At 33.9% G+C, this 72,089-nt stretch overlaps 3 protein-coding genes across 5 annotated transcripts; 2 read left to right on the top strand and 1 right to left on the bottom strand.

Moving 5' to 3' along the window:
• Positions 1-3,815: 3,815 nt before the first annotated feature.
• LOC144571630 (uncharacterized) lies at positions 3,816-4,560 on the top strand. The gene has a single exon (XM_078320981.1). It carries the CDS (start codon positions 3,887-3,889, stop codon positions 4,472-4,474), a length of 588 nt encoding a protein of 195 aa, XP_078177107.1. The 5' UTR covers positions 3,816-3,886; the 3' UTR covers positions 4,475-4,560.
• A 31,669-nt stretch (positions 4,561-36,229) lies between these two features.
• Positions 36,230-45,576, top strand: LOC144571610 (kinesin-like protein KIN-14M). 3 transcript variants are annotated; one of them, XM_078320958.1, is made up of 18 exons: positions 36,230-36,415; positions 37,120-37,224; positions 37,440-37,648; positions 37,984-38,067; positions 38,242-38,319; positions 38,767-38,874; positions 39,266-40,183; positions 40,281-40,362; positions 40,600-40,695; positions 41,020-41,199; positions 41,440-41,546; positions 42,041-42,219; positions 42,378-42,542; positions 42,635-42,888; positions 43,142-43,305; positions 43,514-43,974; positions 44,499-44,626; positions 45,234-45,576. In XM_078320958.1, exons 1-18 carry the CDS (start codon positions 36,370-36,372, stop codon positions 45,305-45,307), a joined length of 3,438 nt encoding a protein of 1,145 aa, XP_078177084.1. In that variant the 5' UTR covers positions 36,230-36,369; the 3' UTR covers positions 45,308-45,576. The 3 variants fall into 3 exon arrangements, with proteins under 3 accessions (XP_078177084.1, XP_078177086.1, XP_078177087.1); XM_078320960.1 differs by lacking the exon at positions 37,120-37,224 and having other exon boundaries at positions 36,231-36,415; XM_078320961.1 differs by lacking the exons at positions 36,230-36,415; positions 37,120-37,224; positions 37,440-37,648 and having other exon boundaries at positions 37,995-38,074.
• A 691-nt stretch (positions 45,577-46,267) lies between these two features.
• On the bottom strand, positions 46,268-58,590 carry LOC144571304 (ABC transporter G family member 42-like). Its single transcript, XM_078320543.1, has 23 exons — positions 58,040-58,590; positions 55,820-56,029; positions 55,517-55,601; positions 55,231-55,390; positions 54,893-54,969; positions 54,532-54,585; positions 53,487-53,577; positions 52,747-53,048; positions 51,830-52,111; positions 50,888-51,204; positions 50,491-50,651; positions 50,265-50,380; positions 50,037-50,178; positions 49,872-49,949; positions 49,587-49,774; positions 49,091-49,423; positions 48,662-48,952; positions 48,460-48,543; positions 48,231-48,364; positions 47,693-47,920; positions 47,427-47,598; positions 47,015-47,269; positions 46,268-46,753 (listed from the first exon to the last, which is right to left on the bottom strand). The coding sequence occupies exons 1-23, from the start codon at positions 58,429-58,431 to the stop codon at positions 46,484-46,486; spliced, it is 4,422 nt and encodes a 1,473-aa protein (XP_078176669.1). The 5' UTR covers positions 58,432-58,590; the 3' UTR covers positions 46,268-46,483.
• Between the last annotated feature and the right edge of the window lie 13,499 nt (positions 58,591-72,089).

The following is a 72,089-nucleotide window of genomic DNA, read 5'->3' as shown; positions in this document are numbered from 1 at the left end:
CAAAGTTCAAATTGTCGATCTAAACCGTTAGATGTGATCTCCACAATAAAATGTGCTTGGAGACCAAATTTTACATTTTTTGGAATTTTTTTACTATTTATTAAGATGGGTACAAAAACTAGTCAAATTCATACCATTGAATTTTGTACCCATCTTAATAAATAGTAAAAAAATTCCAAAAAATATAAAATTTGGTCTCCAAGCACATTTTATTGTAGAGATCACATCTAACGGTTTGGATCGACGATTTGGACTTTGAAGATGTAAAAAATGATTGTTGTAACTCAAAAATTGTTGTAACTTGATCCCTCCTCATTAAAATAATGCTGTATATAAGTTTGTGCGCTCCATGAAGCTAAAACTGCTATGTGAATGTATAAAATGCATGTGAACGTATAAACAAGGTATAAAAAAAATATGTGAACATATAAACAATGAGGAGGGTTCAAATGCCTCCATTTTTTGTACCTCCACTATACCTTCATTTTTAAAAACTTTAATAATTTAAAATTTAAAACTTAAAAGTCAAAATAAAATTGTTAGATGTGATATATATTATTTTCTCTATGTGCTCATAAAAAATTATCACATTTTAATTTTATTTTTATGTGAATCAATAAGTTGGTAAAACAACGTCTAGAAATTATCCACATTAGTACGTTTTTTTACAAGCTCTTAATGACAACTAAAATAAAATTGAAATGCCATAATTTTTTACACGTACATAGGTAAAATGATGTAGATCATATCCAACAGTTTTATTTTAATTTATAAATTAAATTTTTTTTTAAAATGAAGATATGGTGGAGGCACAAAAAATAGAGGCATTTGAACCCTTCTCACAAACAATTTATATTTCAAGAAAAATATTGTGAGCTTCTATACATATACAAAATTAAAAGCCACCAACTATGTATCAAAGCAATTCATTCCTTTCAAATATGGCCAAAATATTAAAAAAAAAAAAAAAAAAATCACTGCTAATATGATAAATTCAAAATCAGAAAAATGACTCAAATGACTACTAACAATTTATATATAAATCTTACTAAGGGCAATATATCATCATGAGACTCGATTGTTAGTTCAAAGCACATGTATTAATTCTCATTTTTTCACTTTGAATTTACTTTAGAATCAGAATTTATGTCAAATTTTTATTTTAAATTGTATTTTTTCAATAAGTTTCTAATTTTGTTGTGAATAGATTCTTTTCGATATAGTTTGTAAAATAAATATTCCAGTCTAGTCTATTTTATTATTACATAATCAATTTTTCCTCAAAAATTAGCATTCGAAGATCAAAATATTAAAAAAAAATTCTTAAAAACGTGAGACCATGACCGGAGTTGAAATTATTCTACTAAATAGTCGATATATTAAAGAAATTAAGTCCCAAATATCAAGAACATAGTCAGGATAATTAGTAGAGTGGGACGAAAATTTTGAATTATAGTTTATAATTATTTTGAATAATAAGTATATTATTTAATTTTTCTCTGAGTAAAAAAAAAATAGAACCATTTTCTTGAGAAGAAATTTCAAGAGTGGACAAAATTTTATTATTTTTTAAAGTTTAAGTATATATTTTTAATTATTTTAAGGAAAAAAAACCATAAAAATAGAAACAATTCTCTGCCTAAATTTGGATTGGGAAAATACTCACCGATCTTTCTATCTATCAAAATATTAAGATACTCTTTTCCTTTTCCTTTATTATTCTATAAATAAAAAATTCTCTGCTACCATTATAGGGGTAGAGTTTGGACCAAATGATAAATACTGGACCAATCCACATAAAGCAAACTCATCATGCACATAAGCAATCAGATGCAATTAAAGGTGACTAATATGGAGTGGGGTGGTCTAATGGAAATTGAATTAAATTAGGTTTGATATTCAGTCAAAGACGTCGGATTTGCATCAAAGTTCGGATAAACTAGATCAATAAAAATTTAGAAGTTGTTGCACGAATCTTAATACATATTGTACGGCTCTGACTGGACATATATCGAATTAAATTTGGTTCGATGCTTATTAGACCGCCACCGCTTCCCTAGTTGTCCACCATGATGGATCCGTATCCTCCCAGGTACCGGACTCAACACAATTGAAACGGACGAATCAGATTTACTCTCAGCCGGTCGGATAAGGGATGACAGAGGGACAAGATTATTTGTGCTTTGAGATGCGTGCCAATCCATTTTCGGACTGTCCGATTCAATTCTACTCAATCAGTTAACCTGAGGGGATACGAATTCCACCATGATAAAAATAAAAGAAATAAAAAAAATTATGGTCGATCTTGAGTTTAAACCTTCTTCTTGTGTTATATTTGAAGAATAGTGGTATATACCCACCGATTTCATTTGAAAGGTATCAAAGAAGAACAAGAAAAAAAAAAAAGTATCAAAGATGCACAAAAGGTCAAACAGCAGAGGGAACTTAAATTCTCCTAAAAATTGTTGAAATGATTCATTTCATTTGGTATGGACAGTGCTAGCACAACCGATTCCCTTATATTACTCCGTATTTGTGGATTTGAGTATCTATCTGACGGATTAATTAACCTTTAATCAGTATATCTGCTAAACTATGACATACTCTGTCAAGGAAAACTGCAAATCAGAGAACTATCAAGCCCAATCAATCATACAATTAAGGCAATCATTCAGAAGATTTTGCAGGAGGGATGCATGTGGTTTAATTTATGTTAATTAGAGGGACCCCGTTGTAATTTTTACTTTATATTACTGTACCCTTTGGCAGCCACTGCCAATGCTTTCAAAAAAAAAAAAATTAAGGCAATCATTTTCTTAATTTAATGCAGAGATATCATGACAAACCCTCAATTGCTTCTGGTAATTTCTATGTCAACATCAATCCAAACCACTTCGACACACCCCCAGAAAAGCAATCACTGCACACTACATTTTCCCTCCACAATTTCCACTTCAAGCACAGAAGAAATGAAAGAAACATAAAAGTAATATATGTGTGGATGTCCTTTTAAAATACAATTTTATGTAATTAAGAAAGTGATTTTTATATATGTAGACTGTACAGAGTGCTAACTATCGTCTAGGAAAATTTGTCTATTTTTCATCCTGTGTATAATTTATAATTTTCTCGTTTTAAAATTCATGCATAATTCTAGATTATGGTGCAAGCGTTCAAGGCTCAATCATTTTTTTTTCATGTATCGGGAAAACTGGATCTGAGACTGAGCAGACAGACACTAATTAATAATACCGCATTTATTTTCGTAATTAATTCGTTGAACAAAACTAATTAATTCAACTGTCAAATGTCAATATTATTTGCGATTATTTAGTTTTCAACTAAATCCGATGCAACTATTTTTCTATATTAATTAGTGATCTAGAGTCTAGAGCCATCTAAGACACCTTGCAACCAAATTAAATTCTGCAATCCATAGGCTATGATTTAATTAATCAGTTTTTAATTTGTACAAAAATATGCGAGTCTTAACACACTCTGCCGTATGAATTCTTCTATTGTATAATTTGCCGAAGTCATACAGGAAAACAAGGTACAAAAGGAAACAAGGCAGTCCATGTACTTTATATCAAACATTAAATTGTTTATTTTTTGTAAACAGCAAATACACATAAGAGAGAGGATCTCAATATGATATTTTTTTTAGTGGGCATATTGCAAAAGTTCTCCTCACAGTCACAGTCACAGCCCAAATTAAGAAATTATTTTTACAACTTTCGATCTCCTTTCCATCCACACTTTAAATACCCCCCTGCTCTCCCTTCTCAAACTCAGAGTTTCAGAGCACTACTTGCCCTTTTAAGAAAGAAAACCCTCCTCCCCTCAAATCAAAACAATAAAAAGAACTTCACAAAATCTCACCTAAATGGAGCATTCTTCAATCGTATCAAAGCGTTTATGGCAAGTCGTCCGTGCCGTGTTCTACATGTTTAACGTGCGGAATATCTCAAAAAAGAAATTTATGCTCGATTTCCATCTTTTTGTTTATCGCGGCAAGCTTGCCGGTAAATCATTCATCTACCACCTCAAACATCACAATCACCGTAACTCTACTTCCCGCAAGTGCAACTCCCATGAAGTGGAGTTTAGTTGTAGCAACACCCCCTCCTACCCTTCATTAAATCTTCCAAAGAGAAAAACAAACAACCACCATGACAACAATAACTACTTTCACAATTTTGATGCAAAGGAGATTGCCAAAGCACTTGAAATTCTAAACGGAAGCGAATCGCCATATGTTGAGTCACCGGTATGGAGTATCGGGAAAAGCCCAGCACCAATGACACATCAGCTGAGGATAACTGACTCACCTTTTCCTGTGATAGAAGAAGAAGATGGTGATTTGGATAAAGAGATAGATATGGAAGCTGAAGAGTTTATTCGAAAATTCTACGAGCAACTCCGGTCTCAACAAAGCGTGCCGGCGACACCGGTCTGCAAACTCCGGGTCTAGATAGGTTTTCTCATCTGTATAGTACATGTACTTCAAGGGCAGTTGCAAATCTATGCTACACTTGTGTTTTTCACCTTAGGTGGTGATCTTTTGACACACTTTTTTCCTCCCTTCAGTTTTACTTCCTTGCATGATAGGATCCTTTTTTGTGGTGAATTTCATGGGAGATTTGTACGGTTGTACTTGTGTACTTGTTTGTTGAGACCCGTTGTCTTTGTACAGAATCATAGATCAATATATGAGCAGTAATAAATCAGTTTCTAATTAATTAATTAGGTTTTTTATTGCATAACAGCTAGCCTAGCTGCATGTGCTACTATATTATTATAAATAAAATGAAATTTTGTAGACTTTGTGTTATGATATCAGATATAGTAAAGCCAAATGATGTGTATAACGAAATGGCGCGCGCGCGCGTATGATATGAAATGTACTTTTATTATTATTATTTTTTTTTAAGGAACACACGTACGGTATTATATAGACAATTTTCTAAAAACAATTCGTCTCTCAACTTTATCGCACAAACAGATTTGAGATTCATATATACCCAAGTTGGCGGAGCCGAGATATCAGATGATGATTTATTGGATTACTAGTCTCCTAGGACATGATTGTTTTTTGAGACTTTTTACTTTGCTTAATATTCATTTTGTTTCCAATTTAACTTTTGCTGCGATACTATCTCTACTTGTATGCTTTTATGTTTATTGATGGTGACTTGATGTAAGACTTTTCATATTTGATTTTGGTACCTATTTTAGGTACCATATCAGGTATGCTTGATTTCTATGAAATCGGTGGTAATACCACTATTTTTCAAACAAAAATATATATATATACCCAAGTTGGCTATACTGAGGAAGCCTCTAGCAAGACAGAGGCTTGATTCTAATTCTATAACTAGCTAGTAAATACTAATTATTCCGGGCTGGAATCATAATTTTGTCATAGGAATCAAATTTGAAAAGAAACAAAAATTTACAAAATATATTTTTCAATAAATCATATTTATTATTTGAATAAGTAAAATTTTAATTAATTGAAGAGGCCGACTATAATTATTTTTCCAAATGAAATAAGATATATTTGAAATTTTTCATATTTTTGCACCATAAGAGGGTTGGCCCCTCATGTCCCCTGCCCCTGCCCCTGTCTCTGCCCTGTAATTCCATTATCAATATTTGAATAAGATAATTGCCTCTTGCACTAACTACCGATAGTTGAGCTAGTAATGAAATCCTTTTTCAAGTCACTTTTAAGTTTTAATTCCAACTGTATCAAAGGAGCTGGCGAGTTTTTTAGAGAGTAGAAACCTTAGTCGTCGTTGCTCTCTTCTTTCTCATCTCTTTCCATTTCACTCGTTTCATTCTTAATTTTCTGTTTTGGCATAGCGATATCCTTTTCCTCTCTCTCGTCTATATCTCCTCAAGCGGAGAAGAGAATGAGAGAGAGGAAAGAGAGCCGATCGGAACCGAGAGCGCGGTATCGTCTGAACTCGAAGTGTAGAGCCTTTACCCCATCTTGATCGGAGCGCGACAAATTCAGCCATTGGAGCACAGCAGTTATCAGATGAAAGCATATCCGGTCGTAGATAGAGATGGAGAAAGAGGTAATTGTTAGTTTATAATAATCTAGAAGTCAATAATACGATAATTTATCATAAAGCTTTGTTCATGAATTGAATGTTTAATTATATATCATTTTGTTGCATTGAATATTATTGTATTATGGATCATTTCGAGTTCATGACTGGAATTGTGAAACTCTATAATTAAGATGATATATATATTCTTAAGAAGTCACTAACCAAGGTAATTAGCAGGAACACTAATTAACCGTTACTAAGTTAGTATGTGGATTAAAAGATGGTTAAGTTTTACAAACCATAGACACGAGATGTCATTTTAATCACATAGATACATGTTCTAGGAACATGGTATTTGACAGACCTCGAATGAAACATTGAATAGAATTGTGTTAGTGTCATTAATGTTTTCATTCAGTGTCAAGTTCTACAGTATGAGGTATTTATCGTTCCTACTAAGTAATATGTATGTGTGAGTGTTATCTAACGCTGTCCGTAAAAGGCAGTCATAACGGTAGCATTTCCATATGTGTAGCTTAGTTAAGGAAGTGATGGTTTACCAAAAGTACTATTTGTCCCTCGTATTTTATACGAGCTATAGCATCACTGGGCCCCTTGGTAGAGTTAGATTATCTGCATGCGGTATAATTACAAGAGTAATTATATTTGATAATCTACTCAAGATCAAGAAAAGATTCAGTTAACAAGGATGACACACATCTACCTTGAAACTGATCTGATAGCTATGAGACAGAAGAACAGACACAAGTAAATTATTTACTGGATCGTGATATTGTATAGTACATCATCATCTGTGTAATTGGATGGTCATGATGTATACTGACAGATGCCGCTCATGATTATAGAAGTTAAAACAGTTTTAACTCTATTTACCAACATAACACAGATCCTATTGGGTCACACCATATAGGAGCTATTCGGAGAATCTTACTAATTAATTATAAATTGATTGTAATTAATATTAAGATGGTTATAATTAAATTATACGTGTTATAATTAAATTATACTTGTCATGTAAAATAACAAAGCAAAAACTAATGGTTATAATTAGTTATACTTGATATAATTAATTGTAATTAATTGTACGTCATTTAGAATGACAAACAGAAACACTCGTTAGTTTATAAACGTGTTTGACATGTTGTATAAAAATTACCAAACGAAAACCGCAGACGAATATAATTGTACATGACAACAAGTAATACAACGCCGTGTATGCTTACAAGGCTACTCACAATTCAAACACACCAACAAGTAATACAAAGCAAGTTTCTAAATATATAATTAGAGTACACAGTCTGGTCAGAATATAATACAACAAAAGTATCTCATCCGGATACTAACCATGAGGCTTACCCTAAATCTATACAACAAAACAAATCTAGGGTCATGTAATGGTAAGCTACTAGGGCCTACTACTCGCGTGCCTCTCCGGAATCAGTCGCACCAGTACCTGTAATATAACCCGAAGGGTGGGGGTGAGAATAAATTTTCAGTGCGAAATTTGCCACAGTTTAGATTATTGGACTTGCAATCAAACTCTATATTCAACAATGAAACCCAAACCAAAACAGTTCAAACAGATATATATTCATAAATAACAGAATGCCAATGCTCGACAACAATTTATCAGATGAATCACAGTTTACGGAACTTCCAAGATGAATTTCAAACACAACAGATATTTTAGTTTAACTCAATTCATTAGGGCTTGTAGCAATTACAAATGTTCTTTCGAGCTGGACCCTTTATCAAACCCTCATCTGTAGGGTTACTGACACCTACAGATGGCCAACCGAGCTGGACCTTTTATCTGACACCTATCTGTAATCGCTTGGCTTAACCATTTATTAAGGTCTGGTTCAAATCATATAAAGAAAATCCTTTTTAGAATCGTTTCCAATATTCGTCATATCCAATTGACCTTCCAAATGCATTAACACGTAGGAGAATGCCACCGAGCCATAGACGTTACACACTAGTCACCCACGATTCCAATTCACACATCATAACATAATCACCCTCCCTCGTCCCAACCGGTACTGGGAAACATTGAGGGCCGTTCACCTAAGGCCATTTAGGATCCTGGGAATCAAAGCCAGCATACAGCCCGACTTTGCAAATTCATTGGATCCAAGTGCTTAACTTTGTAAATCCATTCACATACATATCAAATCAAATCGTGGTGACTTTCAATCAAATCAGATCATAATAGATCTACACAACCTACAACCATACCAGCATGCAAATCACTCAAGTCACATCAATTCGAGTTTAATTTGATTGGGCTATGCAAATGATTTACACAATTCGATGATGCAATCAATGATATTCAACATGACAAACGAATACACAGTTTAAATCCTGAAAATAAAGTATCAAACAAGTCCAAGAATCCCGCACCTGAATACGACGAGCGTACCGCTTAAATTATGGTTCAGGCGTCTCAAAATGCCTCGCAACGTCTTGCTCGACCGAGCCTACACCTATATTACACGTATACTAGGTTTAACATTGGTTCGTGATCGAGAGGTTTACTCGAGTTACTTCTAGGGCTTATACCTTCTTTAATCAATTCCTATGTTTTTGGTATCAATTCATTCGGTTCATTATTTATTACCAAAATCCTATAAAACCGCACATAATCTCATCTAGGTCCTCTGGACCATACAAACTCTCCATTTGGTAACAATTTAGGTACCAGTTCTCTATTTTGGTTCTCGTAACAGTTCGATTTACCGTTTGGTTAAACCCTAATTTGGTCAAATCTCAAATCAGTCGTTAAATGTTCTAGAAATTCAAGATCAGGAGGCAACCCTACCGATTACAAGTCTAATTGGTTGGGTTAAGCAAATCAATTCATGATTATGCCCAGTTTCAATTTTGGCACGAAACCCTAGAAATCCAAAATCAACAAATCGGAAGAAATCAGGAAAAAGATTGACAAATAAACAAGCAAGGAGTGTAGAGGAACTAATCCTCGAGCAATTCGAACACAAATCTCGAGTTTAAAATGAGAATCTGAGAAATCGAGAAAATTCGAGGTTTAGAAAGAGAAAAGGAGAGAAAAGAATACCGAATCAGGGAGTTGGGAGAGATTCACGGGCGCTTACTCGGTTCCAGTTTCGATTTCTCGCAACAATCGGGGGTCTGAGAGGAACGGGAAACTCTCTCGCTTTTTTTCTCTCTCTCGGGTGAAAATCACTTAAAAATGGGGAAAGAAATGAAGTGGGAGAGAGAGAGAAATTGGATTTGAGTTATAGGGTTAAAATCACCCTGAGTGCGGACGCACCCATCCGTAGTGCGGGTGGCTTCACCCGCACTCGGCACTTAGTCGGTTTTCAGAAAATGAACTTTAACACAGAAATCATCCGCAGTGCGGGCGGCTTCATCCGCAGTGCGGGCGGCTTCACCCGCAGTTGGAACTTGGTAAATTTTCGACAGAATTTCAGGAAAAGTCCGAGCCTAATGCGGATGCATTCCACCCGCAGTGCGGGTCAATCCATCCGCACTGAGGACTTAGAAGAATTTCAGAAAAGTTCAGGTCAACACAGAAATTCATGAGTGCGGATGCACCCACCCGCAGTGCGGGTCAACCCATCCGCACTCAGCACTTAGGAAATCTCAGACCAACACAGAATTGCATGAGTGCGGGTGCACCCACCGGCAGTGCGGGTCAACCCATCCGCACTCAGCCTATAAAGTTTCAAAATCTCGAAATTTCAACGCGGTTTCGATTCACACTTAACTTACTTACTTAGATGAACCTTAATTAAGGTTTTAAACTCCTATTTTGTTAGCACGATTTTCGATTCTTGCTTTTAATTCATTTGAAATTAATTATAAAAATTTTGTAACGTAACAGTCTGCATTCCAACTGTGATTTGGAAACAAGGTATAAATTGTTATATTAATCTATTTAATTGGTAAATAGATTTAAAGCTTTAGAAAATCAATTATGGAGTAGATCTGTAAATAGGATTAAACTGATCTTCTTGATTCATTTAATCCGTAGCTTAAGTTAGATGTAAAAATTTTGTTTTACTCTTTCCGCACCTTAAGCAAATAAATGGGTTTGAACCGTCAAAACCCCAACATACTTAATCAATGGGTTTGAACCGTCAAAACCCAAGTATTTTTTAGAGTAGATATAAATATGGTTAGTTGATTAAAATAGTTTACATGATTTTATGAGAATAAATGAGTTTATATTTAAAAAGGAGGGTCATTGACCCGTTATAAGTTCATTTTTACCAATAAAATTGTTAGTGTGCATTTAAAGCCACTAACCTTAAAAAACAAAATCCCAACTATATCACGCATTTTATAATTAGACGTACAGAGATCAAAAGCCACTTATGTGGCCAACAAAAAGAACTCCCTTATTTGAAACTTTATTTTTTTCAAGGTGACTGGTTTTTAATGATTTCATTGATAAAATTAAAAATATATATTTATAACTAATCAAATGATCTAAATCTATTTTTTATTCTTATCAATTTTACTAAACTATTTTATTTTTCTATTCTACTTATGTATACTTTTAATCACTCTATTATCTTATTCACATATCTCTTTATGACTGAATTTGCTCTCGTTCGACAATCATCACATTTCGACGACTGAATCTGTTCACTGCTGTATTCTGATCGAGATGAAAATAGAGACTCCAAGCTCTGATGACTCCGCACTTACATCAGCTACGGTTCTCCATAATTCTCCACTCCCCTCGAGGAGATAGAGATGACAAAGGGGTATTGTTGTATTGAGAGTGAGGTCTGAAAATAATGGGGGCTCTAGAATTTTTGAATCGCCTATTCAAAAGAGCGAAAACATCATGTCCTTTATTAGAACTTATTATAAGCTTTTTTTTTTTTAACATTTGATTATTCACATAATTCATATGTAAGAAGACAATCACAAGATGAACGGTTCAAATCGACTTTTTGAATTTTGAAATTTCAAATTTGGACCGTGGGTATTTCGGCCCATATGCTACCGAAAGCACATTAGCCTATCTCGTATATATGTGTGTATATATATATATAGAGAGAGAGAGAGAGAGATGAGCTACGATGAGCCATGGAGTAAAACGCGTTTGTACTCCACACTATATTTTCATTTTGAAAGTCCAAATGACCGATATGAACAGTTGGATGTGATCTCCATATTGAAATGTGCTTGGAGACCAAATTTTATATTTTTTGGAATTTTTTACTATTTATTAAGCAATTTTGAAAACTGCTGTTTTGTTGTGAACAGTAAAAATTTCTGAACCATCGATCAACGATTTTCAAAATTATTTAATAAATGTTACAATTTGGTGTCCAACCATATTTTAATATGGAGATCATGTTGAGCGATTCAGATCGGTCGTTTGAATTTTCAAAATAAAAATATAGTTCCATAGAGCACCAACTCATTTTACTTCATAGCTCACCGTAGCCCATCTATATGTGTGTGTGTGTTACCAAAATCTTGTAATGCTAACAATTGTAACTAAAAATTAGGTGAGGCGTTGTACAAAAAAATTCTTTTAAAAGTACAATCATTGTACAACCTTAAAAAAAAAATAATAATAAAATAAGAAGAATAAGAAGAAAGTGGCAACAAATTGATTTATTCTCATACTTTTTTTTATTTCAATAATTAATCGACCACCGTTACTAGCGAGCTGTAATAATTAAAGCTATTTTAAATGCTTTTGCAAATTACTTTAATTTTAGTCCCACCATCCTCGCACAACTAATTGAACACATGTCAAAACACGGTTTTAACAAACTTCTGTAATCAATTAAGTTGGCTCTAAAACTTTTATGAAATTTTGATTATTCACGTTGCCAATAAACGAAATCACATTTATCACGCCTCCCAGACTTCGACTTAAACCTACATTTGACTTGTATGCCTTTGTTAATTACAGAATACTTGTCTTGAGTACAGTCTGATTGTTCCAAACATTAATTATCTCCGTACATATTGAACTAAAGCGCATTTGCCTCGATTTAATACTGATTTGGATGGACCACCTTCCAATTCTTAATTAATTTTTACCATCTTTAGTTGTTTTATATCATTTGCTATTTTATTTTTTGTGTGAAATGTTTCGTCAGCCTTTTGTTTTTTAGGCTCTCAATTCTGATACGGTATACTCGAAATTTGACTACATGACCCATTTATTGTTTGATATTTGTAAATGGGGAGGGATCCAGTTACAATATGCGTAAGTTATAACATCTTCAAACAATTTAGTTTTGCGAATTTTAAAGTTTAAACAATCGATCCAAATTGTTCAACATGATATTTATATTAAAATGTGCTTGGAGATCAAATTTTATATTTTTTTTGAATTTTTTTTACTATTTATTAAGTATTTTACAAAATAGTTATTTTTCAATAATCTAGAATTGTCTAAAAACAAAAAAAATATAAAATACTTAATAAATAGTAATAAAATTCAACAAAAAGTGTCTAAAAACAAATATTGTATAAAATAATTAATAAATGGTAATAAAATTCAACAAAAATAAAAAATTTGATCTCCAAGCACATTTTAATATAGAGATCATGTTGAACTGTTTGGATCAATTGTTTAGACTTTGAAAATTGTAAAACTGAATTGTTGTAAGATGTAACTTACAAATGTTGTAAGTGAATCCCTCTTCATAGTTAATCTCTAGTATAGTGACAAAGAACGACACTCTTCACATGAGAAGTTATATGTTCCAAACATGAATAAGATTTTTTTATGAACATTAAATAAAATTTAAAAGACTAGACCTCTATTTCTCTGATTTTTTTTCTTTTCTTTTTTTTATAAAAAAAATCTCGTCGGATAGACTCTACATCTTATGGACTCAAACATGATAAATTTTAAACGTCAAATGATTCCAACCAATGTATCATACTCCAAATTCAAATATATCTAAGCTCATATAAAGTAGAAATAATAATTATATAAATGCAAAATTATTTAAACTTGAAACTATCCACACAGAAAAGCGCAGCTAGAAATAATACATATGGTATCTAAAACGACAATTATTTCGAACCTAAATTAGCCTGAACAGAAAGGGAATAAAATTAAACACAAATTTTTATCTAGGAATCCAATAAATGCATGCAGGAGGTTGCCGATTTAAAATTCAATTAGAAGATCCCATACGATATTTAAAGTTGGAATACTGATCCTATTTATATCTAAAAAAAAGTTAATAAATGATTATAATTTTTTTATTAATTAATTATATGTTCACTAAGAGAACAAAATCTCTATATATTTTATCTGAAAGTTATGTTAATTCACTCATTTTTTGTACTTAAATACAACTAAAATGCGTGTACATGGCCAAGGGTGAAATCATAAATTGCGAACTAAAATGTTAAACTCAATTATGTTACTTGGGTAAAACAAGGATCCCCATTATAATATCTCATGTAATAGTACCACAAAAACATCTGTATAGAAAAAGTAACATTGATTGCATATATCATATGAAAATGAAAATCTTAATTAATCAAGTGATTAGGATTGTCTTTTCTTATAAAAAAGAGTTAGAATTTTCATGTATCCTTAAAAAAAATTCAATTTCTTATTTACTCTACTATTTTGATTTCAATAATATTGTACTTTACTATTTTTTTATTAATATTGTACGGTAATGAGAACTGACCTTTAGCTTAATGGCAAAAGCAATGATCTTCGTATAAAAAGTCACAGATTCGAAATCTGAATAAAATATTCATTATAGATTCTGAATAGAATATTCATTATAGATATTAAAAAACAGTTGGGTAACTTTATCCTAACTTTACTTAAAAAATATATTTTACGGCAAGAAAAATAATATTATTCGGTAATTGACAGTGATTGTTTATTTTTTTTTGCAGAAAATTGACAGTGGATGAAAACCAGAGAAAAATGCAACCGGATAGTGGTCCACAGACACTTGTCAGCCAGAAATTCAACTAGACACATGAAACCTAAGAAATGGGGAGGGTTTCATTGCAAATAGAAAATTAATAGAAGTCGTACCTAAGAAATGGGGAGGGTTTCATTTCAGTAACGATAGCTTAATTTAACAATCTTATAATACTTTCTCAAATCAACTATAAAAATTAAAATAAATAAAAATCTTAGCAAATGTTGCTAGTTATATAAATTAATTGATACGAATGTTACTACTTATATAAATTAATTACGTATCAATTTTCATACAATTTGAGTGTACGTAATTAAGTTGGCACTCTATCAAAAATCATTAAATATAGATTATTATTCATTTGAACTCATTTAATAAACGCTAAGAAAACTTATATCGAATTCATTATTTTCACATGTACGAACGATATACATAATATATAAATCACATTCTAAGAATAGTCAAATTTGTCTAAGTTCTTTATCTACCAATATCCAATATTGTTCTTCCCACCCATTAATTATTGATCCCTGGTCTAAGCAAGCAACTTTGATTAACCCACGCTGCCACGCACTAGTATAAAATCAATTATTGCATATACCACATGAAAGTCACGCGACTTAGCTTTTCCCTACTTTTAGTGGTAAGAGAAATAATGTGCAATGAGTTAGATATATAGTTGCCAAGTGTCCCTTTTCTAGTAGGGGATAAAGAGACTTCTTTAGGTAAACTTTGGGACTCTCTTAAAAAAATAAACAAAAAAAAGGTAACTTTGGGGTAGTCCAACTCCTCTAGAATATCCAGTATTCCATGTCAACACTTGGACTATTCCGATATCTGGGTTTTAAAATTGATTTTTTTTTTTAAATAGCATCAAATTTGAATACTTCAACTAAACAAACACGCTAGATTTGATTTTTATGAAAAACATCTCCATTGATCATGGCATATTAAACTTTTTTAAATTGCATATCATGTGGATCAGTGGAGGCAGAAATTTTTTGCTCCATCATACTTATTGCTGGCATATTAAATTTGATGATCCACAGGATCGGTGGAGTTGTTTTTTATAGAAACCAAATCTAACATACTTATTTTGTTGAAATATTTAAATTTGATTCTATTTATAAAAAAAATCTTTAAAATTAGACATAGCAAAGTAGGAAAATTAAATAGGAGGGAATTGAATTCATTAGTTTTGTAATGAAACTGTTGGGTATATTCTATTTTTGCTACTATAAAATTGAAAAGCATTTTTAATGGTTGAGGTTATATTGACTTTTTCATGTTCTTTCCGCTTAATGATTTAAAAAAAATGATTTGTTTTATAGTAGCTAGTTCAAATAATGTAGTAAAATAACTAGTGAATTCAACCAAAAGTAAATTTCAAAAAATAAAACATTAAATGGGACACTAATTCTTTTCATATTCAACACAACAATATACAATTAAACCTGACATAACCAGATATCTAAATTAAATGAGTTTAAACTTTATTTTTCAGAAGTATAGTGTTTGTACAGTTGTTTAAATACCACTTAGTTAATATATTTATTAATGAATTAATAATCAATTAATTATTAATTTAATAACTCAGCAAAAATACACTATGGCAAACTAGGATTGTAGCTGGATGAATTGCAGAGTAGTCTGACCAATCAATGGGATTGGTCGCTTTCTTCTTTGGCGCTTTGGTGTGCCTTCCACTTTTACTTCCATTAATTGTTCCATTTCTTCGCCCAATTGCAATTCATAGTGCCTAGCTTTTAAGCAACAGGACTTCCATGAATATAGAATCTGTCGATATTCTGAGAATGTTAATATTTTTGTTCTTGTAAAAAAAGTAATAATCTTTGATCGGAATATATAGTAATACTGTTTAATACAAATGAGCTAGGCAATTAGTACATGCATGCGGTGTCATTTTGCTGCTATATGACTAGTTCCGTAGTTGAAAACATTTTCAAATTTCTTTCGAACATGTGCTTTAGCATTATAAGTATTGTATAAATACATACATTTTAGAAAAAAAAAAAAATGATGGGGATCAATTGATCTCTGTTCAATACTAGTGGACCTGTCTCTGTATTGATCGACATATGCATGAACTGAAGTACCTTCACCGCGGGGCTGAATCACATAGTAATTAATAAGAAAAGGTAATTTATTTTTAGATTTAAATAAAATTAAACTTTGATACATGTATAATTTTAATTATATGAGTCGTTGTATATCCTTCGATCTCTAAATTGCATATTTTGTACTGAAAAGAAATGGAGTTAATTGATCTTTGTTCAATACTAGTGAATCTGTCATATGCATGAACTGAAGTACCTTTACCGTGGGACTGAGTCACAGAGTAATTAATGGAAAAAGATAATTTATTTTTGGATTTTGAAAAATAAACTTTGATACATATATAATTTAATTTACATGAGTTGTTGTCTATCCTTCGGTCTCTAAATTGCATATTCTGTATAGTCATCTCGACCAAGTACGTCTAATTGTCTGGACCAAGATCCAAAACAATATAATGAAAAGAAGAGCAGGAAAAAGAATTAAAATCACAAAAGAGTTGACCGCTCAAAAAATCGCAAAAAAAAAAAAGGAAAAAAGGTCTGATTCGAAAAAAAAAAAAAAAAAAATACACGAGCGCAGAGAAGAAAAAAAGAAAAAGAAAAAACAGAGCAGGCTAAAGTGCTAATTGGTCAGAGTTGAAAATGAGGTGCGGTGCCGGACTGCCAACAGGAGCTGACAGTCATCCTCAACTGAAAATTTTGCTAAAATCTTAATAACCCAAAAAAAAAAAAAAAAATTATGCATCCCCGAATGCTGGCTTCGCACCTCTCCATACCCCTATTTTTTTCAATTTTGGTAAATACTACGAAATTTTTAATTTACACAATCGTCCACTTCCATTCTCACTTTTTAAACCTCCAATACGTGCCAATTTTACTTCTCAACCCTTCATATCAGCCAGGTTTTGGTGAGAAACAACCAAAAGATATATCATCCAATATTTGCCTGTGTAATTTATAAAGACTATGATTGTTCAATCATTTTTAAACTTTGAATGCCATTATTTGTTATTTTACAAAAGTTGTTTTTCACTAATAAAACAAATTATTTGTTTTTATTTTTAAAATTTGAATCATTTTTAAAGTTTAAATATCTTTATTTTTTGTGTCTTCTTTTTTTAAATGTTAATAACTTCAAATTTAAAGCTAAAATATGAAAATAAGTCTATTAGATTTTATCTATATAATTTCTCTATACATATATAAAAGATTACGATATTTCAACTTTGTTTTGATCGGTATCAAGAGCTTCCAAAAATACATCGATACAGATAAATTGTAGATATTGATTTTTGAATTTTTTGATTCATATAAAAACAAACCGAAAAATAATACATTTGTGTGCATGCTGAGAAAATAATATAGATCATATATAACGATTTATTTTGACATTTAAGTTTTAAAAAATTTTATTATGAGAAAATTAACAATTGCAAGCATGATAGATGTACAAAAAAAATAAAAGCATTTGAACTCTCATTTTTATTATTTTTATTATAATAGGTTTTGATTAAAGATCGGAAGTCAAGCTATTCAAATTTTGAACATACAACTTTTCCTGCGGAGAACATAACTTTGTCACTTAACCAACAAAAGTCGGTTATCTATTATAACAACTTTTACATTAATAATTTTAGTTATTTACAACAAGAGCTACAGATGTTTAATTCTAATTGTACATTTTGAAATTTGTAGCAACGCAACTAACAAGTTATAATACAAAGATCTAGCTATAGCCCAGTAGCATGTGTTATATAACTTTTTAATAAGATTTTTCAAATATGTAATTTGAAGGCTTGATCTTCATCTTTATTTTAAAAGAAAAAGCAAGAGAAATGTTGGCCTAAAGATAGTACACTTTCATGTATTTTCATATGATTTGTTTTTCCACTACTAATATCTTTTGTTTTTTTTCTTTCTTTTTTTTTGCTTTTGTATATAGGAAGTTCTTATAGTTATTCCACTATTTAACATAGGATTATTTGTTGGGCCCCCAAAACATTTTGCTAGATATTCTCCGCAGCTGATCCATATAAGGACAGATGTAGAAAATTTATATTGAGGAGATGAAATTTAAATTACACAATACATAGTTAAGATATGAACTCAAGTCAAACTTATATTGAGGGATGAAACTTAAATTACACAATGCATAGTTAAGATATGAACTCAAGTATCTATAACTACAAATTGAAATTTTAACTACTAAGCTATATGCACATATTTGATATTTATGAGGATGTTGAACTATAAAAAGTTTAAAAATAAATTAATTTTTAATAGATATAATTAAAAAAATTAAAATTATGGAAGTGACTAAGCACTTTTTGGCTTGATTTTAAATCCGTCTCTTCACCTATTTTTTCTGTAAAAAAAAGGGAAAAAAAATGAGAAAGGGGAATTTTTTTAGATAGTGCAATGTAGTCAGAGGATAAAAAAGTAAAATTTGCTTGATATCTTTGTTGACGACTGTCTTGCGTGGCATTGCCTTGAGGGAAAAAAAAAAAAAACCCCAACAATATTGGCAGGCCTACATGGTTTGGATTATATACTTATAAACAATAGGAGACACTAAGTAACGAGGTGTTATGATAAGTGGACTCAAGAGGGGAAATTAAATAAAAAAAAAAGTATACATAATGGGTTACTAATGGAAAATCAGGTCGGTGTTTTATGCCCTATCAAAGGGGGGACATCTTAAATAGGAAGGTTATAGGTTGTGATCTCATCGCTTCAAAATAAAAAAAATAAAAAAATGTCAAATCAAAGCAAATAATAAAAATAAAAACGGAGGCAGAGCCAGAAAAACCTCCAAATAGTCACGAAAAGAAGATTTTTTCAGTAACAGAGAAAATTTTAGTTTTAGTTTTTTTTTTTAGTGTTAAGATAATGGAGGATAGACTATGAATTAACATTATAATCTTCACAGTATATATCAAACTCAACCAAATATTTTTTTTAAATAGAATAAAGAAATTATGGTATGTTGTTAGTCTTATAAATTAATTTTACATCAAATGTCATGCAACATATTTTCCCCTTGATATTTCAACAGAACCAGTTTATTATTGACTGTTAAGAAATTTTCAAATATTTGATGAACAATTGAAATCGTCAAACTTTATCTTGACAATTGTTTAAATGCCGTCAAAATATGGCAACACTTATCATAGGCAATAATTCCCTTGACAACAGCTTAAATGCCTTTAAATTTGATGAGCAATATGTGTTTCTCATGATATTTCATAAAGTATTATTTGTTTCCCTTGGAAACGACTTATTTGACAATACTTTCTCAAATTATGTAAAAAAAATAAAAATTCTAGAGTATCCATGGAAATTTTTAAAATAGCCAATTTCCCTATAAATACATGTTAATATCCAATATCTCCATACAAATTTAATATTCTTTTTTTTTCCCCTTCTACCCATTAAATTTGTTATATGGACAAATATATCCCTTCATTTTAAATGGAGATATCTCTTTAAATTAGCAACATGATTATTGAAGAATAAGAGATTAAGGAAAAAAAAAAGATGCGTCATCTTTGTGCTTAAGCTCCTCATTTGTTAATGAAAACTGAAGATAATTAATGGCTTCTCTCAAAGATGAACTTCACTTCGATCCGCTATTACTATAAAAAAACTACTATTCAATAAAATTCAAATTACGACTAGCTATCTAAACCCCAAGCACCATGCACTAATATGTATTCAAATAACGAAGGTATAAGATGGAATTGGTGGACTTCTTAATATTTTGCATTATCTTATTTCAGGCCATTACCATAACTTTTTCTTATACCTTTCCCAGTTTAAAGCTCTTGTAAGTGTTATTAATAACTCTGGCGCAAATTAGAGAAAGAAAATCAGAGAACATTTCTTGTATTATTGCACTTGATGTCAATGTTTACAATGGTTTTATAGAGGATACCTTCACCTTAATTACATCAATGTATCTATTACTAACTTCCTGACTGAATCATAATTACAGCAATATCTAACTATTCTTGTCTATTGCAGTTACTGGCATACTGGCACCTCTCTTCCGGTTGAGTCAATATTGGAACCATCCTGTGGCAGCAGTGTAATTGTATTAGTTATTGTCCAAAAACAAAATCCTTAAAGGAAAAACAAAAGCATTACTACATAGGCTTTGCCTAGATGTTTTTTTCTTTGTGCCGGGTGACTCACCTAAACTCCAATCGGACAACTACCGAAGCTTTCTAATCGGGTACTGATGATGGTAGGTGCACAATAGCTTCTGAAAGCATATCCTAAGATGAACAAAGGCAAATTTATTACAAGAGGAAAGAAAATAATTATTGAAGTGTAAATTATTTTACTAAAGAAACAATAAATGTCATTATGGAGTGGCCCTTGTTAGTTCCGATCCTACCATTACCCTGTAAGCAGGTGGTACTTTCATAAATGACAATCTCTATAGAGGAAGCATTTTCAAGGAATAGATTTTTTTTTCCCAAACAAATGACATCTCTAGTTCTTCAAAATTAACCTTAAACTCTTCGACACTCATCTTTTGCTTGACTAAGAGCTTCAGCGTCCTTTTTATTTTATTTTATGCAATTCAATCTTGTTAATAAATTAAAAGGACATCTCCATTTAAAATAAGGGGTATATTTGTTTATATAACAAATTTAATGAGTAAAAGGGGATAAAGGAAATAATATTATAATTCTATGGGGATATTAGACATTTACATGTTTTGATGGGGGAAATTGGCTATTTTAAAAGTTTGCATGGGTACACTAGAAATTTTTCCAAAAATAAATAGCAGAAAATATAGCCATCTTGTTTTCCTTATAGATTGATTGTGTATTAATTTGAATGCAATCAATATTATTTGAGGTTCCATCATATATTTATATGCACTTAAAATATATAATTTAATGACTTCTTTTACGGATAACCAATAGAATTCAAATTAACTCAAATTTTATGGATTTTTTTTTCTAAATGATTAACAACATATCTACAATTCTAACTTTTTAGTTTTAACAATATTTTAAAATCTCAAATGATATAACATAAGAATTGTATATAAACTTGAAGTACTGCTATATTGTTGAATTAGATTGAGCTCTTTAATTAAAACTTGTATGTCATTTACTAATTGAAAATAAATAGATAAGTTGAACGGCATGCATGACGAATTATTATTTATGATTATGTACAAAGATGTTAATATCTCTTTGGAGATCTTATATAACTAAAGTATGGGATTAAGTCTAGATATTGGCATATACATGAAATTAAGTCTAGATACCTGGAGTAATTAATGTAGCCTGTCAAACTACTGGTTTAAAATGTTTTTTTAAGAACAAATTGGTTAGTATAATTTCCATTTTTTTTTTAAATCCTATCTTCTTTTTTTCAGCATTTATCAGATACATAGATCGCCAATTCTACATCAAAAATATACACATAATTAAACATCATTTTTATAACCCAGCCCTGATGTTTTCTCTGCATAAATATTAGATAAAATCATGATAAGCAACTTGGTTATTTAATAGATAGAACTCAATAATATCTTGACTTGAAGTCCTCCATGATAAATAAAATTGGCATTTTATGTGATTATGATGGTTTACAGAGACGTGACTAGGAACTCTGCGAAAAGCAACATATGGCAATTTGGGCACAATCCTTGCCCATTAGTGCTTTAGCTTTTATCAAAGTTTGTGGTCTTTTTTTAAATATATACTTTTCAAGAGCAGACTCTAAGATAATATAAAATTAGGAGCTTGCTAATAGTATCTCAATATTTGCTTAAATATACCTCTTGATAAGAACTGCCCAGACCTTCTCTAATAATATATATGAGGTAGTCTACAGTGAGTTGCGAAGTAAAACACGTTTCTACTTCACGGTGTATTTTTATTTTGAAAGTCCAAATTACCGATCCGAACCATTAGATATTTAATCCATATTGAAATGTGCTTGGAGACCAAATTTTACATTTTTTGGAATTTTTTTACTATTTATTAAGCATTTTTGAAAATTGCTGTTTTGCTGTGAACAGTAAAAACAGTAAAATTTTCTGGACCATCAGATCAGCGACTTTCAAAATTGCTTAATAAATAGTAAACAAATTCCAAAAAATGTAAAATTTGGTCTCCAAGCACATTTCAATATGAAGAACAAGATGAACGGTTCGGATCGACGTTTTGAACTTTAAAATCGCAAAATATGAGCGTAAAGTAAAATAGTCGCTTTACTTCGCAACTCACCGTAGCCTAGTTATATATATATATATATATATATATATATATATATATATATATATATATATATATATATTATCTAGTACTTTGTTACTGAACGGTGGGTCACTCTAGATCTAGTGTAGTTATTTACTTATTTTACCAGCAAAATAGCACTAGTTTAAATAATATACTATATATGGATCTCTTATAGTTAGTGTCTATCAGCTTTCGGCAATAAGAATGTTAGAAACCATTTTTTCATAAAATTAATCAGCCACTAAATTTATGTGTAAAGGAATATAAATTATATCAGAAATGGGTGGGGTTTAATTCCATTAGGTGCTTATGATAGAGATTGACAACTAAAACCACAAGCAATGAAAGGAACTCTCATGATTTGTAGGCCCATGCTTCCAATAAGTAGTTTTAATTAGAGAAGGAAATTACACGCTATGTTACATTACGTGTGTTGATTACATTGTGTGACCGTTCTCCATCATCTTAATCATGTCACATCACATCATGCAAATTGATCCAGTCACAACACACCACACCACATCACATGACACGTTATGTGATTAATATTTTCCATATTATTTCTGAATTATAATTTATTTTGTAATGGTTTTTTTTTATTGTTTGGTATATTTTGTTATTATTTCCTTTGAACAAATTTGAAACTTGAAAACAATAATTAAATATGATCAGTCACATCACATTTAATCACGGCATTACTGCGCATGGCGTGGCTATCCTCTACTCTATTAGTTACGTTACATAAAAATAAATTTTGATAACGTGATGTGACCAAGTCACGTCATGACAGATTTTCCTTCAATAGTTTTAATGTTAGTTTTAGTTTGTTATATACTAAATACAATTGAAAAATGCAACTTTGCTTTTGCCATTAAGAAAATGTGAAACAATTTTCTTAACAAAAAAGAATTGTGAATAAATAAAAAGCATGGGAGAAAACGTTCAGAGCTATTTTTACATATATATGTGCACATCTTACATCCTGCTTATAAATATCGAAATAGGTAGATAAGCAACTAAAGCAAGTAAATAAATAAAATAAATGTACACTTGAAATTTTTTAGCAATGATAAGAAAATTTGATAATTGGCCCAAAGCATAATTATTAGTCCCCACTCTAAAGTGATAATGAGCTCAATAACAATTTAAGAAGGCTATTATATCTAAGAAAGAGCCCAGCTTTTACTCTTAAGAAAGAGTATCTTTGGATTGTGTATCGGCCTGTTTATAGAAACAACTGGTCCAAAAGAACAAGCTGATAACCAGGCCTGGTGAACAGCCCAACTGAGAAATGGGACAAGAGCAAGGACATTATTATCTCTTGATGGAGTAGGTCCGACGAGCATGGGACCTACTTTTGAGTCTGATGGACTTCAAAATCGTTCGATCTACTTTGACATTTGTGTGTACAAAAATTAACGCGAGTGTACATGAATATTAAAGCGAATCACACAGATCTTAAAGCAGACCAAACGATCGTGGAGCTCATCGAACCAAAAATAAGTCCGATGGATCTACTCCGCAGTCCTCGAATAATCTATGAAAAATTCTACATCCGTGTGCACCACGCGTCTACCTAAGATCCTTGACAATTTTCTCAACAATGAGTCACAAATCATCTTAATCGTCATTAACGATATAAATTTCTGACTCAATTTTCCTTTCTTTTTTGTTTTTTTCTTTCAAGAAGCAACTCAATGGCTCTCTCACTCCTTTTGGTTGATCTCGTAATGTATTTGTGCAAATTTTATGCTAATGATATATACATTGAGAGGGATCAATTTACAACAATTTTTTAGTTACAAGTTACCATAATTATTGTTTACATTTTCAAAGTCAAAACCGTTGATCCAAACCGTTCAACATGATCTCCACAATAAAATGTGCTTCCATATCAAATTTTACATTTTTGGAATTTTTTTACTATTTATTAAGATGGGTACAAAATTCAATGGTCTGAATTTGACTAGTTTTTGTACCCATCTTAATAAATAGTAAAAAAATTTCAAAAATGTAAAATTTAGTCTCCAAGCACATTTTATTGTAGAGATCACATTTAACGGTTTGGATCGACGATTTGGACTTTGAAAATGTAGAAAATGGTTATAGTAACTTGTTGTAACTCAAAAATTGTTGTAACTTGATCCCTCATATACATTTATTCTTAAAATTCCATAAATGTGGAATTCCGCATTAGCTTTTTTTTTATTATTATTTAAAACCTTGACAAGAGTTGTCAAGTAACACAAGTTAGCCATTTTCAAGAGACCTATGGTCCATAAAAGTAATTCAACAACGGGAATAAGTTAGAAAGAACACTTACAACTCTGAATGGAAGAACAAAAAACACTGAATGGAAGTGATGGGAGAATTTATGTTTAGTGGGTCAATATTTTCGTTTTTAAACATGTTATTGAAAAACTAGATAGATTGATAGACTCAAATACTTTTACAAGTACCAGCAATTTTTTTTTTTTTTTTTGAGCAAGAAGCAGGGGTCAAGCCTCAATTTGATTGATCGGCAAAGTTACAAGTGCTTTGTAACTAAATAAGAAAAAAGAGATACAAGCTCAAACATCTGAGCTAATGAAAATAAGAAAACTGAAGGAAAAATAGGAAAAGTAAACAAAGTTAACTATAGTTCTAAAACTCTCTCAACGCGCCTCTGTTGTTGCACTGTATTGCTACTGTTTCGCTATTTCATCTACCAGTATTTCGTCCGGTTTATCTGAATCTCTGAAAATACGATTGCACCGTTCACGCCACACTACAAATTGTGATATCAATATTATGGCCCTTTTATTAAACCATCAATGGATCTCTCCAGTCAAAAACAAACTACAGAGGATACATAGCTAAATAGGACAACTTAGAACAATCTTGTCAGAAGAATAACGCCTAACTAAGGCAGTTTTACTGTAGTCAAGTTTAGATTAATCATAGTTAGTCTTCAATATAATGGCTTATATAAGCTGAGAACAGTGTAATGAAAACATAGAAAAAAAATATAAATACAGAAAGTTTCAAATTCATTTTATCTCCTCTCTGGTTTTATGGTATCAGAGCCTCAATGGCTCATGCCACCGATCCTCCTTCTTCTTCTCTCCCTATTGCTTCCCCAATTGAATCTATAGTTCATCTCAATATCCCAATCTCCACTAAACTCTCTCAATCCAATTATCTAACTTGGAAAGCTCAAGTTCTTCCCCTAATTATTGGTCATAACCTTGACAAACACATCACTTCTTCTCCTCCCTCTATTACCGATGAACAATTTGCTCACTGGAATTGTCAGGACCAATCACTGCTAGGTTGGATTCGCACCTCTCTTTCTGACACCGTCCAAGGTCAGGTGGTATCTTGCACAACCACCTATGATCTGTGGAATCAACTCCAGCAAACCTATTCATCCACCTGTCGAGCCCGACTTTCAGATCTGAAGCGACAGATTCAGACAACAACTAGAGGTTCTTCCACTTGCACTGATTATGTGCAGCGACTCCGCCGAATCGCCGATGAGCTCTCTTTTATTGGTGCTCCTTTGTCTGATGATGATTTGGTGACGGCGGTGCTTAACAGGCTTGGACCCGAATTCAATTCGTTCACTGCCTCAACCTTATCTCGCAAAGATCCCATCTCGTTTGCCGAGCTCCAAGGCGCGCTATTCAGTTTTGAAAATCTTCTCCTCACACAGAATCAACTATCCACGGTATCTGTTCCTTCTCTCTCTACTCCATCTGCTTTTCACACTAGATTCCCTTCCCCAAATCACAATCCTGGTAACTATAGAGCACCAAGATCTGGTTTCAACAGATCACCAAGTGTTAGTTTATAATAATCTAGAAGTCAATAATACGATAATTTATCATAAAGCTTTGTTCATGAATTGAATGTTTATTTATATATCATTTTGTTGCCTTGAGTATTATTGAATTTATGGATCATTTCGAGTTCATGACTGAAATTGTGAAACTCCATAATATAGATGATATATACTCTTAAAATGTCACTGACCAAGGTAATTAGCAGGAACACTAATTACCGCGATAAGGTTAGTATGTGGATTAAAAGATGGTTAAGTTTTACAAACCACCTGACACGAGATGTCATTTTAATCACATAGATACATGTTCTAGGAACATGGTATTTGACAGACCCCGAATGAAACATTAAATAGAATTGTGTTCGTGTCATTTATGTTTTCATTCAGTGTCACGTTCTACAGTATGAGGTATTTATCGTTCCCACTGAGAAATATGTATGTGTGATTGTTATCCACCGCTGTCCGTAAAAAGCAGTCATAACGGTAGCTTTTCCATATGTATAGCTTAGCTGAGGAAGTGATAGTTTACCAAGAATACTATTTGTCCCTCGTATCTCTATACGAGCTATAGCATCACTGGGCCCCTTGGTAGAGTTAGATTATCTGCTAGCGGTATAATTACAAGAGTAATTATATTTGATAATCTGCTCAAGATCAAGAAAAGATTCAGTTAGCAAGGATGACACACATCTACCTTGAAACTGATCTGATAGCTATGAGACAAAAGAACAGACACAAGTAAATTGTTTACTGGATCGTGATATTGTACAGTACAGCATCATCTGTGTAATTGGATGGTCATGATGTGTTGCCAGATGCCACCCATGATTATAGAAGTTAAAACAGTTTTAACTCTATTTACCAACATAACACAGATCCTATTGGGTCACACCATATAGGAGTTAATCGAAGAATCTTATTGTAATTGATTATAAATTGGTTATGATCAATAGTAAGATGGTTATAATTAATTATACGTGTTATAATTAAATTATAAATGTTATGTAAAAATAACAAGCAAAAACATTGGTTAATTTATAAACGTGTGTGACACGTTGTATAAAAGTTAACCGGTTAATTTATAAATGTGCAGGACACATTGTATAAATTACCGAAACAACAAACTGCAAGAAAAATATATATATAATTGTTCAGAATAATTATACGAATATTATTTGTGTTCGGGCCGAGGGCATTCGGGTCTTTTCAGATTCGTCCTTATCCGCATGACATGTCATCGATCCTATCCAGATGACACGTCATCGATCTTATCCACATGACACCTCACCCCCTAGGTGGCATGCCTTGTCATAGGGGTATTTTGGTCTTTTCACACCATTTTAGAGGCTATAAATAGAGGGGTGCATGAAAGGATTAAATAACTAATTGATTCGTACCGGTTTCGTGTCGAAACGGATCGGTATTTTCTCTCTTTCTCGGTTTCTCTCCCAAATAGTGTTTCGGTTGAGAAAAGAAAGTTATACGTACTTGACGTATAATCTTGCGGGTTGTTGTGGAGTATATTTACGGGATCGATGAATAGTGTTTTACCAAATTTAGCGGTATGTCAATTTTGCATATTGATGAAACTGAGCAACCGAAAATTCGTGTTTACGGGTTTTCGTCTTTTTCCCTGTGAATAGTGTTTTTGCAGAATTCCGCGGTTTACGGTATTTCTGGCAGAAGAAATAAACCACTCTCTGGTTAGTCCTGGTGGATAACCGATAGAGGTATCACACGTGTGATACTCCGAGTCGATTCCTTCCCTGGTGAGGCTCTACTCGCTCGGTCTGCATTCCAACTGTGATTTGGAAACAAGGTATAATAAATATGTTATATTAATCTATTTAATTGGTAAGTAGATTAAAGTTTTAGAAATCAATCATGGAGTAGATCTGTAAAATGATTAAATTGGGTTTTGATGCCAAAGGAATACTGAAGGTGGACCGCCTTGGAAAGTTTCCTGACATACCCCGTTTAATCCTGAGCTTAAGTTGGCCGTAGAAATTTTTGTTCTACGGTCATTCCGCACCTTAAGCCTAAACGGGTTTTGGTTAAAGCACCCCGAAACCCCAACACCAAGACCTCAATATCGTTCCCCCAATCCAAACCCGTTATTACCAAACCTGCCTCGTCAACAAGTTTACCAAAATCCACCTCCACGCCCCATCTATAACCCTCGCCCTTACAACTCCCGACCACCCCGCCCTTCCAATTCTTCTGCTGACCGCCCCACCTGTCAGGTCTGTTCCAGACAAGGGCATCTAGCCCGATTTTGCTGGTACAGGTATGACCCTGATCCGGATTACCCTCAACCAGCTCCATCTCAGGCCTACACTTCCCCCTCTGCACCTCAGGCCTACAATGCTCAATCTGCACCCACCGATCTAACTAGCTCTCAGGAATGGATTCTTGACAGTGGTGCTACCAACCATGTCACCAGTGACATCAATAACTTGAGCTCCTTCTATCAATATGGTGGCACCGACTCTCTCCATATCGGCAACAGCGCCGATTTTCCGATTCAGCACATTGGTTCTCTCTCTCTCTCTTTCTCTAATTTCTCTATTCAGTTACATGAGGTTCTACATGTTCCCGGTTTTCACAAAAATCTCTTAAGTCTATCTAGACTTTTACTCGATAACCCTCAGTTACTAATCAATTTTTCTTCTACTTCTTGCACAATCAAGGACCTCCGCACCAAGCAAATCCTTCTTCAAGTCCCATGCTCTAAGGGTCTCTTCTCTCTGTCATTTTCGAATCTTTCACCTCATGTTTTTTTCGGAGTTCGCGCATCTGCTGATGTTTGGCATGCCCGCTTTGGTCATCCAAATAATTCAACCACTTTACATCTTCTCCATACTTTTAATTTACCTTGTACCTCTCATAAGATGCAAATTTGTCATCACTGTTGTATGGCAAAGGCGCACAAGTTACCCTTTTCTTCTTCTTCTTTGTCTACCACTACTTGTCCCTTAGAATTAGTGCATTCGGATGTTTGGGGTCCGTCCCCGGTTGAGTCCTCTAATGGGTTTCGCTACTATGTAATTTTTGTCGATGATTTCTCAAAGTTTACTTGGATTTACTTTCTGTCTCAAAAAGTGAAGTTGCATCTATTTTTGCTCTTTTTAAATCTCAAGTTGAGAATCTCCTCTCTCACAAAATAAAAATTTTACGAACTGATGGGGGTACGGAATATAAACCGATCACAAGACAATTTCCTCAAATAACTCACCAAATCTCTTGCCCTTATACACCTCAACAAAACGGTGTTTCCGAAAGAAAGCACCGTCACATTGTCGAGCTTTCCCTTGCTTCTATGTCGCATGCTTCGATACCAAACACTTATTGGGATGATGTATTTTCTAGCATCGTTTTTCTCATCAACCGTCTCCCTTCTCACACATCCTCTACTCCCTTTAAGACACTTTTCAATACTGACCCTGATTATACCCTTCTCAAAACCATTGGATGCTTATGTTTCCCATTAATTAGACCTTATAATGATCATAAGCTTCAAAGCAGAGCCTTACCATGTGTTTTATGGGATATGCACTGTCACAAAAGGGTTATAGATGCTTGCATCTTGCTACTAATAAAGTGTATATTTCTCGGCATGTATTATTTGATGAGAACAGCTTCCCTTTTGCACAACCTTCTTCCACTCAGCTTCCCTCTTCTACTGCGCAAAACCATCCTAATTACCTTACACTTAGCCTCCCTGTTACGACCCGGAGCCCTTCTCCAATTTCTCAACAACCAGCCCAACAAGCACCTCCTGCACCTCTTCCTACAACAGCCCAAACCTCTCCTCCTACTTCAACCCAGCTCTCTCCAACAGCCCAAGCTTCCCCTTTTACTTCGGCCCAAATCTCTCCTCTTAATACAGCAGCCCAAACCTCTTCACAACAGCCTATTACTACTCCTTTTTTGCCTCCTGGACTCTCCCCATCGCCTCCACCCACCTCTAATTTCCCTACACCTGATCCTGTGCACCTTACCTCATCTCCTGTCACCTCTTCTCATCCGATGGTGACTCGAACTCGGGATAATACCCGCCGGTCCCATCTCTTTCCCGACCATGTAGCATATCACACCACCCTTGAGGCTGAGCCTACAACCTTCACTCAAGCCTCTTCTCATCCCTTGTGGCGCCAAGCAATGGCCTCTGAAATTGACGCTCTTGCTCGAAATTGTACATGGACTCTTGTTTCTCCTCCGGCTGACACCAACATTGTTGGCTGCAAATGGGTTTACAAGCTGAAGCGCAAAGCCGATGGGTCAATTGAACGCTATAAGGCGCGCCTCGTAGCTAAGGGCTATCACCAACAGGAGGGGCTCGATTATCTTGACACCTTCAGTCCGGTGATCCGCCCGACAACCATTCGCATCATCCTTTCACTTGCAGTTACCTTCAACTGGCCAATTCATCAATTGGATGTTCAAAATGCGTTTTTGCATGGTGATTTGGTTGAAACCGTGTACATGAGTCAACCACCAGGCTTTATCGATGCTTCCCGACCCGATCATGTGTGTCTTTTATCCAAATTATTGTACGGCCTAAAACAGTCCCCCCGTGCTTGGTTTCAAAAACTGAGTTCCGCTCTCTTGGATTTCGGGTTTACCGCCTCTCATTATGACCCGTCTCTGTTTGTTGCACAGTCCAATGGCCATACAATTATCATCCTAGTCTACGTGGATGACATCCTTATAACTGGCAGTGATCAGACCTTCATCACCTCTTGTGTCCAGCACCTTCAAGACAGGTTTGCACTGAAAAATCTAGGTCTCTTACACTACTTTTTGGGCATACAGGTTTGTCACTCTTCTACTGGCTTGCATATTTCTCAGTCCAAGTATATCATGGACCTTCTTGCTCGCACAAACATGACTAACTGTAAGCCCTGTTCCACCCCAATGGCCACTGGTACACCTCTTTCAGCCCATGACAGCCCCCCTTTTGACAACCCTTCTCTCTACCGAAGTGTTGTTGGAGCTTTGCAGTATGCCACCATTACACAGCCCGATATATCATTCGCGGTGAACAAGGTTTCTCAGTTCATGCAACAGCCATCTATCTCTCATTGGACTGCCACAAAGCGCATTTTGCGTTATCTTCAAGGCTCCCTTAATCAAGGTCTGTTCTTCAAACCTGCCTCAACTCTTTCTATCGATACCTATAGTGATGCCGATTGGGCTGGATCCACTGATGACCGTCGGTCAACATCTGGTTTTTGCATTTTTGTTGGCAACAATCTAGTCTCTTGGAGTGCTAAAAAGCAATCGACGGTGTCTCGCTCGAGCACCGAAGCTGAGTACCGCTCTCTAGCCCTCACATGTGCCGAGTTACTATGGGTTCAATATTTACTCAAGGAATTGCGGATTTCAGTTCCTTCACCTCCAACTCTCTGGTGCGACAATATTGGAGCTACGTTCCTTGCCTCTAACCCAATGTTTCATGCACGGACCAAACACGTTGAAATCGATTTCCACTTTGTCCGTGAGCGGGTCACTTCAAATGAACTTTGTGTACGGTTCCTCTGCTCCAATGACCAAATTGCTGATCTCTTAACAAAGCCTTTGCCTACTGCTCGGTTTCTTCTTCTTCGCACCAAGCTCAATGTGACAGAGCCCCCTTTCGCTTGTGGGGGGGTATTAAACCATCAATGGATCTCTCCAGTCAAAAACAAACTACAGAGGATACATAGCTAAATAGGACAACTTAGAACAATCTTGTCAGAAGAATAACGCCTAACTAAGGCAGTTTTACTGTAGTCAAGTTTAGATTAATCATAGTTAGTCTTCAATATAATGGCTTATATAAGCTGAGAACAGTGTAATGAAAACATAGAAAAAAAATATAAATACAGAAAGTTTCAAATTCATTTTATCTCCTCTCTGGTTTTACCTTTCTTTTGTTGATCCTCGTCCTTTGAATATATCCCTTCTATGCCTCGGCCTTCCTGCCATTTGCATTTTGATTGCCACTTGTACATGTATTCGGCTTGTAACAAGGCATTCATCAAAGAGGTGCCTTACGGATTCGTTATTTCGTCTACAGATGACGCACCAGTTTACCATATTCCAACCCTTTTTCATTAGATTATCAATCGTGAGGATTTTATTGAGATTCATGAGTCATGCAAATGTTCTCATTCTTGGTGATACCGGTAACTTCCAAATCTGCCCCATTTTACTCTTTATCATAGGCCCATGTTTAAGCGCAAGGTATGCAGTTTTGACAGTACCAGCAAAATTGTATCTGCGTCGTTATGGCAGTCATTTGTCTTCTCCTTGTTTGACCAGACTTCAGAAGGGAGTGGAGTGCGGTTCGATGAGCATAGAACTAAATTTGATCTAATATTCGTCAAAACTAAATGATATATATTAAAATTTGTACACACTCGAAAACTAAATTTGATCTGATACTCATTAGAATAAACTAAATTTGATCTGATACTCATTGAAGTGTCATCTTCCTCTCCAGAACCTAAAATCAAACAATAAGAATCTAAATTAATTTGTGCGCTTGTTCCAGAGGTGCGACACTTTATTGGGCTATGTTCATTCATGGCTCGAGTTAAAAAATGTGACAGAGTTGCTAAAATTATTTTTTATTCATTTCTAGATGATATTATTAAGATCTGAAATGTGGTTGAACAGATGTATGCGTTGTAAATATTCAAGCAGATTTTTGTGCTTAATATTTGTTAAAACTTTGTTTTTGTAAATAAACTAATGCCCCCTGGTTATAGAAATTGGAAACTTAGGTCAGATCTCGGCGATATTGGTTAAATTATGATGGACATAATTATGTGCTATAGATATGTTTCAGCAGTTTTGTTTCCCAGAGTTGATATATAATTAATTAGTACGGATGGACCAATGTTAATGTAGTTAGATTATGTACAAGTTTTGTTAATTTTAATTAGTATTTAAATGTGACCTAAATAGTATAAAAAGCTGGTTAGTCACATGCAATGCATCATAGATGTATTTTTAAGGATATCTTCTAGAAACGAGTTTAAATGTCTTCATTTTTAAAACTTTAATAACTCAAAATTTAAAATATAAACATCAAAATAAAACCATTAGATATTAGATATGATCTATATGGTTTTCACTACGTGCTCATAAAAAAATTATCATATTTCAATTTTGTTTTTAAATGAATCATTAAGTTGAAAAGTGAACGTCTAGAAATTATCTACATATGTACATTTTTACAAGCTATTGATCGATGACAAACACAACAGAGTTGAAATATCATAATCTTTAACCCGTACATAGATAAAATGATTTAGATCATATCTAATGGTTTTATTGTGATTTTTAAGTTTTAATTTTGAGTTATTAAAAATTTTAAAAATGAAGATATGATAAAGCTAAAAAAAATAAGTATTTGAATCCTCCTCATCTTCGTAAGATTTAGAAATTATTTATTTTGCACAGATAATTTTTTTACTGTATAAACAAAAAGTTCAAAAATTATCAGTAAGTTTTGATGACATTAAGATCTCGAATAGGAACCAAATTTATTAAAAAAAAAATGTTAATAGATGCTTGTTATGTGTTACCAAAGGGGCCTCATACATTTACCTCGAACCGAAATAGCCTCGAATGCAAAACTCAAAATTTGAGTTACTTCAGAGATCCGGATTATTGACAGCCAGCACTAATCTTTCATCACTGTGACATGTCCGAACAAATAAAAAGTCCCATTCAAATAAAAAATTCATATGACTTGACAGGTTTTGCAATTGTTCATTTGTTCGTATCTCAGAGTGGTTTAGGTGCTGAGATAAAAAAAACTACAGAAATGGGAGATTTTTATCCATGTTTTGTCATGCAAATTTAGTCTTTTTTTTTTATTTTCTCTTTTTCTTTGTTCTGTGCTGCATGTTTTGTCCGGCAAGAATAAAAAAAAAATTGTCTTTGGTTTAGAGAAAAGAGAAATTAGTCAATTCGAATAATAATACAAGAGTAACAAGACTCATGATACAACTAAATGAAGGAAATAAAATAATAATTAGTTTAGATAAAAAATAAGATTATTTTAATATTTTAATGAGAGACTTAATAATTTAAAATAATCAATGGATATATAGACAATTAATCCATTTAAAAGTCATTAAGACATCCATCAAATGATGTGAAATATCAACTGATCTAATTTTAATATGTTTTGATGGATTATCAAGTTCAGTTCATATTTAATAAAAGTTATTATATTACTATATGACAACAATATAATTTGATTTTTCATATTTTACGCTAAAATTGCTTACAGCATAATTGTCAAAACTTACAAGCATATATAGTACAAAATTTGTGAATAATTGTGAATGATTCGTTTTTAACACTTGATATAAATTATAAATTATGCCTGGATTATATATTTATTATATTTTATTATAACTAAATTGTGAATTAAGAATATTAAATCTTGTTAATTTATTTGTGAGGTCTGGATTTATTATTATGCTTGCAAGTGTTTAGATATAAAAAATTCTTATTTTGTCACAGCACGGCGGCTCATACGCATACAAGAAAATGACCCACATACACAGACTGATTTGACACGTTCTATTCGCACTAACCTAATGCTCTCCACTTCTTGAATATATAAATCGACATTATTTTAATGAAAACAAAGATGTACATTATCCTATTATTCGCCACAGCAAATAGAGAATGATCCGTTCAAATTATTTTTCGTACAATAGATAGTAAAATAAGATAAGATTTTGAAAATAGAACTTCCAACCGTCACCTATTCAGATAATGTATGGTATAACTCATAACTAAATCATATTGAAGTGTCTTATCGTCAAATAGATATACAAGTTTCCATTTTCATATAAAGAATCACGAGCACAAAAATGGTTTGCATGTGAACTATCATTAATACACAAAAAAAAAAAAAAATTTGGAAATCATCAAATTTTTAGTTTAAAAGTTTGATTGCATGTGAACATATAATCACCAATACTATCCTTTGGAAAAACGAAGGGCCTGTTCGGCAGGAATCCTGAAATTACTGTTCACGTGGGAAAAAAAAAATTCACTCAGACTGAATTTTTTTTTCCCACGTGAACAGTAAATTTCAGTTCAAACTTTTCCTATTTATGTTCTTATTCCCATTCCCACTGTGCAACCGAACAGGGCCGAAGTGTGTAGATATTTATTACCAACTGAGACATCACGTTGTTGAAAACACAATTTGGGACTAACGTTGACTTAAATTTAAAGTTTGATCAACTCCTAGTCCATCTGATATGTTTTAAAATAGGTACGCACTACTTCAATATTTGTGTTTGTCTGTTTTAATATTTGTACAAATTTAGTGTACACAGATCTTAAAACAAATCAGATAGATGGAAGACATCATACTCAAATTGAGTTTGGCGTCGGGCTCAAATTATTCCTCATGATCAACTCTTGGCAGTTCAGCTCCAAAATAAAATAAAATAAACAATTAAAAAGAATAAAAAAAAAACGACTTAAAATTTAAAATTGTTGATGATACATGCGAAATTGAGATTTTATAATTGATAAAACAAGGACATACAAATCTAAATTTGTACTAATATATGCTAGAGCCTATTAAAATTGAAATTAGCATAGTTAACATCCACTTGCTCCGTTGACACGACGAGTCCACAACCCGATCCGAAATCTGACGGGTCGGACTTGGGGCACATTCGTATATTGTAGTCGATACACATGAAGTCCGAACTGGGGTGTATCGGATTGGATCCGGGTATGTCACGACCCCCACAAGGCCACGACCAATGAATTTAGACATCTAAAAATGGAATCCGGTAGTTACGTGCAACCACGTCCGCGTTTTGAGTCCTCTCCTCTATTGAATCTCTTTAAGCTCGCAGGTTGTAGAAGGTTCAATGCATGTGGGTCCCATATGCATTCTACCGATATAGGAACTTCCAGATTAATGTTATACACTTGTTTACACAGGAAATTTCACACAGAAAATCAGATACTGTTGGTCTAACAACGACCTCTTGATCAGTTGATCTCCCATTCCTAAACTTCGCGCGCTTCTCTCTTTTCTTTGTCTTTTCCTCTCCTCTCCTCTCCTCTCTGTCGCTTTCTCTACCTTTCGCCTCGCTCCCCTATAAACCGTCGGGCTTACAACATACTACCACGAGTCCTCGAGCTCGCCTTCCCTCTGCCATGGCGAGCCCATCTTCCTCCCCAGGCGGATCCCACGATGGTTCCAGTAAGCATAGTTTTGCTCTCCTAATTTCAACTTTTAGTTCTCGTACTATCTACTACAGAACGATGTTGATCCTTGTTTTAATTCAATTATCTGGTGGTATGTTGAACAGTATGTGAAGTTTAGCTTTGATATTCTTTGCAATATTAATCCATTTTTTTATTTCACTTTGGTGTTTGTGGCAATCTAGTATTTATTTTTTTCATTGCCGTATTGGTAATTTTCACAAAATATAAAGGTCCATGGAAATTCAAATGAAGCTCCGAGTAATGAAAACTTTTGAAGGGTTCACAAGATAGAGAAATTTAATCTTCGTAGTTAGATATTAGAGCTTTTCTTCAAAGTTTTGACTTTTGACTTTCATGTTGGTTGAGCAACCCACACAAAACTAAGTATTATTCTTCATTTTTTTTCTTTGCCTGAACGAAAATGAGAACAAATAAGTCTTTGTTCAAGTTCCATTTCAATTAATCTCAGCTACCTATATGGAAATATTTCATTTGTTAAGGATTTGTACAGGAGCACTGAAATCAATATTCATCATTATCAATATTCTATCTCAGATATTTTGTCCAATTGTGCCAGTGAAGAGCTTAATTGAGAAATTAATACACTTTAAAAAGGACATCTGTTCTATTGTACGCAAAATAAAATGAAAATAATTTCAACCCAAGGATTGCAATCTTACCTGTTAGTGCTGGCACCAGGCCGTGCAAAGCGTTTCAGAGGGGATTGTCTATGCCAGCCCTTTACATTGGCGTTTCCACCAAAATGTTTTTCCATAAAGCTTCAATTCTGCTGTAAATCACCAAGTAAGCACAAATCAAGCAACAGGAGTCCAGTACCAATCGGTGCCGTACCGGAATGTACCATAATAAAGCTTGCAATCCTTGGTTTATGCTTCCAACTCAGAAAGAAAAATGGGTAAGAATGTACTGGTACCGTGCCGGTATCAACTGGTACCTGACTGGTACGGTACCGAAATTTGTGACTAAGCCCTGATTCTCAATTTTTTAATTTGGTACAGAACCGTCAACTCCTACTACTCCTACAACACCTAGGGCCCGGTTTGCCTCGTCACTGCCATCAAGCCCAGTGTTTCATGATGTGTTCCAGCCAAGGCCTGCTAGCTATGCCCAGGCTGTTGCTAATAGTGCCAGAGGTCCAGTTCTGTCTAGCCCTAGATTACCTTTAGAATTACCTAGGACAGAGTTGGCGCGTGCTGATAGCTTTGAAGTAAGTCCCCTTTTAATACTGTTGTTATGCTTTCCTTTTCTACCCGTTTTTGCTTGTTGGACTATTATGGTGTAAACTCCTGTACCAATCTAAGATCATCTCTTCAAGAAGTTTGACTTTTCTTCACATTATTGTTTTACTGTGCCCTGATTAATTATTTTGCATATGGGTTCAAGCAGCCCTGTTCAAGTTTCTCTTGAAACCTAGATTTTTTCCTAGAATTTGTTTAGTGGAGTAGCTTTATTTTAGTCCTTATTAATTTTTTATGTTTAAAACCTAATTATTTACTGTTCTTGTCTGGTGGTAGCATTAATGGGACTGGTTACCTTTTTCAGAGCCAACCAACTCAGGCGATTGTTAGTTTTGCTGGTAGCCTTTTAGAAGATCTTGAAAACAGGAAAGGCGTTGAATTGCCTCAAGTAAGCAGTTAAATTTCTCTCCCTTTTTCATTTTTGTAAGTATTTTTCTTTTTGTCAGTGTAATCTCGTTTGCGGTCTACCAGACATTGGCAATGTTATCAAACGTTTTTATCATTTTATTTATTTCCTATTCTATTTGTATAAAACTATCTTCTTGCTTGTGTGTTCACCCAGCGCGTATCTGTCTTGTTGAAAAAAGCCATGCAAGAACTTGAAAGGCGCATTGTATCCTATTCAGAACATATCCGAAATGTAAGATTTCTAGTTTTCTTTGTTTTGTGTGTGTGTGTGTGTGTGTGTGTTTGATTCAGAGGTTTAAACTATATAATGTTGGTTTCTTTAAATGTACCACATCTGTCGTGCGATACCAGATTTTAGGTATGTTAGCGATTGCTGCAGTTGTAAGTCCAGTTTTTGGTATCTTTAACTTTAGTTGAATTCAAAGTTTCTTATTTTTTAAAAAATAATTGACAGTATGCTGTACCTATTATTTAGATATTGTACTTCTCAGTGCCAATACTAAGTAGTAATAAGTCCAACAAGTTTGATTCTTTTCTTTCTTTTTTTCATTTTCACATGGAATTTCACCAGAATCAGAATTGCAACTTAGACTGGTGACTGGTACAGCATGGTCTAGAAAATCCTTGGTTTCATATATCTCTGTAATAATGCTGTCTAATGTTACTAAATTATATACAGCTACAACTTTCTCTGAAATCACGGGAAGAGAAGTATAATTCAAGGGTAAAAGTGCTTGAGAGACTTGCATTGGAACCCACGGAAGATACTAATGGGCCTCTTTCTCCGGTACTCATTAAAAAAAAATATTCTCAAATCTAATTTAAATGTTTTCCTTTTAAAAGAGAATAATTGTATGCCCATACAGAATGTGAAATTATGACTTATACTGCTGCAAAATGAGAAATTTCTCATATACCCCTCTGAAACATGGTAAGTATCAGATAAACCCTATTTTCCTATTCCTTTGAAATGCATCAAAAAACAGGGTATTGTCTGATGGGGAGAAGAAGGGTATAGAGGAACTACAATTGGTTTGTTTCTGTACATGATATATACTGTGTTTACAGTGGTATGTGTTATGTTTCATGTTCTGCAGGACTAATTATGAATTCTAACATGAGTTCCGCCCTTCTCAATTGAAACAGAAAGCTGTTACTTACAATTCTTTTGCTTGCAGAGAGAGAAAGGTAGTTCTTCAAATAGCCCAAGAGCTAGAGATGAAGAGGTGAATAGACTAATGAAAGAGAAAGAAGAAAGTATTATGATGATCTCCAAATTAAAAGAACATTTAGACACAACAAAAAGATCATACGAAGAGAAATGCCATGCACTAGAAATACAGCAATTAGAAATCGGTCGACTCAACTCTGAGAAACAATATGCGAACAACATGATCTCTCAACTCCAGAAAGACCTGGAAGATTCTAGAAGGTCATGTGAAGAAAGATCTAGAATGTTGGACTGTAACATGGAGGGAATGCTAAAACTCATCAAGGAGAAAGAGTCAGAAGATGCAACAATCTTAAAACTAAATCGGGAACTAGAGGAAATGAAAATGGGTTCTAAGAACGGATATTTGGAATTAGAAAATAAGGCAAAGGGGTATGAGCAAAGGTACTTGGAATTGGAGGAAAGAGTGAGGGTTTATGAGAAAAGAGACATGGAAACAAAGGGGTATGAGAAAAGGTACTTGGAATTAGAGGAAAGAGTGAGGGGTTATGAGAAAAGAGACATGGAAACAAAGGGGTGTGAGAAAAGGTACCTGGAATTGGAGGACAGAGTGAGGGATTATGAGAAAAGATACATGGAAACGGAAGAAGCCAGAACTAGTTGTGAGAAAAGGTACTTGGAAGTGCAGCATGAGTTGGAGCAAACAAAGATGGATTTTGCGCAAAAGTACTCGGAGTTGCAAACTACATCTGAGGAGATGAAAGGAGGGCTCGAGAGGAGATTAAAGGAGGCCCAGATGCTTCTAGAAGAGTCTAGAAGGAGGAGCAGCGAGATGGAAGCATTAGTAGACTCGAAATTGAGGAATTTCAATCATAAAGAATATGTTTTCCAGAAGTTTGTTGGTTCCCAACTTAAATCTATGCAGGTATAGTGTCTATATGAACAAGTTGCTTTTCCCTCACAATTAATGGATTTGCTGGATATGTCCTAATTGCACATATATATTTTTGCTCTTGTGCCAGGAATTGAGGATGTCATCCTTTTCGCTAAGGCAAGATGTAATAGATTTACAGAACAAATTTCCCAAGCAAGTGAATAGCTTAGGTAAAACAATATCTTTTCTCAGTTTTAAAAGAACTATTACCCTGGAAAAACTTAGAAGCGAAGTATAGTCGAAAGAAGATACCCTCAAATTACGAGGGTATTATTGGAAATTCTCCTCACAATAGTTTATTTTGACTTTACAAGATACTAACTCCAGCAACTTCATGGTTTTTAGAATATGTTAAAATCTGTTTGTTTATAAATAATGCAAATCTTATCTTTGTTGTACTTGTATAGGCCAAAATCTGAAGGTACTAATAAAGGCCGCTGACAAGTACCATGCTGTTCTGGCAGACAATAGACGACTACACAATGAAGTCCTAGAATTAAAAGGTACCTAATTTAAATATAATAGGAATATTTAAGTATCTTTTGTTCTATAATCAAAATGGCATGATTCATCTTCATAAGCCAAGTTCTCAACTGTAGATTCTGGTAAACAAAAATACTACAGAACACCGGAATGATCGTTACTCTAGGCTTATGAAGATGAATACTGAGGAAGACCACTCCACAAAAATACTGGTAATCAAATCCATTGTGGAGTGATCGTTACTTCAGGCTTTGTCGTTTTCTTTATTTTTAGCATGATGTAATCACAACTCCGGTTGAAATTTGGAATTAATATTGGTTAACATACACACGATTCTTGTGCAGGGAATATTAGGGTTTACTGTCGTATAAGGCCCTTCCTTCCTGGTGAAGATAGGAAAAACACATCAATTGAGAGTATTGGTGATGACGGCGAGCTTATTCTAGCAAACCTGTCAAAGCCAGGAAAAGATGGGAATAAGGCGTTCACTTTCAACAGAGTATTTGATCCAGCAAGCACACAAGGTACATTCCCTTTTCAAGATATATACTAGTAGAACACTTAAATAGTACAACTGCATTACATTACCTGTCCCATAGTAGTGAAGCTGCCTAAAAGGCAAGAATCTTAAAAGTAGCTAATTTCATCGGGACTATTTTTAGAATAGACAGTCGGAATTGACCAGAAGATGCTTTATGTTGATTTTATACATAACATATTTTAGTTCATGGACCTGATAAACTGCGTTTAATTTAATACAACAGAGCAAGTGTTCTTGGACATTCGGCCATTGGTACGGTCCGTTCTTGATGGCTATAATGTGTGTATCTTCGCTTATGGTCAGACTGGATCAGGAAAAACATACACAATGGTATTGTACCTTTTATAACCATTCTCATGACCAATAGTGGAAAATTTCTGTTTACATGTCTTGTAGGTTCCCACTAAAATATAGGAAACATTCTATGTACGCTAGAAAAAACATACATCTCTGATTAGTGATAAAGCAGAGATTTAGGAAAAGGTTTTCATCAGATATACTGCACATATGCAAGTCATGGATAATATAAGCAAGTTATTGTAGATACTTATTGGTAATTTCTTCAGTACCAATATTTCAAACCAGTCAAAATGAGTACATAGAAATAAACGAGAGCATATCAGCATACAAATTGAAGATGTGCACATCGGATCAGAAATCTTATGAAGCTCTAATAAAATAAATAGGTCAAAAGTTGTATTAGATTACAAAAGCATAAATATTGTCTATACTGTAGAGCAATTTTGGGATGCATTGGAAAAGCCTATTTTTGGTGGCAAAAATCATCTCCCCAGTAAAACAATTGTTGTCATTGTCATTCTCAGACAGGGCCAAATTCACCAACGGAGAAGGATTGGGGTGTGAACTACCGAGCACTTAATGATCTGTTCAACATATCACAAGAGAGGAAACAAGTGATTGATTATGAGGTCGGGGTGCAGATGATTGAGATATATAATGAGCAAGTCCGTGACCTCCTTTCCACTGATGGTGTCCAAAAGAAATATCCTTTTCATGCATAAAATTGCCTTAATAATTTTCTTATGATCTTGTTTAGAATAACGCACTCGTGGCTTTTGTGTGGCATAAGATTCTATGGGTTTCTTTTTTTTTTTTTTGTGAAAGTTTACTATCAAGGGGTTATTTCCTTAATTTGCACACGCTAGGGATTGTGAATGCATCTCAACCAAACGGGTTGGCCGTACCAGATGCAACCATGCACACAGTCCAGTCAACATCTGATGTGGTTGACCTGATGGAATTGGGCTTCTCAAACCGATCAGTGGGGGCCACTGCATTAAATGAACGAAGCAGTCGATCTCACAGGTTTTTTTTTTCAATCCCTGTTTTTAATTGATGTATAGAGAATACAATGCATTTTTTGTCAGCATTCTGAAATCATATATCATTTGTGGCAGCATTTTGACCATACATGTGTGTGGCGTGGACCAAAAGACCCAATCCACCTTACGTGGGTCCTTGCACCTGGTTGACCTTGCTGGGAGTGAGCGGGTTGACCGATCAGAGGCAACTGGAGATAGGTTGAAAGAGGCTCAACACATAAACAAGTCTTTATCAGCTCTAGGAGACGTCATATTTGCCTTGGCACAAAAGAGCCCCCATGTGCCATACCGAAACAGCAAGCTCACTCAAGTCTTGCAAACTTCTTTAGGTACTTCCACACCTCCTCTTTCATTCAGTGTTGTCAAGAATAGAAGTGCCCCTACTTAACAGAGAATTACAAGAACCTCCTCTTATCAATTCATGCAATTAGTTGATCATTGACACTCTTAAGATTATATTATTACTAAAATGTTTTGGACTAAAGAAATGATTAACCATGTGTTGCATGGAAAAGCACATTCAGATATTTATTTGTGTTTATAAATAATAGACCAACACTTGATTTTTCTTCTGTAATCTAGGGGGGCATGCAAAAACACTAATGTTTGTGCAAGTCAATCCAGATGCTTCGTCCTATTCAGAAACCTTAAGCACATTGAAATTTGCCGAAAGAGTATCTACAGTTGAATTAGGTTCTGCAAGGAGCAATAAGGAGGGCAAAGAAGTCCGAGATTTAATGGACTTGGTCTCATTTTTTTTTTTCTCTGTTTCTTTTTAATAAGCATTTTGCTACATACGCTTATCATTTTGGTCTATTATTGTCTTCATATATGCCTGTGGGAACCTTTGTACTTTATTTTACTTCATTTTTTAACTGAGTCTGTAAAGCAGTGTTAAGCCTAGTACTAGTAAAATATAATAACTCGTTACTTACCATTTTCTTTCCCTCTCAGGTAGCTGATCTCAAAGATACAATTGCAAAAAAGGACAACGAGATCGAACGTTTCCAGCACTACAAGACATCATCTCCACGAGCGACAAGATCTTCAACCTTACTAAAACACTCTTCTTCTTCTCCTGGTGTCTCCTCCCTCAACCGTACAGCTCGGTCCCGCATGGGTGACTCTGATGGTACCGAGACACAATCTGAGGCAGGATCACAGAAGTCATTACGTCTTAATGGCAGCAGGAGCACTTCCATGGACATGGACCAAATGGTTGGATTTGATGCAGATAGCGAAGACAGGTTGAGTGACATTTCAGATGGAGGCCTCTCGATGGGGACTGAGACTGATGGGTCAAGTAGCTTGGCCGAGTTTGCAATGTTCAATGAGCAAGATAAGACAGCTGCACAATCGCCAGTTTACGATAAGGCCACTACCACTGCATCAGCCCTACCGGTTAAAGATAAGTTGTGAGTATCATCTACAGACTACAACAACCTGAGTTAGCCATAGAACTCTTTTGCTATATGCATTTGACACGCAACACTAGAGTTTCTCCAAAGGTCAAGAAATGCAAAACTTCCAACATGTTTCTCCTAAATTCTTCTACTCAACCAATTTGAAGCCCAACATTAAAGAAAGAAAAATGGTTTATGATTATTGGTCATATTTTTATTTTGTTTGTGCAAAAGGGGACTTTGTAGAAATAAGGGCCAAATTGCAAATATTTAACTCAACTTTGTCTTTTAGATCACATTAATCTCTTCAGGTCATCATTTGTATATGTGATAGAGAATGACACATATTTCAATGAGTTGAAAAGTTTGCCAGGCATGTAAGATTGTCAAGACGGATATAACTTCCAACACCAATATACCAAGACCTTTAGAAAAACCTTACCAAAAAATGGGACCACTACTTATTATTGGCCAATGCTCATATTTCATCTCTCATACTTAAATAATATTATTTTTTTATATGAACTTTTAATTAGGCCAAAAGTCTTAAACACACGAATTCCAAAGCCATCTCCTGTGAAGGTGGCTCCATCATCTCCAAGATCAGGCCTGCCATCTCCACTTCGTGTCAAGACAAAAGAAGCTACAACCCCAAAATCTCCATGTAAGTATACTTATTTTACAAAAAGTAGAACATGATATTAATTTGTATTCCTTTTGTTAGTCCGGACTTTGATTACATCATCTTACTTTTCTGGTGTAACCATCAGATCTAACCTAAATTTACTGGATCAGTTATTTGTTTATATCTTTAAAAATGTGTTCCTAAATAACATCAACAAATTGGTCTATCGCATGTATTTTAGATTTGACTAGTCTAATCCGGAAAATTTTGAATCCTGCTATGCAAGTCCGGAATAACATCTAATACATACTTTTATTAATATAAAACTCAACACGTACCTCCTCCAAATTTAATTAAAAGGAATGAGAAGTATCCGCTCATATCTTTAAATTTTTGTTTTCTAAGATGTTGGATTTCTATTGGATAAACTTGCCTTCTAATTAGGGCGCGCCACATGGTTCCTTGATAATGGAACAATAAAACATTTCAGGAACAATATCATTCATAGTTTTATGAAAGAAAATTTTAACTTTTAAGAACGACTGAAAATGCAATTGCCCAGACATTAGGTGACAGAACTGTATAATTCTCTTTTTCTAATTTGGTAATGGTAATGTGAAATTTTAGCATTTAAATCCTGTTGCAGTTACACCTTTAAGAAGAGCTGCATCTACCCAAGTACCTGCATCTTCACCAAAGACGACTTCCAAATGGAAATAGAAATTTCTAACTTCTTTATGTGTTAAACCGGCCTCTTGACATTTCTGTATACTTGACCCGTCAAGAAGGGGGAAAAAAAAAAGATTACTTGTATCTCTTTCAGATGGCCCCAACATTAGCTTGGCCTCTGGGTACATTCTTTTTTGCAAGCTTTTGTTAGAAGGATTTGACGATTAATTATGCATAGGTTAACTAGTCAATTTTTTTTGTTTTCGTTCATGAATATATATAATTTAATTAATTTTCAAGTTCTTTTTGTGTTTCTCTTACGCCTAAAATGTGGGTCTATTAGAGAAAGTTTTGTTCAAATGTAGGCACGACTCGTATCGTTTTCTCATTTTAATTGGTTTAATACAAGTTATAACTGATCTTAAAGAATCTCATTTGTTTCGGTTATGATTTGTTAGTCTTTAAGGAATATTTTTTTGTTCCGTCTTATTCTAAGATTTGTTCTTTAATAATCTTACAACTGTATCTCGAATTGAACCAGTTTTCATTCATCCATATCCTTTAATAAGACAAAATTGTCAATGTTAAAATGTGCTTAATCTACTCTAAGGTTACGGTACTGGTTTCCTAATCACCAAGCCCAGTTAATGATTTGGTGAACTTTGCTAGCTCATCAGAAAATGTTTAATATATATCTGTAATTACTTCCCTAGATCCCTCTCTTTTATTTTATCCTAAATTTTCCTAACATGTAGACTCTTAAATTTTCAATTGAAATAAATATAAATTCATATAATTTATTCAGTTCATATATATAATTTTTACTTAATTTTGAAAGTGAAGTACCTAAATTTTATAAGATTTCATTCAGTAGACTTAGTTGATATATGCTTTATGAAATTGAAACTAAGTCTTTAAACTCAATCCTTTGGCCCTTTTCAGTCGGCGTTAAAAAAAAAATAAGATGTTATTATTTTATTGGTATATGGTCGTCAAAAATAAAGTCGAGTATGAAAGAAGAAACGCTTTGAAATTTAACTTGCAGAATTCTATTCATTTCTTTAGTCACATCATAAGCTAAGCGATTATATGAACTATACCATATTTACAGTATAGTTAACCATCTATCAAAGATACGGACGGAGAAGACAAAAAAGCTGTATTAAAAAATAATTCCAAAATCTTAACCAACTTTTCTTGGCCTAACCTCCTTAACTGCTTTCTTCTCTACCTCTGCTGGAAATTGAGCTTCTTAATGCAGTAAGCATATATGAAAGCAAAGAACACACAGAAAGCAACCAATACAACAGCAACAACTGGCATGAAGTCTTCACGGTACCCATAGTAGTTAGCGATATAGTGCTTCATTGGCTGTTTTCCTCCCCCAGGTACATCTATGTCCCCCTCCAGATCCATGTACTGGCTCACAATAAGGCCATACACTGTCCATGCCAATGGGCATATCCAGTAATACCATATCCACCATCTTGGTATCCTCTGTAAATTTTAAAAGAAGACAATGAGATCTGAAGTTAATTTGTATTACCGAAATCCTTATGGCATCATCTAATGAGCTAGCAAAGTTCACATCAAATGTTAAGGGCAATTTAATAATTCCTTCTAGTAAAACCCTGGCTTTGGCAGTGCTGTTTGCTAGATGCAACTGCAGCACAATACTGGTGTAAATCATAAAAACCCTAAACAGAAAAATGGACAAAGAAAAAAGAAAATTTCTAAGGAAAAAAATCAAATGCATACTGGACGAGGGATGAAGAAGCCAGAGAAAAGGTTGAAGAGGGAGTAGAATGTGGCGGCGAATATTGCAGCGACCTCATGATTGGGAGAGATAGAGACAGTCATCATGCCATAGTATGTGAAGTAAAGGAACGAAAAGAAAGAAATGAAGAAGAACCACAGGAACTTGGTCACTGTCCACTGGAATCCCATCATAGAGTATACAATAGCTGTATAGTATAGCCCTTGTACAAACACATACGGTATCTCCATCACAACCTACAAGCAATCCACAACAATATCATTAGAGTTTCTTCTTTCTTCCCCGTGTTAATGCCAATTTTGTATAAAGTTTTAAAAGAAAGCTAAGCATTGGAACCTTCTAATAAATGCAAGCAGATGCAATACAAATTCTGTAGTATTTTTGGTCTTTTACCTGAGCAATGGCATAAGGCATTGCAGCATACATCCCGGCAGCTCTCTCACGATAGAAAACCGTCCTCTCAATCGCCACAACTGGCTGCACAGTCGAACAATTGTTTATGCCGACAAACATCACAGCAGTGTACATTGATCCAATCACAATCCTCAAATCGTTAGCATTTCCCCTGCAAAAGAAACATAAAAAAAATTCATAGTCAGCATGTGCCATTTTCTGTGACTTCATTACACACACCGTAACAGAGACTGGAGTTGACTTACGTGCGACTGCCAACCTGCCAGAAGATGGACCCAAGGAGAAGCGCAGTGAAGAAAGTGAAGAAAAACCTGACAAGGTTATAATCAGGGCTCCTCCAGTAGGTCCACCACTGCTTCCAGAGACATGCTCTGAACTGACCCATTGTCGATTGTGCATATTTTGTTGGGAAGTAGAGATCCTTTGTAAGTGGGTCTGGCATGTTGAGCTGTTCAACCAGGTCCTTGACTTGCCTATATGTATTACAAAAATTGAATCAAATCATGTATATGGAATTTCCAACTTAGGAAGACGAGACCTAAGAATGCCAAGATATTCCTCCAAAAGAAGAAATGAAGTAATATTTTTCTTCCTAATTATGTGGCCATTGAATTGAAAAACTAACAAATGGACCTTAAATTTAATGTACCTCTCTTTTAGTTCAACATATGCAGTATCTTTGTTCTAACGTACAATGTTGAATTGCATATACTGTCTTTGGCTTAGACGTACCTAATACACCATTCAAAATAGAGATTGTGGTTATCTTCTCATGGCACTTACCTGTGAAGGTCAGATGACTCATAGTACTTGGCAAAATCAATGCCAAGACGTACTTCAGCTGCATGTGAACTCACTTCAAGCATCCAAGCTGCAGGGTTGTAATTATTCTGTATTTTGGGGACTCCAGGAATTGCCTAGGATACAAAACAATAAAAAGAAATAAGGTTTTGGTTTTCAAGAAGTGTAGTTCAATATACATGTATAAACTGTTTTGGAAAATGGAAGGTACCTCAAAGTACCGGATCATCTTGCGTGAATGGCTTCCAAGCTCACCGGCATAGATCACCTGGCCTCCTCTTTTTAACAAAAGCAACTGGCCAACGGAAAATAAAAACAAAAGAGAATAGAATCTCAAGAATATTAGCATGACAATAAAAAAGTACAGGCAATGCTTGAATAATGTCAAAGGATAATACATGACAATTGATCACCTGATCAAATGCATCAAATATGTCAATGCTAGGCTGATGGATAGTGCAGACGACAGTTCGGCCTGTATTGACTGTGTTTCTGACAGTTCGCATAACAATTGCAGCTGCACGTGCATCAAGGCCAGATGTCGGTTCATCCATGAAAATAATTGAGGGGTTTGCTACTAACTCAACAGCTATAGTTAGACGTTTCCTCTGCTCAGTGGAGAGGCCAGTGACACCTGGCAGCCCCACAATAGCATCACGTAGGTTGTCCAGCTCGACCAGCTCCATCACCTCGTCAACAAATTTCTGCATGGAAGAAAAATATACACATGTAACTCAGGTTAATAGCATAGAGACTCATAGCCTGGTCTCTTAACAACCTATCATGCAATTAGCAGAATTCATCATCCTTAAGAAATAAAAATAAAAAAATAAAAAACTCACCAGCTTCTCTTCATCATCAGTTTCATTGGAAAGCCTTAGAAATGCTGAGTAAATTAAAGACTCTCTCACTGTAACCTGAGGTGAGTGGATATCATTCTGTTCACAGTACCCGGATATTCTGGCAAAGGTTGACTGGTTCTTCGGATAGCCCGAGATTTTAATATCCCCTTCAATGTAGCCACCAGTCTTGCGGCCAGCGAGGACATCCATGAGTGTTGTTTTTCCGGCTCCACTAACTCCCATGAGAGCTGTCAAGACTCCAGGCTCGAAGGCACCCGTTACTCCACTCAGAAGTTGTAGCCTGTCATCTGTAACACCTTCTTTCTTCATCTCCTGATAATAGGTAAACAAATATTAATTCAGCTAGCATATCAAGGATTGAAATATGTTATAGATACAGTCAAATATTCAATTAAATAATTCATATGAAAAACACCAAACAAATATAAATAACTATTAATGTAAACACAGAAATAAAAAGAGAAAAGTGTCTGACCGCAGGCATGTCAACATAATAATTGACATCATTGAAGGACATGGCGAGGGGGGTGAAGGGAAGTACCATCCCTCTCTTCTGTGCCAATCCATTATTTGAATCCATCCTCTGCGACGTGTCCAAAACACGGCCGTTAGATGAACCACTAGTTGTGCTCTGACTAAATGACCGAAATGTCCTCAACTCCCCTAATAAATTTTAAAAAGTCAACAATTACATCTATAAATTATATATGCCATGATTACTTGGGTAGTAAGATGGTTATAAGTTTCTGACTTCTCTTACTTGGAGAAGAGCTTGGAGCCTTTCCTTCAACTTCTTTTGCAGCTTCTTCAGATATTATAGCTTGTGGCTTTCCAAGAGCTAACAGTATTGAGAGGGGTAAAATACAGAGTCAACTTTGAACGTGAAAATCTAATTAGATTAATGGAGCAAGACAGAGTAACATACAATTGAGATACATGAGGGAGAGCGTGAAGAGAACATTGAAGAAGATGCTAAAGCCCAAGAGAGCACCAGCTCCAATCCAAAACCAGTTATTGTCAGTAAATATGTTTGCGTTTTTCATTATTGCAATCCCTAATGGATCTCCCTAACAAAACAAAAGGTAAAAATCAGAAGCTTATTCAGTTAAAATTTGATAAAATGAAAGGGCAGAAGGTTTTGAGAAACTCTTACACCAACATTCCTGGTCATCCACCTAGGGGCCGAAAACTCATTAATTGCTAGTGAATTGAACCCATACATTAGTGGCGATATCCAGTAACCCCACATCCACCATTTTGGAATTAAAGCTGTTTAACACAAGAGTATTAGACAAGCTTCTAGTTCATACATTGTGCATGTAAATGTAAGAGTGTGTGTGTGTGTGTGTGTGTGTGTGAGAGAGAGAGAGAGAGAGGACCTTTAGGGAGGAGAAACCCTGCAAGGGAAAACAGGATGAGGAGAGAGAGGGCACCTCCTGTATGTGCAATGACCATGGAACGGCCAAGACCAGCTATTGTCCTGAACAGCCCCCCTGCCATCTGTTGTATCAAGAACACCACCAACAGCTGCTTGAAGAACCTTCATCCAAATACAAAACCAAAAATTACTCTGATGGTTTTTTTTTTTTTTGCTCCATGCACTTTCATCATCATTTGATCATTCATTTTATGAGAAAATTTTAATCTTGATTATGACTCAGGAACTGGCTTTTCTTTTCGTTGTAGTCATTACTTTCTTTGGGGGTTTATTTAAGACACCAAGGGACCGCCTTTAATGTTATCCAAACAATGAGGATGGGAAATTAAAATTTTCACCTGGAGGCATCAGGGGCAAAGCCAATGGAGAAATAGGTGACAATTACCCAGGCAACAGACTCCAAAATAGACATGGGGATGCGAAGGACAACATTAGGGAGAGAGAATATCCATGCTGGAAAGAAGAGAAGGTCGCGATGCTTGTAGAAAACAGGTAGTCGGTTAATGGTAAGGGAGAGCTCCGCAAACCCATTAAACATGTTCACAATCATCCCAAAAAGAAGCGCACCTATGTAAAGCATCCCATCATCCACTGTTCGCTGGTGCATACTTGTCCGCACGAACACAGTTGACACAATTGCAGCAACAATTATTATCTAATGAAGATAAAAATAAAAATGATTGTGGTTACTTAAACTAATTTTAGTATATGCTTATGGAATCGTCTATGTGCTTATAATTGGTGCAAGAAGTAGTACAGTCTTGAATTTAAACTTCATTTGCCTGGGTGAAAAACTAAACCAGACAGAACCAACAGAATCCTCAAGAGAATTGACAGTGTGGCACCAAACAGGATTTATCAACAATGTATATCCAAACTATAAAATAAAAGCATAGGAAGATTTTTTTATTGTACTTGCTAGCCTCAAATAAGCAGCTTTATGTTAAATTCCCTTCTCATTCAGCCCACTTAAGAAGGGTTGTATAAGTGGAAATATTGAGTACACATGTTTCTCTGAAGAAGTGCAGAACATGCTGATTTTGGATCTTTGATGGAAAAGAGCTGCTTCAGCAGCTAAGTATTATTTCCTCTTTCTTTGTTCCATTAATGGTATTCGTTTCTTGTACTGACTGTTACTGGCACATATTTGTTTTTCTGTCGTACACAAGGTGTTAGATGGCCAGCCTACAAGACTGGTTTTGATGATACTTGGGACCTAATCACCTAACACATGATTCATACCAGTGGATCACTGGTAAAATACAAAACTGCCACCTTACCTGAACAGTTTTGAAGATGTATACGAAGGAATTGCGCTTGATGAGCAGCCACTCTTTAGCAAAGGAGGCCTTCAGCAGCTCAGAGGTGGAGACTGAGTTACGGGAGAATACAAGGGCAGCCCTGTGGCTTCGATCCTTCTCAAATGGGACTGACAGCTCATTCTCCAGCTGTAGGCCCACATGGAACTGCTTAAATCGTTGTGCAAACTCAGAAACAGGTATGTACCTGTACGGCTTACCCTTGTTTGCCCAGTACTGCTCCTGGTCCTTCTTTGACGTCACCTGTGATAGTTATTGAGGTAAGATGTGTTTTAGTTGGTTGTTGGTCAGGTAAATTGACAAGAGATACTTAGATGAGGCAAAAGGGAACATTTGTTTCAGATAGGAATTGCATGAGACTATGGTGGGCAATCATTGACCTGTCCCACATAGGAATTGCATGAGACTATGGCAGGCCATCATTGACCTGTCCCACATAAGTCACAAACTTATATGTCCAATGGGTTGGTGAGGCTGATCTGGGTCCGGTATTTCCCCTCTGAGCAGTCCACAAGCCACAAACTTACCAGATCGAATGACTCCTTGGTCAAAAGATCAATCAAATATACTTAATTAAATTTATAAATACACTTTTAAAGTTAGGCAGGTCATTATAATTTCAACAATACAAAATAATTATGTTGAGCCAACATGAACAAATAATAGATGTACTTGATCCAGGTTCTATTTGTAAAAATACCCCTTTATTAATCGAAGTATTCCTTTATATGAAATTAACTTAAGAAGACTGTCAAAAGGTAGTTCACCAAAGACCACCTCTTGAGAAGGAAATCAGCAGTCAGCAGTGCCTTTCCTCTCAAAAGCAATGCTGACTAGAAAAAAATCCAGAACATTATTTTTTGGCATAAAAAAAACACCTCTTGAAGGAAGTCAGCAGTGCCTTTCCTCTCGGGGCAGCGAAACCCACAAGACTCAAAAAAATCAAGTACATTCTGGCGTGGGCCCTGGTACACAATCTGCCCCTCTGACAGAAGGATGATGTCATCGAAGAGGTTGAAGGTCTCTGGTGCTGGCTGGAGAAGTGACATGAGGATTGTGGCCTCCCCTAAGTGCACTATCTGTTGCATGCACTTCACAATCTGGTATGTTGTAGAGCTGTCTAATCCCGTTGATATTTCATCCATGAAGAGCACTTTTGTGGGTCCCACCAGCATTTCCCCTGCATTGTTTTCATTTTCTTCTGTTATCTGAACAACTTTTTTTTAATATTAGTACCAGTACATCTTTTGCTGTGTTATTACAATACTAAAGTGCATAAAAAAAATTATAATAAATTAGTAAAGTAACATAAAAAGTAGACAGCTTACTTTTTTGGACACAACATGAAAATTGTTTGTTGTAGGACATGATTAATTTCTATTATTGAAAACAAAGTAAAACCAACTAAACTAGTTTAATCAAGTCTATCTTCTTAATCAATCTAAATTCAGAATAACTTGATATGACAGTTCTCTGGTAAACATTTAACTCAGCATCAAACAAGGCTTGTCATCAAGCAAGGCCGCTTTTCACCAACGACGGCCTTTTCACTAAATACATTACAGTTGTCCAGTTAGTATATGATAAAGAAAGAATAATAAAAAAAAGTTTGAAATACCAGTGGTGACACGCTTCTTTTGGCCACCCGATATCCCTCTCTGCATCTGGTCCCCAACAATTGTATCCGCACATATATCCAGACCAAGTATCTGCAATTAAACTGTTTCAATCAAACTATAACTCCCATTAAAACTGTTTCAATGAATTATGTCACACATGTAGGACAAAACCCTTTCTTTATAAATTATTTAGCACCATACAGCATTTTCATATTGCCGACTCTATTAATTCACTAAATCAAGGTTGTTTCTCCCATGTTCAGCATTGAGTGACATTTCTTGACCACACAAAAATCTGCAGCAGGTAGCGTGCAGAATAACAACATTGTCAATTTGGCGTGGTGTCAAAGTTGTGTGATTGTGTCTAAGAGAAAGGGAAACACCAAAAAGTTTCACTAGGTTACACAACAAACAGGTCATGTGTATTTATTAGAAAGTGGGGAAAAAGGCCACACACATGGCACCAGATTTTGAGACATTTTCAAAGATTGGATTAGGATTTTAGAAACTGTTCACCAAACTTGTAGGACCCAGAAGTAGGTGAGAGCTTATTTGTCAAAAGTTAATCGAATCCCATCCTAAATGTTTCTTTCTCTTCTACGGTGCACACAAGTTGACAGACCCCACCCACACTCACTTTTAATTTCTACTTGTTAGTAATAATGTATAGAACAAGGGTCGGACAACTGCAAATCCATTCCAATTCAAAGGGGAAAAGAAATTTCATTCCTTGTCTAAAAAAGTCAAGGAATGTGATAAAGAGACCTTTACATTATAAATTTCATTCCTTGTTATAACAGCTATCAGTCTCATACAATATTATATAATAAAGAGACCTTTACATTTATTAACACAAATATCTGCACCCATAATAGGAAAATTGTGTTGTGTAAAAAAAAAATTGTTAATGCATCAAATGGCACAGAAAATACAGAAAGACCACTAATAAAAAGGTTTAACAAAAAAAATTAAACCATGCATTGATGATGTTACTTGTGAGCTTAAGGAAATAAATTAAATAAAAAAAGAGACAAATGGTGTTACCTTGAGAGTATAATCAGTTTGAAGGCTGCTCTTAACTCCTTTCATCGATGTAGCCTTGTGACATTAATTAATATCATAATTAGTTTCTCTTTTCACAAAGCAAAAAAAAAAAAGTATTTCAAACATTATACAACAAAATCAATGTACTGGTACCAGAGTGTTGGTACCAGTCTGTACTCAGATGTAATGGTTTTCTGATGAATGAAAATCGGTGGGATGATCCCCACTTCTTTCAAAAAAAAAAAAAAAAATACAATAAAATCAGTGAAGGCGTTAATTTTTCCTCACAGTTTACTATACACAAGAACAAATCAATTCCTTCGTCAATTATATGTAAAACTAAATTGATTAACTAACGAACCTTCATGAACAAATCTACTTCAGCCTCTGGCATTATCCCACTCTGCTGCTCTCTCCTTGTTAACTCTGCTAGAAGGTCTGTATAAAAGGACAATTTACAAAAATGTTACTACTTACATATAAGACTAAGCATACTAAAATCAAAAGTATACTTTGAAACAACTTTAATTAGATTCTTTTTATCTCTAATTTGCATTTCTCTTTAGATTTCTTGTATAGAAAACTTTTATTGGATAATAGTAATTAAGAAAAGGTGAATAAAATTTTAGATGACAGAAAGACTTGATCCTGCCACAACAATTTCCAAGCAAAATATACGTAGGAAAGGTAACACTGTACCATATTTAGTACCAATGCCTTGACACCTTGCAGAAAAATCAAATGTCTCTTTTACGGTCATCTCTCCTACATGCACATCGGTCTGGCTTATATATGCAGCTGTCTTTTGAGGCACAAATTCATTCAGTGCATACCCATTGTATGTTATCTCTCCTGTCAACTACATTTACCATGAAAATATTAATTATATCCATTAATATTATCTTGAATAATTAAAAGTGTTCCAATACATAGAAATTTGCAAGGAAACAGATACATTATCGCACTAACTTGCACATTATTGTACCTTTAATGTGGGGTCCAGTTTTCCAGCTAAGGCAAGAAGCAGAGTGGTCTTCCCAGATGATGGTGGCCCCAACAACAAAGTCATCCTGTTTTAAACTTCAGTTAGGCTCTGTTCTTGGTTTTCTTTTTCATTTTTATTTTCTTATTTTGCATGTATAATTCTTTATGGTGTTAATTAACCAGTACAACCTCTGCATTTTTTTGATGACTAACCATGTACATTAAAGTGCTATAGCTACAGATTTGACTTAAGATTTATATGATGGAAGCATGTTACGAAATAGATACGGGATACATAACTAACCTTGAGGGTTTGATAATCCCAGAAACATCCTTGAGTATTGTTAGAGTGGTCATCTTAGTTAAACGTACACCAAAAAGTTCCAAGGCCGATTCGGCAATGTTAAGCATTGTGTTGGTAAGAGTTGGTAGGGCCCGATTGCCTACATGGCATTTGGCTTGTACAGTTAGGTGCTCAAATCTTACCTCAACTTTTGGGAGATTTATCCCGACCCTGCACAAGTAGCATATTATAGTTACTTTAACAAAAATACATATATCAATATGTCTTTTGCCAACTCAAAACATGCTAAATTATTAGTAGATAAATGAATACAACATTAACACAATGTATGATAAATTAATAGCCAAGAACGCAAGTAAAAGAACAGACATTTGCCCATTAGATTAATTCAAACTTGCCAAGTCTGACTGCAAATTGACTTGAAAAATAATACTAATGTATAATTTGCACCAGTTAATTTGTGACACAATCTATATTTTAGTTTTGTTATCATATTTCTGTAGAAAGAGACATCAATTAACAAAGAAATTTGATTTTGTTAACTTATTGAATTGAAAGATTCTAGTTCAAAAAAGTAGGTCAAGCATTTGTTGCCAAGTCAACAAAAGCATGCCATCACAAAAGGAATTTTATCTTTTCTGCTAATGATCAATAACTAAAGCATAACATAATTAAGCAACCCAGCTAGGCAGCAACCAACAACTCAAATTAAATATAGAAAAATAACCTTGGTTGGTTAAAATTGCAGATGTTTAACGCTGATTGAAGTCATTCAATCATATCATATTATTATTATTTTTAACTTCTACATCAAAAAAAGAAGAGTCCCACCGTGTCATACTTCCATATTAGATTGAAGCATATACTATTAATTATAATTACCTTTTGTTTGCTTTTCAAGTAATATTTGTACATCACAAGGTCAAGAAAGTAGCTCGATTTGCAACCTTGTATGATGATAAAAAAGGCTACAAATCCAACAGGTACAAAATTTTAATAGACTAGTTCTAGGATGTGATATTTGCACATAATGATCAAGTGATTATAGACAACAGTCTAAAAAGTAAAAACTGAGGAAAATGACATGTATTTAAGTACTACCAATTAGATAACCCTACATGCACCAATAACAAATTGACCTGACTATATCAAATTACTAAATATTGACCCAAACCATATATTGCACCAGCATCGTTACAGCACATTAGCACTTATTACAATATAATTAATCATATTGGACAGGAGAAAAGTTCACGGCATTATGAACTCTTCCCAATTCCTGTCCCGTTGCCTTTGTTATGTTAAAAAATTCTTCTCTCCTTTTCTTGGTCTACTGGGTTAGGTGAAGAAGTTTAAATGCGTTTGTCAAAAGATTGCTGACTTATTCCATGAAAAATTTGGAGCACCTTTGTTGGAACAACAATTTCTTCCAGCTCAATAATATAAGATTTATTCAAGATACGCAACAAGAGTGCGTCATATGCATGCCAAGTTCATGCACTAATAATTTAAAAAGAGACAAAAATAGGGAATCACATAAAGATAGGTAAATATTACAAACTAAAAGCAGAGTGAATTTCAAAATTCGCCCTATAAAAGTGTAAATAAGTATTCCTTCGTAAAGACTACTTTCTACAAGACAACGATTTTCATGGGTGGAACTTCAAAATATCCTATCTTATCCGATAAAGAACAAACAGATTCTAGTAAAAGTAGAAAACATGTAATTTAACTTTCAGATAGTACAATTAGCTCATATATATTATATTTCAGGCAAGATTATTCAGTTTGGTAATTTACAACCTTTATAAGCTATCAAAGCATTCATAATTGCGCCAAAAAAGCACTCGTCGAGAAAAACAGAGTTCTTAATTATCGGCTTAATCGAGAGGTTAAAGGATAAAAGAAAAGGCGTTTCATTTTTCCCAATAATTAATTTTGTAAAGTTTCAATAAATAATAGTAAAAACGTTTCTCATTTTCTACGAATACAGACAACCAAACAGTTTTAATATTTTTATCCATGCAACAGCACTGAATTAAAACTGATACACCACAAGATTCCAATTCATCAAGGCACACGAGTAACATATCCGACAGAATTCAAGAAGTCCAAAAGCAGTAAAAGAAGCATGCAATCCCTGATTCTCATCCATTTTGAAACCACCAAAAATCACGAAAAATAGAACTGGGAATAGAAAATTTTCAAAATGTAAATTACCGATCAATTCTTTCGCGGAACTTGCGCAGGAACTTCTCATTATCCTCATCTGCCACCCGAAAGACCCTCCTAATGAACTCCTCCCTGTCCTTCATCCCCAGCTTTCTCACATCCACCTCTTTATGCACAAATTCCACTCCAGCCCCTCGATCATCTCTATTTTCACCGCCACCTCCATCGATGGCCGACTTGAGAATGGCGGTCCTGAGGCGACTGTAGGTTGGAAGCCGCTCCATCGCAGCCCACCTCAACGCCTCTTCATCAGCTCCGGATCTGTGGTTGCTGCGAGAAGAGTTGCGTGAAAAAACCTCATCCATTCCCCAGTTGTCTACATTCATGCTTCTACCGATGCTTCTACTTAGATTTCTACCTAGCCTCTCCATGCTCTCCATTGTTTTGGTTGTGCTTTATATGGAGTGGGTGTGTTGGTGTGTGGCTGTGCCTTCTTGGCTATTTTCTTTGGCGAGAACCTATTTGGTAATAGGCTTTCTATCAGGATTCTGAGAATAGAGTTTTGGAATGATGCGTGACAGTGGGAGCTTTTTTTTTTTGGAAAGGAGACGGTATATATAATATATTGGGTTTGGTTTCTGATTTTGTGTATTCTGTTGGGATAAGATACAGTTGCCCGGGCACTGTATCTAAAACCCGGGAATTGTATCGTTTGTTTCAATAAATAACAAAAAAAAACAAAAAAAAACAAATATTAATAAGAATAATCTTTTACGTGGGGTCCAGTTGTCGGGCGTAGTTGACTGAACCAAACTAAGCGGAGTTGGTGTGGACGCATTCCGGACTTGTGATCTACTTAACTTGTCCGTCCGACTTTGGTTGGTGAGGACTGAAGAGATCGATTGACTTCTTGAATTCTGAAAGGATAGATTTTAGTTTTTTTTAATTATTAAAGGGACCCAGTAGATACATTTTTTTATGAAAGGATGACTTTGTACAAGTTAACACATTTTTTTTGGTGAAATTAATAATATATTTTTTTCTCGAGGAAAATAAAAGGTATCTTTTTTCTTTAATATAAAGTTTCGTGTATGATGGGTGAAACACTGAAAGAGGACGGGGATGTGTGAAGATCCAGTTATACGCTGTAAGACAACACAAATTTGCAATTAATAGAAGAGAGAGAATTTTAGAGATAACGACAGGGTTACACTTTTTCCTAGACATAATAATTGCCCCTTCCTGAGTTTTAATTTTAAAAATAGAATAACCTCCATATTAAAAAAAAACAAAATTGTATTCTATGAATTCAAAATTTGAGTAGAACTAAGGTGTTTCTAAGTTCATAAGTCTCTTTATAAACTCAACTCTAAAATCAATCAAATTGGCTTCAAACGAATAATCCAAACCGTTGAAATCCTTCTGACTTATGAGTGATGCATCTACATTTAAAAATTTTAAACTTTCAAATTACTTTTTTATATAAAGTCAAGTGGTCAAAATTAGAAGATTTATCAATTAATTTTAATACATTCATTTTTTAGATGTCAAAATACGACATAATTCATTTTCCCGATTTTTTATTTATATTCAAAAAAATAATTAAAGTTGGGTAGAATTTTGAAATCTACCTAAACCGAAAAAGAAAATTCCGGTAATTCAGCCTAAAACTGGAAAAAAAAATTCCGGTTTCACTATTTTTTTTCAGATTTTTATTTTATTTAAATAGAAATATTTATAATTTATTTATTTTTTATTGAAATATTTAGAAATATTTAATATATTTCTTTAAAAAATAGATGGAATACTATATAATTTAATTTATTAGAAAGACTGCTACAAATAACTCGGATCAACACTTTTTATGTCGAATTTTTTGCGGCTGTAAGAAAAATTAATATATTTTTTTATGTGTTATTAGAAAAAAAAAAATATTTGAATTCTCAGTTATTGATCTCGGTTCAAAAGTCACTTCTAAGTAAATATATAAAATATTGTCATCTTTCTAGTACATTTAATTTCTAAAAAGTGATATCTATTTTTGAAAAAAAAAACAAAAATTTAAGTTATTTAATGATTGTTATTAAAAAGAATTCTCAAAATAGATACAATTTTTTATAAATTAAATGTACTAGAAAGATTCCAATATTTTACCTAGAAGTAACTTTTAAACTGGGATCAATAACTCAGAATTCAAGCATTTTTATTTTTTTTCAATAACTCATAAAGAAATCTATTAATTTTTCTTACAACCACAAAAAATCTGGTATGAAAAATGTTGATCCGGATTATTTGTAGCAGTCTTTCTAATAAATCAAATTATATAGTATTTCATCTATTTTCAAATAAATATATTAAATATTTCTAATATTTCAATACAAAAAATAAATAAATTATAAATATTTATATTTAAATAAAAAGAAAAAAATAGTGAAACCGGAAAAAAAAATTTACGATTTTTTTTTTGGCGCTGATTTTGGAATTCTAAAATCGGAAAAAAAATTCGGTTTTAAACTGAATCATTGGAAAAAAAAATTTCCGATTTGGATAGATTTCGAAATCCTACCCAACTTTAGTTATTTTTTTAATTTAATTATTGTTTTGGATATAAATAAAAAAATCGGTTTTTTTTCCCTTGCATTCTTGTTTTTTTCTGGGACGATGAGCAATTTGTCTGGAGCGGGGAATCAGCCCGTCTAAAGAATGTACCTTTCCAACGAACTGAGCGACTGAGTCTGAGGCAGCTTTTATTCAGGTAGTACAGTTCCAATGTGTCAGGGAACAGCCGCGAAGGCCGTTGTTAGGTCAGCGGCGTCAGTTCTTGGGCTCCTCTCCAATTGTACGAATACCACTGAATGGTTTAAATGGCATCTGAACGGTTTATTTTTAATCGGACGTTTCAGGTTAGATCTGACTGTAGTGCTTTCGAATCCGGAGTGTAATTTGCAATTAATTACTGACTGTGTCGTGGTTAAATGGGACATCGGAATTGATAAAGCTTTTGTTAAAAAATTAACGGTCTGCTAAATACTGAAATACAACTCTTTATTAAATTAAATTTATTTGCTACATGAACTGATTTAATATTTGTTTACATCAATTTCAAAAAAATTATTCTTGCGATTTTAATTTTACCAACGTGATAAAACGAATTAATTCTCAAAACTAGTACAAAAGGCAATTATTTACATTTAAATTTTATGTAGATACTCGTTTCACTTGCAAAGCAATTATAAAAGCTTATGTGACATTTTCAAACAACTTGCTTAAGTTGGCAAATATTCCACATTTCTGCAATTTAATTGAAGTGTCAAATCAACATTTGCATTTTCTTCGTAAGTGGGATGAAGATGCACTGATTTGGATAAAAACAAAATAGGACGAAAATTCATTGACAACTAATTAATTTAACAACATGGACATAAAATTTGTAAATTGATAGAACATCAAATAATTTTTAAGTTGCATAAATATCGATACACTATCAATTTATGGGGAAACAACATTTCCACATTTATTTATTTTTTTGAATTTTTGATTTTTTTTTTTAATGATTTCAAAAGGCATTAATAAGATTTTCATTATAAGCCGATATCAAAGAATTTATATCCTAAAAAATATGCTCAATTAAATAACTGTTCACAACTATATCATTAGATGATGGAGGTATTTTTAGTTTTCGGTCAAACTGCCTGTTGGCCAACTTACTTACGTATAACCAAACAAAAGTAAAAAAAAAAAAAAAAAAAGTTTGTTCAAATGGATTTTATTTGAATATGATTTCTTCACTATATATGCAAACGCAACATGTACGTTAACCGTATTTTATTTAAGATTCTGACCATGCGTGTATTCAAAATTCATCATTTACAGAACAGTATGTTCAAATTGCTGGTCATTTTTTAAATGTTTTTATTACGATGTGGATTGATTTCCTAATCACTAGATCGAGGCTCAATGATTTATTTGGCGCTTTCTGATGTAGCACCCTCATAAATATAATAGCTTTGAGATAACTCAAAAATCACAAATAGAATAGTTTGGTGTTGAATGTTATAAATTCATTAATTTTAACGAGGTGGTTGACAATTCGGCATTGGGTGACACAGATGTTATTGCATAGAAAACAAATTCATTTTTTTTTTAATTTATTCATCACTTTTGTTAGATTATGTGTATATCTTGTACAAGTTTAATAAGTATATATAAATTTAATTTGTGTACATATATGCATGCATAATTCATGTTTATAATTAAAAAAAAAAAGAATGTGAAAAAAAAGACATGTTTATAATTAATAAGTAAAAGTACTAATGGACAAGTTCTGAGTAATTTTCCGAAAGAAGCAAAATGATTTCTCTATTAAAAAAAAAAAGAGCGCTTGACAAAAGTTGGGCAGAGATTGTGACAAATATTCCCACAAAAAATGTAGGTTGCCAGCCCTGTAGAAGTGTAGAACCAATCAATGCTTGATTGAGTCAAACTAATTAAACTGCCTGCATCGTCCCATTATATGTAGATGATTGGTGTTGATACTGATATGTGACCTTATCTTTGGTTACTTTTGGGCGGCAGCACTGTAGAGGTACAGTGACTGGTTATCGGTTACCTACTTCTCAAACAGTATTTTAGAAGACTGGCCCAGTCAAATAAGAAATAAGCGATGAAAGAAAGTAGAAGATGCACTCAATTGAGTGAGAACATAATAATTTATGTCAATACGTATCAATTAAGTATCAAGTTAGATTACTTATCAAAAAAAAAAAAAAAAAATATCAAGTTAGATTCGAACTGTTGGATATAATTTATTTTTCTCCTTTCTTCCTCTGCTTTTCTTTCCACCGAACCAACATTTTTTTTTCCAACTCTCAAATTCCATTATTTTTTATTCTAATCACATATATTTGTATATTTTTGAAAGGAGAATAAGAAAAACTTCACATCTACAAGTTTCGTTTAGGTATTTTTGGTTGAGAGTTGGAGAGAGAAGAAAGGTATTTATAAGTAAACCTTTAAAAAAAGAAAATAGATCGGATCGAAATGTCATTTTAGTCTGGGCTAAAAAAACGTGTTACACCAATGGCCACACCAGTTTTGCTGAAAAGTATGTAAAATCACCTCGGACTGAATTGTCATTCAGTCCCGAAAAAAAAATAGCAGACTGAAATGACATTTCAATTATTATAGTTTTTGTAAAAAAAAATAATCATCCTAGTTTTCTAAAATTATTTTTTTTAATTATGGTTTATAAAAAAATTCTGGTCATTCTATATTTTCAATAGGTCCGAAATTTTTGTGACTCTGCTAACAATAATTATATTGCATTAAATAATGTATGCATCTAGTAATCGAAATTATGACGATTATGTTTTATCAATAATTAAATTATGTTGAAATTAAATCTGAATACATTGATTAACGGCGAATGTTATGCCACGTGTCACGCCGTTAGTCAAAAGTTCCATATTAGCGAACCGTGAAGTGTGAACTGTGAACTGAGGGATCCGTATCTTCTCAGGTACCTGATTCAACACAATTGGAACAGACAGCTGACATTTAGGGCCCGTTCGGCATTTTACTGTTCACCGTGGGAATAAAAAATTTGCTCAGAGCTAAGTTTTTATTCCCACAGTGAACAGTAAAATTCAGTTCAAAATTTTTGATTCCCACACCCATTCCTATTCCCCAGTGGACTGCCGAACGGGCCCTTACTCTCAGTCGGTGTCTATTCGGATGGCTAGGGGTACAATATTATTGGTGCTTTGAGATTCGTACCAAGTTAAAATATTGATCTTGGACCGCCGTCCATTTCAATTGTACTCAGTCAGGTAACATGAGGGAATGTATTATTTGAGCTTTGAGATTTGTGCTGAACGTATTTGAACGGTTCAGATTTTCCAAAAAAAGTCGCGCAAAATATGAGATATCTCTATAGGATGCGGAATTGGTGTGAACTTGTTTTGGTCTGGATGCGAATTGGTGTGAACTTGTATTTGGTCTCTGCCTGTATGACTGTATCCTGTGTACACCGCTCCGTTCCATATTCGTACGGACCAATCAAAATAGACCACGTCGTTTGTCAATGATAATGATAAGGATAAAGAGAAGTCGTGAGAAAATTATAGTCACAAGAAATAAACCTTTTTAGAATGTTTGTTTTCTTTCCTAAAGAACAAAAAAATAAGTTGCTAAGAATTTATCAATGCCAGGCTGCCAGCGGAGCGAGACACGGAAGGATTAATATGTTGATAGTGCATATATAATAATTCTTATCAGCTAAAATTAGTCTAGTTATTGGACCATGCAATTAATGTTCGCTCAAAATATTGTATACATAGTTAGATATTGTTCTCAAATTTTCCGACTATTGCGTAATACAATAGAACGGCAAAATAATTAAAAACCTTTCTAATTGTTGTAAGCATAATGTTGATGCCCGGTCCAATTATAATAACAATTATAATAACATTAATTTTGTAGGGAACCAGAAACGTTTGACGATCGTTGAACCAAATTCAGTCTAATATTCAATCAAAACCGTCCAATTTATATTAAAATCCATTTCGTTAAACTTGATCAGCACAAATCTTGAAAGCGGTTGACATGAATTTAGTTTCACTTGTTTTTTTTTTGAAAACTTGGTAATAGCTATCAAGGTTCGTGAAGGGAAATCGAACTCTCAATTTTTGAATATAATAACTCTAGGACATTTTTCTAATCAATTGTGCTACCTCCCCTTTCTCCAGTTTCACTTGTAGAGGTCTCTAAACAAGCGCTGATATATTTCCTTTATTACTAATAACCTACTTCGCCTTTTATCATGAATTCTTTTATGCTCTCTGCTCTCTAGTTGAGGTAATAATGCAGATACTCTCTCCGGTCACTGATGGCAACACAACATCTCCTTTTCATCAAAAGAACAAAAACCATAACAAATCTAAAACAAAGCAACCCCTTGTGTACTGTCGTATTCAAATGGAATGTACTTCTTGTCGGGCCATTAAGGCAAAACAAAAGGAGAAGTTTCAGGCTCAGTTTACGCAATGTATTCGCATTGAATTAATTGTAAATTACAACTCATGTTTCTTTTTCTGAGTAAATTATAACTTATATTTCAAAAATTAATCATAACAACAATATTTTTAGCCCACCAATAAAGTATAAAATTCAAACATGCAATAATTAGTCGTGCTGTACATCATTCAGGCGAGAATTTTAATTATATTTGAGCGAAAAACCTCTGAATTTTTTATTAATAACATTAAAGAAAAATTAAAGAAAAAAGACACCACTATTGGAAAAAATTCAAATATAATATTTCTGTTGAATAATCTGACGAAATGTATGACCAATTATGTCAGATTATTCAACAGATTTAAATGGATCAATTCCGCTGAATAATTCAGCAGAACCAGCAATTCAAATGTTGATTTCATTGTTAAAGTATTATAAATGTTAAAATTGGTTTGATTGTTTTTTATTATATTAAAATATTAGAAGAATTTACGGTTTGAAATGTTGATTTCAATATTTAAATATAAAACATACGAGATATTACGAGATTATGCAAGTGAATTTGAATTGAATTGCACTTATGTTGGATTATCCAGTAGAATTGGTTCATATAATTCCGCTGAATAATTTAGTGAAATTGTCATCTAATTCCGTTGAATTATTAAGTGCAAATGCCATATTTATAATTTGTCAAAAACTTATATCAATGTTTTCTAATTTAGTTTTTTTTTTTATGAGAAAAGTGGCAGAAGCTGCCACCTGATCTATTATATAGCACCAAAGAAAAGTTTGTTGTACAAGAAAGTGAAGCAAAACTGCATACAAAAAACTAAAACAAAGCTGGCTGGGTACGTACGTAGTTAACAAATGCTGATAAACTAGAGGCTAAAGAGGTTCTAGAGCATTTCCTTGTATGCCAGTATGGTCATTTCACTATGCCTTTTATTCGAGTGCATGTCTAGGTACTTTGTGTTATGTCTTAGCAATGAACTATTCATAACCTCATCTCATCAACTATCTTAGAAGCTAGCAGCGCTGCAGGTAATCCCTGGTTTCGAAAAATAATGCAATTCCTGTTTTTCCATATATGAATCTGGATACCCAATCCTTTTTACTCATGCCTCCCTGAGATCAGGGGCGGAATCAAGGGGGTGCGAGTAGGGGCCAGGCATCCCCATAAAATCTGATTTTCTTATTAGATCTACAGTGCATCAAAGAAGTAATGTTCATGTGGTATCTCTCAAACTTATCAAATAAAGGCCTCCTGGTTTTGTCTCTGCTTGAGATTTCACCATCTCTCATGAATTTTGCCAAATCAATGTTATTGTGCCTGTCACCTTCATAATATGTCTTTTTAAAGATGCTGCGACATGGAACCAGACCTCCGCTGCAAATGGGCAAAGGAAAATTAAGTGTACTATTGATTCAACTGGAAAGTTAGATGTTATTAATAAAAAAATTCGGGAAAAACATCTCATTTGACCAAGTAGTAAATCTATGCTAGAAGTACTTGACTAAATATCTGTACCGAAAACCATAAATCGTCCTATACATTAGTTCTTATTATAAATCAGTTGAAATTTGAAGTACTTTGAATACAATTAATTGTAAATTGAATTTTGAAATATTTGTAAATTTTCAACTCTGTACCACCAAAATAATTATACCCAAAATATAGCACTGTGATTATATGTTTATATTTAAATTGAACATTGTATGTTGCATTAGGATATTATATATGAAACCGTGAACCATGTGACATTCTCAAATAGTAATGATCATGATGTATGCATCAAGTAAAAATTAAGTAAATATCTACAATCGTACAATTATTTTTTTTCTTTCTTAGTAATTACGTCAGCATGCAGTTATGATTATGGTAGAGAAAACAAAAACTAATAAAAATAGTTAGAAAATGATTTCTTTAAAAATAATATTTCTAAATTAAAAATTAGAATAGGAAGTGTCAGGCTTACTTCTATAAATTAAAAAAAAAATCAATGCAAATGCTAAGTCCAACTGAATTAAAAAATATTTCAAGCATCTTGTTATTTCCAATAAATCTTCATAGCTTGATATTTATTAGGCAATTAGGCAAGAACATGATTCAAGGCATTTCCGTAGATATGAAATCCAAATCCCACAAAACACTTTATAGAAAATATGTACAAAAGCTGTAGAAAAGTACGAAAATACATTGTTTGGAAGTGTAGAAAAAAAAACAATGGTAGAAACACTGCACAGTTTCAAACTAAAATATAAACATAGGCTATTTCAAAAATAATTCAGTATTTTTTTACGTGTTCATTATTTTAAATGAAAGAGCTTCATGTACCAATCTAATTTCAAAATAAGATTATTGATGAAATCCTACTACTATGCTAACTTTCTGCATTCACTATGCGCCCCATATTTTTTTTATTAAAAATGTAAAAATTGAATTAAAATGTAGAAGATATTAATATAATTCTGACATTTTGAAGAGTTGGACTAAGAAATTCCTTCTCATACAAACTTTTAGTTAAAAATAAATAAATAAAAGGCAATGATAAGGATATGAAAAATTCAGCCTTAAAGAATAGGAATTTAAAAATCCAAGTCTTGCTTTTGAAGAGTAGAAATTTCAAAGTACGATTCTTTCAAAAATGAAATTTAAAATTTCAGTAATTTTAAGAATAAAAATATAAAAAAAAAACTGGAATTTGTAAAATTTTCTTCTTTCTTTCTCATTTCTATAAAAAAAATATTAGGCGCATAATTTCTTCCTGAATTTTGAAATAATGAAATTAATTAATTTAATATATTTTTTTAAAAAGGTCAAAGTCCGTTTCATATATTGAAACTGATAACTTGAAATTAATCTAATATATTTTTAGAAAGTTAGTAATTATTTTAAATTTCTCAAACAAAAAAGACCGATACAATATTTTCTCTTTTACTTAATCAAGTCAATTGTGATATTAATTAATAAAGCAAGTGTGCAAATTACGTCACTTACCGTGATGACTGGTGAGAGCGATGGAGAAAGAGAAGACAGCATGGAGTATTTTGGATAAAAAAAACTTTGACTTAAATCTCAGGCGTGTTAATTTACTGACATTCCCGTGACATTTCATGAATCATGGCTCCCTTTTTTTAGGGAAATAAATCTGCTGTTATTTCAAAGGAATCACAGGATCCTGTTATTTCTATTCCAACCGTTTAAAGTTTTTAATGTGCGAATCTCAAGAAAAAAAAAAATTTCATGCTTGAATCTCAATAAAGTTCAACGACTAGGATCGGAAGAACAGATCCTACGATCCCTTTGGAATAACAGCTGATTTATTTCCTTTTTCCTTGGTGTAGTGCGTAATCGAATGCTCTGCAAAAATTAAATCCCTCTTTTCAAAAGTTTCCCAGAGGAGTGAGGTCCCATGGTTTATTACAGAAGTCCGAAGAATCACAGATCTAAAATATTTCATATTTTACCAATTTGTGGTTTGGTCTGCTCAAAGACTTTGAAGTCGGTTCAAATATTTCGTGCGTGCGTTGACCTGAACCGGTACCACATTTCGCACGTGTGACATTTCTATATTGCGAGTGCTTAGTTCCGGAGTCTTCTCGTCGTTAGCTAGCTTTGGACTAAATTGAGACTACATTTTCCCATTTCTTTTTAAAAAGCAATTCCATTTTCCTTTGACTGTCTGTATTAGTCAAACACATTTGACATTTTGACCACTAAAAAACAAAATTGTTCGGTACTGTACCTGATTTTCTTAAGAAAAAGAAATTGTTACGGAGGAATTTATGTGAAAAATATGCACCAATCACTTTTTTTTTGTTTGTAAAGGTTTTAGTGTCGTCATATTTAGTGCCTTAAAATATTAATAGTCTCCCTTATACATTTATGTTTTAAAATTTAGAATCCAAATATAGATGCTATTTTTTATGATGGATGCATACATTTGCTTCGGGTAAATTTATTTTTTAGTGGTTATTTTGTGCTAGTTCAAAATAAATAAAAATACACATACTAAAATTGATTTAGTAATGAACTAATTTGTTCATAAAATCTTCATCTCGGTCGAAATAAAACTCCAAAAATTATAAATACAATGAAACATCACTTGTCGAAGAGAACCATATTAATTATTTTAATTGAACATTCAGATTCCACATTTTGAAATTATGAAATTTATATAGTACGTTATATACAAAATAATGATTATGGCTTAAAAAAATAGTGACAAGAAAACCCTCGTCTTCTTAGTTCTTATGATCCAAAATAGATAATTTCAAAGTATTGGAAACTAAAATTTTCAAGTATGCTTGATAGTCATGAAAATTTAGGGTGGGAAGTATTATTCGTATGAATTTGTTTCCATTCAATTAATAAAAATATATGGTAAATAATATCATGAGAATAAAAAAAATCGAATATTTACGACGGAATTATCATGGAGAATTACTTTTTATCTATTTTCATTACTATAGCTGTCACACCCCGGGACAACCCGCCACGTGTTTCCACGTAATGCGTATGCACATCACATACATTATCAATAACAACAAATCTATAATGCCACATTTATTTCATAATCAAACGAGTTTAAACAACGATCATGGCGAACATGGCTAGTAACACAAGCACTGTCATGCCTGCTCAATGTATCAATTATTGAATATTAGAAACAAAACTAAACAACATGTGGCAATTATCAATCATGGGTCTTTCCACTTAATCTCACTCTTGTCCTTGCTCGAACCCTTCTTCTTCAGTACCTGGAACCCATATAAAAGTGGAACGGGTGAGAGATCGAACCTTCTCTTAGTGCGGGATTCAGTTCCAGCCCAGAACTTATAAAACATTTACTTATATTCACAAATATGAAAAGAACAATAAAATGCATATGTTTATCCTTATGCAATGCATATCCTATCATCACTTACTACATTCATTTATTTAAAGAAAAATCCATTAATCTTGTTCGTTTGCCTCACTAGACGGTGAATTCATATGCCGCTAGGTCTTGGCATAATAGGACCGCTTCCGCCTACAATCACGTCCGTGAAAGGACCGCTTGCGCCTACGATCACGTATGTGAAGGGACCGCATCAGCCTACAATCACATCCGTGACAGGACCGCTTTCGCCTACAGTCACGTTAACGAGGGGTCCAGTCGAAACTAAACCCAATGTATACATCCCAATATGCAAGCATATTGGCCCCTGTTCAATTACCATATTCGTTCATTCTCAAAAACACATTTATTCAATCACACAGTTCATGCCATGCTCAACACATACTATTCATGCAAGTCCATTGGTCAATATATGAATCCTATCATTTCATGCAAGTTATTTGTGTCTACTCAAGTCATACGAGTGGTTCGACAATAACATGCATAAATCCAACTAATGCAATAATAATAAATAATTGAATGACAATAGGAAAGTAAAATAGTTTTATAAAGTCTAAGAAACCCGCACCTATTGTCATGAAGCAGTTCACTGTCGTCTCTATGTCTCTCCTTACTTCGCCGCACGGATCTAGACCACAAAACATGATTTCTAAATTAATATTTACGCACATTTCTCATCAAACAAGTTTATACTTATTAAGTTTAGAACTAAACTTATTTACAATATAAATAACTTTGGAGTCATCAGTGAATAACTCTCAGGGTTGTCGGTGAAAATTTACCATTCAATAAATTAATTGCCTATGCAATTCGGAAACTTAATTTGGTTGAAGCTTTATCATTTAATTGGACCTTGGTGAACTTTGGTAAGAACTCGAGGATTAATTGAACATCTGAGATTTAAAGAAATATATGATTATCATTTAATAAATAAATTGATAAATTTCCATAAACTAGTTATAGTATATATTGATTTAAGAATAAAGATTTTTATCCCCCCAATCTATTTCCCCCATTCATCCCCCAGTCAATAACTACTTGTGGAGACCATTAACTAACTGCACTTCATTAATTACTTGGGGAACCACCTAATATTTGATAGATTTTATAACTGACGCGTGCAAATCTGAATACCTATGCACGCAAGTGTTAATATATAATACATCAAGTATTCATACCTAATGTTACGTTACGAAATTTTAGTAATTAAAGTCAAAGGATTTAAAAGCAAGAATTAAAAATTTTGCTAATAAAAAGGAAGTTTAAACCCTAATTAAGGTTCCCCTAAATAAGTAAATTAAGTATGAATCAAAACCGCGTTGAAATGTCGAGATTTTGAGATTTTATAGGCTGAGTGCGGATGGGTTGACCCGCACTGCGGGTGGGTGCATCCGCACTCATTCAAACATGTGTTGATTTGAAATTCTGAAAAAATTAGCTAAGTACTGAGTGCGGGTGAGTGACCCGCACTGCGGATGGGTTCAGCCGCACTCATGAATTCTTGTATTGAACTGAATTTCCTAAAATCGGCTAAGTACTGAGTGCGGATGAGGTTGACCCGCACTGCGGGTGGGGTTCATCCGCACTACGCTCGGACTTTTCCTGACCTCTTGCCTAAGTCCCGAGTGCGGGTGAGTGACCCGCACTGCGGGTGAAGCCACCCGCACTGCGGGTGATTTCTGTGTTAAAATTCATTCCAAAAATCTACTAAGTGCTGAGTGCGGGTCAAGCCACCCGCAGTGCGGATGGGTGCATCCGCATTCAGAGAAATTTTAACCCTAAAACTCAAATCCAACCTTCTCTCTCTCTCTCTCTTCATCATTCCCCATTTTCATGAGATTTTCGCCCAAATAGAAGAAAAAGAGTGTGAGAAGTTCCCGTTTCTTCCAGACTTCCGATTGTTGCGAGAAATCGAGTTTGGAACCGAGTAGGCAGCCGAGGATCTCTCCGAACCCTCTTATTTGGTATTTCTTTCTCTCCTTCTTTCAATCGAAACCTCGAATTTTCTCGATTTCTCAGATTCTCGTTTTAAACTCGAGATTTGTGTTCGAATTGCTCGAGGACTAGTTCCTCTACACTCCTTACTAGTTTGTTTGTCAATCTTTTTCCCGATTTCTTCCGATTTGTGAAATCTGATTTCTAGGGTTTCATGCCAAAATTGAAAGTTGGCATAATCGTGATTT

The sequence above is a fragment of the Carex rostrata genome, chromosome 19 (genome assembly GCF_964058835.1).
Source record: "Carex rostrata chromosome 19, lpCarRost1.2, whole genome shotgun sequence".
Taxonomy (NCBI): Eukaryota; Viridiplantae; Streptophyta; class Magnoliopsida; order Poales; family Cyperaceae; genus Carex; species Carex rostrata.
Note: the sequence above shows the minus strand (reverse complement) of the source record. Positions and strands in the feature narration are given on the sequence as shown.

Bases quoted from the DNA above. Each gene is read 5' to 3' on its own strand.
- LOC144571630 (XM_078320981.1), top strand. From the start codon at position 3,887: ATGGAGCATTCTTCAATCGTATCAAAGCGTTTATGGCAAGTCGTCCGT.
- LOC144571610 (XM_078320958.1), top strand. From the start codon at position 36,370: ATGGCGAGCCCATCTTCCTCCCCAGGCGGATCCCACGATGGTTCCA. The intron at 36,416-37,119 runs GTAAGCATAGTT...TGCTGGCACCAG, and splicing joins CGGATCCCACGATGGTTCCA to GCCGTGCAAAGCGTTTCAGA. The intron at 42,889-43,141 runs GTACTTCCACAC...TCTGTAATCTAG, and splicing joins AGTCTTGCAAACTTCTTTAG to GGGGGCATGCAAAAACACTA.
- LOC144571304 (XM_078320543.1), bottom strand. From the start codon at position 58,431: ATGGAGAGCATGGAGAGGCTAGGTAGAAATCTAAGTAGAAGCATCGGT. The intron at 55,391-55,516 runs GTACAATAATGT...TGGTAAATGTAG, and splicing joins AACTGGACCCCACATTAAAG to TTGACAGGAGAGATAACATA. The intron at 54,586-54,892 runs GTTCGTTAGTTA...TAATGTCACAAG, and splicing joins AAGTAGATTTGTTCATGAAG to GCTACATCGATGAAAGGAGT.